The 72,089-nt window shown below is 36.9% G+C and overlaps 1 protein-coding gene across 1 annotated transcript; it reads right to left on the reverse strand.

Annotated features, from left to right (window-relative positions):
• Window positions 1–18,928: 18,928 nt before the first annotated feature.
• Window positions 18,929–19,970, reverse strand: LOC128132369 (splicing factor U2af large subunit B-like). Its single transcript, XM_052768899.1, has 5 exons — window positions 19,786–19,970; window positions 19,548–19,646; window positions 19,395–19,470; window positions 19,143–19,231; window positions 18,929–18,974 (listed from the first exon to the last, which is right to left on the reverse strand). Exons 1-5 carry the CDS (start codon window positions 19,968–19,970, stop codon window positions 18,929–18,931), a joined length of 495 nt encoding a protein of 164 aa, XP_052624859.1.
• Between the last annotated feature and the right edge of the window lie 52,119 nt (window positions 19,971–72,089).

Raw genomic sequence — 72,089 nt, forward strand, 5'->3', positions numbered from 1 at the left:
ATCATGGAGGTAGCCCTTATGGATCAGGAGGTAGCCACTGTCTTCAAGAAGAAACCGAAGATAGCTCTTGTGGGATCGGCCAGTGATCTCAATCAGATGAAGATGGGCAAGATCGACCCGAGACGCAATTCGGTCATGTTCACTAGAACAGAAGGACATAAATGTCTCTTTGCTTTAGCTGACAAACATCTTTACACCACTGCTTGTCTAGAGCATGTATTATCGATCATTCGAAGGTGTAAAGAGAATACAGCGGATGATGTTAAGTACTTTAATGACATGATCCAGTGGTACATCAGGTTTAGGCAGACGATTCTGGCTCTTATCTCTCGTCTGTTTAACACCGTGAAGAAGAAGGTACCTGGCTCCGCTGCTGGCCCGAGTAACAAATGAAGGTCTCGCTCCAATTGACGCAAAGGGGGAGATTGTTGGGTTGAAGATTTGTTCAAGGGTTGCGTCTTTGGGCTCGGCTGTTTATTTATTTTAATTGTATTCCGGTTTGGGCCTGTCCAACCGAGAGCCCATTATGTTTAGTATATAAGTATATGCTTGCATGCATATTAGGTAAACGATTAATCTAGAGCGTAACGATAGTATTTTAGATTTCTTTGATCGTTCTTGTAACCTACTAATCCTCTACAGTTGATGTTCTTAATCGAGCTCTTCTGAGGATTTTGTTTTAATCATTCGACACGTTTGATTCAATCTTGCCTTGTTCTTATTTTCGTGTTCTTGCTGTTATTTATTTACTTACCTGTTTAAGATCTAATCGATCTTCAAAGATTAACGTTTTAATCTCATCAATTATTATCATAATTATTTAACTCTATATATAGGAAATAAATCACACATTTGATTTGATTATAGATGCATAATATTGAATTAAGAATCTATAAGAGAGACAGTTGCATCTAAGAAGCAGTTCATTTTTGTATTTTGATTCTTATTATTTCTTTTTAATATTGTTACAAACTTGAAAGGACCGAACCTTGGTGTGAGCCATCAAGTCCTTGATCTGTCCAAAAGTGACCCTATGATATAACAAGATAATTGATTTGCAAGAAAGTCCCTAAAAGTAATGGGAAAGAATAAGATACTATAACTTCAAGTACAGATGCATACAAAGTAAAATCCAAAACAAGTGAAACCATTACCCCTAATGAGAGATCTGAAGAGCTTGATTCTCATACTCATGTAAAGTAAACTCTTTCATTAGGTCTAACCTCAACATTTATCAATAATCATAAAAGCTAAAGTGAATAATTACACATAGCAAAACAAGAAACTAAAATATGGTTTGCATGTATGGTTGAAAATGATCTTATGTGACATTTGTTTAAAACACACAATAAGAAAAATTATACTCCGTTAACTTGTCAAAGATAAGCTTCTTGTAAAGGTTTAGCGTATGATTTTTGGTTAATAACCTCAGAACCCCAATTAAATTAGTTCCTTTATCATATATCTCCTAGAAAAATAAAGAGCTTGATAAGAAACACCACACAAATAGAAAAGAAATTCTATTGTCTTCTCAGTATGTGAGTCAAATATCAACATATAGGAAATATGAAAATAGAAAAGAATCTGAGAGAAGAATACCGAAGTTTCAAATATCAACATAGTAATTTAGTACCTCTGCTACCAGTCAAAAGAGCCATTCCGCCCTCATACGAAACTGGTGCAAAGTTGTTTGCTTCTCTCCCATTGTATTTTATAGAAGCCTTGTCATAAGTGTAATAACTTATCAACTAATCAGGTTGAAAAAAAAGTCTTAAAAGTCAAACCTTACAGTTCTGATTCTAGTGTCAACAACCGAAGGTAGATTTAATTTCTTTCATGAAATAGGCATATCAGAGCTTCCCGCTGACACAATCACAAATTACAGTAAGGATTATCATCTAAGATGAGCAACAACACTCATTTGATAAATGTAATGTACAAATATGAAATGACTTCTCTCTCAAGCATTTCATCAAACATCTTATATGCCTTATAAACTTATTAAAGTTTTACTTTTTTATGTTTAAGTTATTTGACATTAGTTAAAAAGAAACGAGCCTTTAGTCAACTTACGAGTCTCATTTCCATGTGCCATGTCAGCAACATTAGCCTAGTCAACAACAGTCTTACTTCTGATTCAAATTTGAGTAATTAAATGAGTCAAACCTCATTTCCCAAGATTTTATTAAAAAATAAAAAGATTTCCATGACTAACCAGTTTCATTTAAATTGAGCAAAAGTTGTTCCCTTGATGGAAGAGCACATATTCCTGCAGAAAATGCAGTTCTAACAGCCCATGAATGATATGGCGCACACACTTGTTGATAAGCTGATGAAGCTGCATCTTTTAGGGAGTAATCGCTGAATCATCACCACAAGAATATGCAATTAATAACACTAGAATTAATAAATACAATCAGGTGTAATAAGTCATAAGAACATACTTGTTTTATAGAATATTCTGGAATAATTCTCGAATTAGGTCAAGACCCCGTCTAACTCTGCGAAGATTATGAGTATGGCTACCACGTGACTTCACTATCTTCCATTTTACATCATAATCAACTACACTGCTTAAACTCACATAGCGTTCTAATGCTTCTTCTAGATCACGCACCTGAAAACCAAATAGAGGATTTTGAATGACGAGCACAGAAACGAAAGAACACAAAAACGAAAGAACATGCATCACAAAATGGATTTAATTTCAAAACAGGAAAATCGCCATTTCTTCCATCTATAATCAGATTTGAAATTTCCTCAAATGCATCCGTGATTGAAAAAAGAGAGGTTCGTGTTCCAGCATCTTCAAATTCATCACCTCTGCTATAATCCATCCTCTTGGAGTTGCTCCTGAGATCACACAATTTGAGACAAGCAACAAAACGTAGTTTTCCGAATCCTCAATTGCAAAAACTAAACACAAATTGTAAGAAAAATCGCGTCTGCTCAGATCCAGATTTTCCCCAAAAGCATATGATATTGTCGGATAGATTTGGGAGGTTGATGAATGTAAGATTTGGAAGTGCTCTGAAAACAAGAACGATTCAAGAGCAGGGGATCACAGGGAGAAATTTGGGAATAAATTTGATCGTACAATGAAAATTTGAATCACAAGCTTAAAACAACAAATTTGGGTGGAAATTCAAGAAGAAATGATCATTTAATATCAGCAAAGAACCCTAACTTTGATCGTATAATGCAAATTTGAGAAATGAGTTAGTGAAACTTTCGAATAACTTTTCAGTTAGCCGAGTTGGGCAGCATCATATGCTTGTTGTCTGGATTAGATTTGGAAGTAATAGAAAAGAACCTAGTCACATTCGTTTTCTCCGTCGTTGACGGTGGTTTGTGGAGATGATGATGTCATCGCGTACTGCGATGTGGCGTTCCGATCTTGAACCGACATCTTGAGATGGCGGAAGTTTTTGCTTAGGCACTTCGAACTTTTAAAGATTATGAGGTTCGATGCTGGTGGTGGCGGATTAGGGCTTACAGAGAGAGGGAGAGAGATAGAGATAGAGAGAGAGAGAGAGAGAGACGAACTGCTTAAAGGATTATTAGGGCTTTTTGGTAGAGGATTTTAGAAGAAGAAGAAGGAGATGCATCAGAGGGCTGTTTAATTTTTTGGTATTTCATTTCCCCCTAAGAGAACGCGCCTTCTTAAAGAAAAATATAAAGCGACAGTTTTAGATGACGCGCTTTTTTATGATAGGTGCCCTCCGTGTTTTTAATTTTTTTTGTTGGACACTACTTTTAGGGCACGCATAAATGCGTGCCCTCTATCCTTCAAAATTTTCAAAACTAACATTATCTTTTAGGGCACGCACAAATGCGCATCCTCTTTCAGCGAGTGTCATTGTTTACGCGTCATTAAAGGGCTGTTTTCTAGTAGTGTTTAAAATATTCCAACGGGTTTAATTTCGGTCAAAATTATTTTTGGGATAAATTTTTGACGTACTTAATTTCGTCGTTAAAACTAACGGAAATTTTTGGGTTGTCACAGAAGTCCTCTTTATTATTGAATTTAGTTGAATATTTAGTTATCTAGTTTTTAGTTAATTATTTTAAGTATTAATTAGTAAGTTTCTAGTCTTGTAAAACTAGAGAAAACCCCCCTCTTTTATTATTTTTTAGTTTCTTTTAGATAATTTTAGTAATTAGTTCAAATTTCCGTTCCCTGAGTTCGATACCATGCTGACTAGATCTATACCACCAATTGACAGGTCCACTGCCTTTTGTGTCATTAACTACATTTTATAAGTAAGAATAAAACTACTTCGTTTAACACACATCAGAAAGCTTTAATATAACCAATTTCATTGTTACACAAAAATCTAAAACCTTGTTTATACAAACCATGAAAAGAAATAATGTTTCTCGCCATTTCCGATGAGTAGCAACAATCATTCAAATCTATCCCTAACTCATTACTAAGCAATAAAGAATAAAGTCCAATTTTGGTGACAAGCGACACTCTCCTATTCCCCATGATTAAGTTCATCTTCCCGTGCTTCACATCCCTACTTCTTCTTAGACCTTGCAAATCAGAACAAATGTGAAAACCACACCCTATGTCAAGGACCCAAGAACTAGCATGTGATGAGTTATTAGATTAAATAGTGTAATTACATACGAAGGTGGGCTTTATCTTCCCATGATTAACTTCATCTTCCCGTGCTTCACATCCCTACTTCTTCTTAGACCCTGCAAATCAAAACAAATGTGAAAACCACACCCTGTTTCAAGGACCCAAGAACAAGCATGTGATGAGTTATTATATTGAATAGTGTAAATACCTGCGAAGGTGGGCTTTAACTTCCCATCCTTGATATCTTGTAGATACTTTGGGCAACTTTGTTTTCAATGCCCTTTATCGTGACAGCAGAAGCACTCTCCATCTTTCGTATTAGATGAAGGAGCAGCAGAACCACCTTTAGTTCCACTTGAAGATGAACCATCATAAGACTTTCCCTTGTGGCTCTTAAAAGGAGGTTTCCTCTTCTTCCCTTTCCCTTGTCCAATTGCCAAGACAGGGGTAGCATCAGTAGGAGTCTGTCACACCCCAAACCGGAACGGCGGAAACATTCGGGGGCGGATGACGTCATGTACAATATCAAAACAATTGATTAATGGTAATCAAAGCAACAACCATTACATTAATATAAAGTTTACTTTCTGTTTGTTACATTGTTTGTATAACACCAAAAATGAATAGCAAAAACTACAATACGTGATGCTACAATGCTCCGTCTTCTTGGTACCTATGTGTAAACTTGTCTCCTTGTTCCTGAGAATACAAGTGGTTTTGAAAGTGTATCAACATTTAAGTTGGTGAGTTCATAAGAATTTTATTTGAAAAGATATGTTCTTTGTTCCTTGAAAATGTTAGTGTGTTCCTCTAGAAAATCCAATATTTTATGTTGTAAATGTATTGTAGTCTTAATACCCTAAGACCAAAATGTGTAAATGTTATTGTACTCTGAAACAGTATGATGTAGTTTTAATCCACATAAAACCATAAAATGAATGCTTCTTGAAATGTAAGTTTCTATGTTAGAAAATAGTATATTGTGCTTGTATGTAGTAGTATGACCCATATATGATCCTATTATGATTACTTAGTGTATATAAGTTGTATATAATCAAGATCGAACGGATAGTCAATTGTGTGGTTCTGCCTTAAGCCCACAACCAAACAAGGAACAGAAAGTAAGGCGGAAATCACATATTCCACTTCCTTTCGAATATTATTTATATATAACTCTCATGTATAAACTAAGAAATCATAGAATTAGCAATATGGGTCCTTTATGTCTTACCAGTTCGAATGTATGTTCCTGGACTAACCAGTTGTAATGTAAAGTCTTGTATTGTAGTTTTATTATTAAATAAAACTATGTACCATTGTTTATGTATTTATACACTAATCATATTGTTAACACCAAATTATAAGTTATTATAACCATGCTTGATGACCTAGGATGGCCTGATACGACGTTCTTCAAGCGTCAAAATCGTTATGACATTTGTCACCCCAGAACTTCCGTTCCAATTTTAGCTAACAGTCAGGGCACGGGATTGTCAGTCCCGTACAGATCTATTCACAAATTCACGCTCTCCCTCTAGGAGACTCTCATTATAAAGTCAGCGCTTTTGTTGGCACTTAGATAAGTACTTGAAGGTATGTCTCAAAAAGCCATATTGACGGTTACGTGTAGAATAATGAAAAGCCATTTAGTAATGATAATTTTTTTTGTATTACTCTTTTCATAGTGAAAACCTAGTATGTATGTTCCATAAACTATACCAATTATAGTTTATATGTTTGTTCTTTTATTGTTATGTGACTTAGTAGAATAGTATGTAAGTTTCCTAAACTATACGTATTATAGTTTATATGTATGTTCTGTATGTAATGAAAACCTTTATAATGTAACATTTTCTATAAAAGGTAGTGAAATATTTGAGAAAGATACCCTTTTACTCAGCATGTTACAAAAGGGTTAAAGTTTTAATTAAATAAGATTTATACTCATATATATATATATATATATATATATATATATATATATATATATATATATATATATATATATATATATATATAAGGCATATATAATTTTGATTGTAAAGGCAGTCGGACAAGTGATTCTTCCTTATGCCCACAACCAAACAAGGAGTAGGAGTTAAGGCGGAAACACCAGTCCTAAGCCTGTAAAATCTTATATATATATATATATATATATATATATATATATATATATATATATATATATATATATATATATTATGTTAAAAACAAATTTTGAAATAATTAAAGTAGTTTGAAATAGTTAAAATAGTTTGAATCATTTGAAATAGCTTGAAATAATTTGAAACCGTTTGAAATCACATAAATTTTAACACTAGATTCCTTGTGTTTTACCTGTATTCCCCCTAAAACATTAAAAATAGTGAAAACATAAACATAAGGGTATGAACTCACCTCGAATGTACATTCTCATTTGGATACAAAGTGGTAGTGATGATCCTCGGGTTAGAACCCATGTGAGTAGTCGTATCCTAATAATAATTATACACGATATCGTATTTAAATTAATGAAATATTAATTTAAATAATAGTTTAACTAATAATTTAAAGTGTTAGACGACACTAAATTATGTAAGAAATACTTATAAAATTTTTAGGAATTATTTGAAGGTGTTCTTGAGTGTTCTTGGGGGAAATATGAATATTTGAAGATACTCTTGGTGTTCTTGAGGAAAATAAGGAGATTTGAAGATGAGATGAATGTTCTTGATGATTTGATGAAGATTTGAAGGAATCCGGGCAAAATCCCTTGAAGATATGATGATTTCGTATGATAGTTGAGAGGATTCTATATGAGTTTTGAGACCAAAATGGGAGGCATTTCGATGTGAAAAGTAAATTGTGGGGATTGATTTCGTTTGAATATATATATATATATAAATATATATATATATATACATATATATATATATATATATATATATATATATATATATATATATATATATAGCAATGTGATTTCGGTCCTAAAGGGCCTTAGACTTTAAGATGTCGGTTCTTAATGGGCTTAGGCTTGTGTTTTTGGTCATATAGGAGATGATTTCGGCCATAGCAAACCGAAAACACCTTTTGATTAGATTCCTTGGACCGAAATCTCCCATTTCTAGATTTCTAAGACTGAAAATCCTTATATAGTGTTTTTATTTATTTCTTAGACTTTATCTTTTTGGTTTACGTTGATTTTTAATAAGTTAAATCAACATGGGTTTCAATCTTTACTTAGTTATTAGCTTCTAAACATGCCCTCGTGGTTATAGATGATACAATGTAACAAGGTTGAAATTGTGGTTTCACTTATACTTGATTAAGATTTTGACTTTTATTTGCATAACTGGGACTTTTATTGACTTTAAATAATGGGTTGTTACAGAGTGGATGCGACAACTATGCCTTTCAAGCTGGTTTCAACAGTTCTTAACAACCCTTGAAGTTTTCTTAAGGTCACCTTATCCTTGTTCATATGATAAGTCATATTGAACTATTCATAAAAGGAGGTAAAGAGTGGAGGATAATATCAATGGCCAGCTCTTCATCGAAGTTGACACTCAACTTGAGCAAACGATCCACATATCTTTGCATTCTTTGCAAGTGGGTAGTGATGAACTCTCCATCCTTCATTTTGGTTGTTATTAACGAGGCAACTATCTCGTACCTCTCTTGACATGCACTTTGATGTTACTTTTCCATCAAATCTTGGTGCATGTCATAAGGCCAATATTCCTCGTAGAACTTTTGAAGCTCGGGAGTCATAGTGCTACCATGATGCATGACACCTTTGTCGCCTCTTTGCATCGAACCTTATACTCCGTGTTTTCTTCGGGAGTAGAAGTAGATTCGTTGATCTTGACGAGTCTTTGACGAGAATCTCTTTCTTGTCCTCGTACCTTAGGGCCATGCGAATGTTGCGAATCCAATTGTTAAATTTGGATCCATCAAATGTGACCCTCCCACAAATGCCCAAGAGAGAACGTGGGTTTGAGGAGTTGGCGTTTGAGGAGTTTGAGCCTGGCATCTGAAAAAGAAAAAAGACAAAGTTTAGATTAGATGACAATCCTTAATATAACACCCATATGAAATATTAAGGCTAGGACCCAACACAATATTCCACAATTCAGAAGAGGGATGCCATAATCTAATTTCAAAATATTTGAGGGTAGGTAAATGACGATTTACCAATTTCCACCATAAAAAAAAATGAAAATTAGGTTTTAAATGAATTGAAAATTCCTAGATTCTTTGAGATTCATTGAACATTTCAATGGCATGTTTAATCTCGATTATCCCCTTCAAGTTTGTGTCTGGGATACCGAGGATCACAAACAAGGTGTGAATAACCATGCAAATGTGCTTGGTACTCTCGATGTCATTTATCACCTAATCAATGTGCTGGTTAATCACACACACTCCATTGATCTGTGATAAACATCGAGCTACCCTTTTCCACCCTTGTTAGTTCAAGTTAGTGTGTCGGTTAACCACACTCACTCCACTAATGACTTGACAAGGTGCAAAGTGCAATTTCATGGAATAGCATCATTTTCACATTTTTCCTAAAGTAACTAAGATTGAGAATTTATGAAAACATTTAGTTACTTCATAATAATCATTATACTTATTAATGAGGAATTAGTTTTTCTATCCTACCCGTTCGACTAACGACCCTACAATAGTCAAGAGTGCGGTGAGTAAGAATGGATACTCAATGACAATCATTTTATAGGCCGCTTCCTTAAACACCCTTATAGACTAGCTTCGTGAATGATTTCTATTAAGGGTAAGATTGACTCATCTTATACATATATATAAGTATTAGGCATTTAATATTATAATAGTATAAGGGTTGTATTTTAAACTTTTTAAAACACTAGAGTTTAGAATTTAATATTTCAAAATTAAAACCTTTTTTCAATAAAATTTTAAATTCCAAAACTTGAGGGCATGTTATGAAACTTTTCAAACCTATTTAGATCAAATTTAAAATATTTAAAATAATCATATAATTTTATCTTTATCTGAATTTGACATAATCCATTTTTATTTGGTAACATAAATACAAATCAAATTTTATAAATAATTAATTTATTATAATAACTTATGATTATCTTAAAATTTGACTATTATCTTTTAATTAGATTAGGATATCAATTACCATATCAAAAATTTGGAATTTTAATTAGTAAAACAACCTATGGTAATTATCCAAACCTAATTGAAGCCAAAATCCCGAAAATTTGCTAACTAACTCGTCTCCATGTCGTGGAGAGCCAACACGTTGTGGTCCATTATGACCACGTCGTGTTCATCAGGCAGAACCAAAAAATGATTTTTCTTTTTCTTTGAAAAATTCATTAACGCATCAAATATAACAAAAAAAACATCCTAGGCTATGATACCACTGATGGGCTTTGGTTTTGAGCACTACATCATTCCTACGGTGTACCTGCAACCCTAATGCTACGGATCTAGGTTTTTCTCAAGTTATACATGCAATACTAATCATCCAAAGGATGAACCCTAACTAGCATATAATTTTCGAGATTTTCAACATGAAACAAGATTAGAAGAATACATTTTCTGTGTAGCTTGTAGATCTTGATCTTCAAGAGCTTAGTGCCTCAACTGTTGCACCTATAGTGAGTCACAAACACCAAGTAGCAATGGAGGATTATGAGAGAAATGTGAGAGGCTCCTAAAATTGGCTAGGGTATTCTCTTGAATACAAGTGGCCGATTTCAAGGTGCCATGGGGTCTTTATATAGTTGTACAATTAGGGCATTTCACTGAAACCCTAATTCTCTGCTTAGGCCTTAAGCAATCCAGTAGATCCTTCCAGAACGCCTCTTATGGACAAAATCTATGTAGGCTATACATAGGATTTCGTCCATCCCTTCATATGGATCCACAAGCCCAACTTTGCAACTATCATATAATTGCAATATCAATACCCATAATTTAATCAGTCTCTTTTGATCACCAAATTAATTTCCAATGAATACTAATTAAATAATACGATTTCTTAATTAATATATTATTCTTATAATATATTAATAAATCATAATTAACCTATTTCTCCATAATCATCCTATCAAATTGCTATGATGAAGGCAACCCAAAATGACCATGCTAGTATCGGGTCAAGTACATACCAATTATAGTTATGGGCATAGACATCTAATCCAACATCAGGTTCGAACAAATAGTAGTTCCGCGGAAAAATCTATCAGATGCTACCAATTTCCATATAATAATACATATTGTATATTAACTACATAATTTTTTTAAAAAATCAAGGCCCTATATTTTTCGGGGCCCTACGTGGTTGCACCCCCACCACCTGCTTTAGGCCGCCACCCATAACATTATATATCTCATCGTCGCCATCTTATCAACTTATTTAATGACTAGGTGTCCAAGTCAGCAATAAAACTAGTAAAATATATGCTAAATGGTGAAAATGACAAATTCATCACTAAGTTTTAGTTTAAGACTTATTCGTAAATTAGGGTAAAATAATGAGACTATAATGGAACCAGATAAGTAATGAAATCGATAAACCAGGAAAAATTGGTCAGATCGTCATATTTACCGGTAATTTATTTTTTTCATAGATAAATTTTTGTTTGAAAGTTTTTCGTAAATTAGAGTAAAATATTATGGTTTTTCTGAAGATTTTTTTAACAACAATATTTTATAGAAAACACCAAACTAACAAGAATTTAGTAAAACAAACAATTACAAAGAGTCATTTAACAAAAGGTTTTCTAACCACAAAATTTAGGGGTGAGCATATTAACCGAAAAACCGAACCAAAACCAAATTAACTGAAATAACCAAACCATTATTAAAAAAAGATATTGTGGATTTTATATCTATTTAACCAACTACATATGGTTCGGTTATACTTTTCATCCAAAATCGAACCACTAAAAACCGAACCGAACAAATAATACTAATAAATATTTTTAATATAATATAATATTAAATATATAGTATGTAATTATATTTGTAATTGAAATTTTAAAAGGTAATCATTTGAAATTAAATGGGATAACTAATCTTCTATCATATTAATATAGTTTTAAACAATGAATCGTTTACTTTTTATAACAATGTACTTTATGTTTTACAATTTTTATAGCAAAGTATTGACAAAACTGTAAATTTGCTCCTTGTGGTTTGCAAATTTTTTTTGGATGGGGTCCAAAAAGTTTCCGACTTGCACAGAAGGTCCGAAATCAAAGTTTTTCTAGATTTTTGGTCCAAAAAAATTGAAATTACCTATTTACCCTTTTAATTTCAATTTTGTATTTTCTTTTCTTTTTTATATTAATACTTTATGAAATAAAACTAAAAAACTAATAAGATGACCCCCACTCCACCCCTACCGGTACCTCTCTCTCTCTCTCTCTCTCTCTCTCTCTCTCTCTTTCTCTCGTTGCCAGTCCGATGGATGCCAATAAATTGCGGGCAGAGGGACTGAGTGTCGTTGGTTGACGAGAACGAAGCGACGAAGGAAAAGGGGAGGACCTCTGGGGTTTGGCTAGATTGACGGAATGAACGGAAAAAGCAGTGAAGCTTCTTCCTACTCTAATGGTGATGTGCAAAGCATGAAAGGTTCGATCGGCAACGAGGGAGGTCGTCTTTGTGGTTTGACGAAGCCGAAGGGATGAAGGAAATTGTGGATTGTCGCAAGCAGCAACAACGAAGAAGTCGGAGTCCTCGGTGGGTGATATGTGCATATTTAGTTCATATTAAGTACAGATTTTTATTTATTCATTAGCTAAATTATTGGATTTTATGGACAAAAGGTACTTAAAAGTGTTTGAATTATATTTTCAATCCAAAAATGAAGCTCGGAAGCAGAAGGAAGCAGGAGAAGCGGTTGAGAGATCAAGAATGGCTCCCATACGAAGAGTATAAGAAGGCTAAGGAGGAAAAATACAAGCAGAAGGAGAGGGGACTATATCAAAGAGAAGAACCGGTAGAAAAGAAAGCTGATTTGGAAGAAATGTTCACTAGATTCATAGCCGCGTCCGAAAAGAGACACAATGATCACGAGGCTGCAATACATGAGACCAGAAACATGCTAAGGAATCAGCAGGCATCCATCCTCAACATTGAGAAATAGCTGGGACAACTTGCACACCAAGTGAACGAAAGAAGACCGGGTCAACTTCCAAGTAATACCGAAACCAATCTAAGAATGGAGAATGTGAGTGCCGTGACCTCCAGCAAGGAAGAAATATTCACAAATACATTGAGAATCTCCAAAAGGAAGACAGAAAGGGCAGAAGAGTCGGCTCCAGCAAAAACCGATTTGACTCGGCGAGTCCCTCTAGTGGACTCGACGAGTCCATGCGTGAATCATAAAACTGTCAGTCCTTTAAAGCCATATAATCCTCCTTTGCCATACCCAATTAAAGCCATTCCTGCGTAAAAAGTTGAAGCATATAAAACCTTCATGAAGCATGTTAAAGCCCTACAAGTTAATGTGCCATTTGTGGAAATGATGCTCCAGACACCCAAATACTTCAACTTGCTAAAAGGTCTTTTTGCTGCTAGGAAAGATTTGGCTGAAGTCGCGGAGATACTATTGGGTGAGCTACCCAAAAAGAAAGGCGATCCGGGGAATATTATAATTCCGTGCCAGTTTGGTAATGAAGTTGTCACCCAAGCATTGACCGACTCGGGTGCAAGCATCAATCTGATGCCTTTCTCTTTCTGTAAAAGGTTGAATTTACCGGAGCCAAGACCGGTAAATATGAAGATCCATTTGGCAGACAAGACAATAATTCATCCACAAGGCGTTTGTGAGGATCTCCTTATTAAAGTTGACAAGTTTATATTTCCGGTAGACTTTGTGTTGGTTGACATGGAAGAAGACCCCAAAATTCCAATCATTTTGGGGAGATCATTTTTAAACACCGCATGTGCCTTAATTGATGTATGTGAGTCTACACTAACATTAAGGGTAGGTGACGAATCCACAATGTTTAGAGCTGTACCAGAATCCAAGCAAGAAGTGGAAATAAAGGAAGAAATCTCATTTATCCATTTGGAGGATGAGATACTACAAAAAGAGCTTGCACTTTTGCAAAAAGAAGATCCGAGTAAGTTTCTGCTACATTCTGGAGAGGATGGAGATGCTAACAAGGACTTGGAGGAGTTAGAAAAGCTACTGGAAGGAGCCGACTCAGAAAACACCCAAGAAATGATGGAATACGATCAGACTCGCCGAGTCACTTTACTGGACTCGACGAGTCCAGTCGAATTTGATAACAGCTTGGGCAATTTAGATCTATTTGTTGCTAGTCCTCTGTATAGTCTGGATTTGGATATTTTTTCTCCTTCTTTAGGAGAAAAAACAGAAAAAGAAGACATGGATACGGAAGTTCAACATGCCTATATAGCATGTCTTAATGCAATTACACTTGAAGATGGGGTGAGCACAGAAAAAGAAGGGGAGGCAAAAGAAAGGAGTGTGAAAGCTAATCAACCATCCATTACCAAACCTATAGCGTGCACCTTCACAAAATACGAAGTAATTCAGTTTGAAGGAAAAGAAGTGCAAAAGAAGGTGAAAACGAATGGGGTGAAGAAGAAAAAGAGGAGAATGGAAGCCCAAGCAGCTGAGAATGATGTTATGAAAAAGAAGAGGGAGGAAGCAAAACGGGCTTACAAAAAGAAGATTCACGCTTACAAAACGAAGTACAAACCACAAAAGACTATGCGTGCATTCCCAATGCTGGAAGATGACGAGACGTAGACGGGAAGGAGTCCAGCTAACGACTCCTTAAAAAGAAGCACTTGGCGGGAGGCAACCCGTTGTTTAGAGTTTGCTTTCTTTTACCTTTTTGAGTTTTGTTTGAAATTTTTTCGTTTTTTTTAGAATTTTAATCTTCCAAATCATCGGACATGTCTGCTTGAGAGTGCGTATGGACTAAGTATGGGGTGAAATAAATTTTCTTTTCTTAATAAATGACAAGAATTTTAAAAAATCTTTGAATTGTTTAGAAGAGACTCGCCGAGTCTGCCCATGACTCGACGAGTACATATAGATTTCAGAAAAAAATGGCATCGCGAACAGACTCGCCGAGTCTGACCCCGACTCGACGAGTCGGTATTATTCACAGAAAAAAAATAATAAAAAGAGTTACTTTTATAACTGGTAACTAGGGTTTTAACCCTAAAAGAATCAATTTTTACACACACTCGCCGTGCGCCTCTCTCTCAATTCCCTCTCAAGCATTCATCTTCCTCTTCATTGTTCTTCAATTTTTTTTCAAGTTCCATCACAAAAAGGTAACAAATTTCTTCATCTTTTCTGTTAAAAGCATGATTCTAAGGCTATCTATGATGGAAATTGCATAGAAAAAACCGATTTTGAAAATTATTAAATTTCTAGGGTTTTGATTTTTCATGAATTATGATGTTTTGCATGTTTATTCTTGCCTAAATACCTTATATACATAGGTCTAGACAAAACCCTGGAAGAAATTTTGAGATTTCGTGGTCCAATTTAGACCGACCTGCCGACTGACTCGTGCAGTTCTTGCGACTCGCCGAGTCGTACATGGACTCAATGAGTCAAGTCGGGGAACATGTGCATGACGTCTTTTAATTATAATCTATGTTTCTGGGTTTTGTATCTTTGTTTTGCAGAAAGAATGTTCAGCAGGGGGCATCAATTTTAGCAATCAATCACATATCCGACTTTTCGATCAGTTCAACATACCGCATATCGATGGCGGTAACTTTTCGTATATTCCATCGTGGGACGAGGTGATTAGTACAAGAAGGAGTGGTGTGGGAGGAAGTGGAGCAGCACCGGATCATGACGAGGAGGAGGATTAATTTATTTGCGTTTCTATTAGACAATTTTCAATTTCTATTTTTATGTTTTTGTTTTTTATTTGGTTTGTTTGAATGTGTTAAGACTTTTTACTGTTTTGTTTAATGTGTGTTTGCCTTGATTATTTTTCAGAATTGAATTAGGAATGCTTGCATAGGAGAGTTAAAGTTCTAGAGTCAAAAGGGTTATAAGAGTGATAGAGAGTCAAGAAAGGGAAGCATTAGAGTCAAAGTATCGAGTCCGGTCCTTAGGGACATTAGCGAGTAAGTCCAGAAGTGAGGAGAAAGTTTTGAAGATTTATTGGAGGCTGGAACAAATGCAGAATGCCATTTTTTTCGTCCAGCGGTCTACTCGACGAGTGCACTAAACTGACTCGATGAGTCGCCTAGTATTCTCACACATACGAAGATGTCCGCGCTTATACTCGACGAGTCACATATATGAATCGACGACTCATTCATTTTTAATCAAAGGGGAATGCTGATCTGATGCTGATAAGAGTACCACTTGACCATTTATTCTTCCCATATTGATTCCTGAAGATCTTACATTGTTTTTCCGCATATTTGGAGCGACCCAAACGAGATTTTGACACCCAAGACATGGATGAGATGTTCCCATGTCTAAAGTCAATTGAAGTTGGAGCTAAAACGAAAGTGACCAACCTATCGACTGCTATCCCAGGGGAGTTTGTTCCAATTCCCTCTTTATTCTCTTTTTATGTTTTTTATCATGTATAATATGCAATGAGGGCATTGCATTAATTAAGTGTGGGGTAGGGGGTTGGTTACATATTAGAAAATTTAGAGTCTTAATTTAGATTAATTTTAAAAAATTTTTGCATACCAAAAATATTACTTAGGATTTAATTTAGAAAATTTTGGTAAAAGTAAAATTAGGATTCCATGTTAGAATTGTGTTGATAATTGCATGAAAACCCAAATGTTTAGTTGAGCCTATATACGTTCTAGTGAATTTGTGGCTTCCTTATTCCAGTGAAATCATGGGACAAAAACACGACCCTGCTCAGCCTGAGGGATGCAATATGTTTAGCAGCCTAAACCTGAAATGTATCCAGGAAGATTGTTATCGTTAGCTAATAAAGGTTGAGATTGAGCGCCCCTGCTTAAGCATGTAGGGTTTTGAGTGAAAAAAGTGAGGTACATGAAAAAAAGAAGAAGAGAATTACAAGAAAAGTTGTAAGAATTTTGGAGCAATTAAAGTGAAGATCAAAAGATCAAAATTCCAAGAAATCCAAAACGTTGAAGATACCAAAAATCAATAAAGGTGGTGAATTCAAAGAAATCAAAGATCAAATTATCAAAGGAAGTGAAGAATTCCAAAATAGCTCCATATTGGTATCGAAAAGTGTAATTCTATTTTATGGACAAAAGGTACTTAAAAGTGTTTGAATTATATTTTCAGTCCAAAAATGAAGCTCGAAAGCAGAAGGAAGCAGGAGAAGCGATTGAAAGATCAAGAATGGAACAAAGAAGAAAAACACCAAAAATAATACCTACTCGGCGAGTAGGGTCGACTACTTGGCGAGTCCGATTGAAGAATCGAGAAGATAATGACTCGGGATCCCAGAGACTTATCACAATACGGGGACTGAGAGATGGACTTGACGAGTCGCCACCTGACTCGACGAGTCGATTCGTATATATAGAGATAACTCTTCAAAACGATAGAGGAGAATTCTGGAACGATTCAGAAGAGTTTAGCTGCGATTGAGAAGGCAGAAAAACCCTAGAAGACAACGAGAGAAGCTAGAATTCAATCCCGAAGAAGAATTGAGGCAAAATTTCATCATTCCACTTATTCTTTTGTTTTATCATTATGGTTAAACAATTTGACTCTGTTTGTTTGTTGTTATTTACTTCAATTATGAGCTAATACCTTTAGACTTCTGTTTGGGGATACAAAGTTGACAATATGGTTTGATTGATTGGTAGGATTAATTCTAAGTTGGTGATTTTTTGTTACTTTAGCTTGATAAAGAACCTTGTGTGTGAATAATAATTAATTTTCTGTTAATAGGAAGATAATTGATTAGCATGAACATCTATTGATTATTAACCTCATATGCTATGTGATCACTATGCCATATGTCTAGGATTAATGAATATGAAACTAGAATTAATAAGAAAATTGAGTAAATTCATGTGCAAGCTTGTAAGATGACCGTCAAACAAGAAGTTAATTAAAAGAATAAATTAATTAACTATTGCAAGTCTAAATTAACCCAAATAATTAATCTAGTAAATCTCACTACTAGAAAAACAGCCTTTTAAGACGCTCATTGCGCGTCATAAAAGGCTCAGACGACGCGCAAATGCGCATCAAGGAAGGCCCTGTCATAAAGAGAGACGACGCGCATTTACGACGCGCAATTACGACGTGCGTTTACGACACGCAATGCGTATCAAGGAAGGCCATGTCATAAAGGAAGACGACACGCATTCACGTGTCGTAACCTTACGACGCGCGTGTTAATGACACGCAATGCGTATCAAGAAAGCCTCTGTCAAGAAAGGCCATTTCATAAATGAAGATGACACACATTTTTGCGTATCGTAAATTTAAATGTTTAAAAAAAATAAATTTATATATTTATTAATTTTTAAATTAAATTTGCATTTAATTTCTTATAATAGAAATAAAATACAATCCATTGCATAATATAAAATAAAATTTCATACTCAAAAAATAAAATAAATTGCACAAATTATAATGTCATACAAAGAATCATTCAAATGTTAAACAAAAATAATACATTGCTAACATGTGTTATACATTCCTATAAAACTAACAAATAATCATACAACTCTGTTTCTTATTGGAAAGGAATGCCAAACATGATTACAAGTCTCCCTTAAGTATAATGCTGCTGTTGAAAAGGTTACCTAGCAACAGAGAAAAACACAACACCTGTCCCACAGTCACAACATCATTTATAGAAAAGGGTTGTCAATTCAAGTATTTTTTTACCAAATTTTCTTCCTTCTTCCCTCATATCCTCTAATATTTCTTCATATTCTCCATCATCCATCAATTTATCAGCATTGATCACCTTCATTGCACCAAAAAAACATGCTTGCTTTTACCAAAATTATTCAAAAATATCATATTTTCTCAAAATGAGGTTTTCCACATTAACCAACTCCTAACATTTTCTCAAAAATATTATTTAAACATCATTTACATTTTTTCTTTTTAAAAAAGAAAAAACACAAGGTACCTCAGTTAAACACAAAACTTTAGTTGGAATCTCATCAGGTAATCTAGGTAATCCAGGAAGATTAAACCCTCCAACTTGTAAGGCCATTTTCGACAAATAAAAACATGAAGTTTCAAAGCATTGAAAGTACATAAATAATAATAATAATAATAATAATAATAATAATAATAATAATAATAATAATAATAATAATAATTAATAATAATAATAAACTCTGTAGTACCTGCATAGCTATATGTTGTTAAGCCTGGGCCATAATGGTCTCCTGTTCAGATTTCATCTGCCCACTGCAGTAAAATAAAGAGCACCAAAAACATCAGATTTATCATAAACTTGTTCATAATAATAAAGCCCACATGGATTGAGAAAAATTTAAATTAATAATAATAATAATAATAATAATAATAATAATAATAATAATAATAATAATAATAAAGGATATTTTAAATAAAAACCTGATGGTTGCACGTCTGACTGTGAGTGTTTTATCCCTAATTTTTAAGCCATTAAGTGTAGCACAGGCAACGTCTGTGGCTGCTTGATCCTGAAAATAACTCCCAAATATTTTATATTTATTGGAAGAAAGAATAACTGACCATAACGCCCTTTTTTAACTTAACTTAGGACAAGGTGCAAAAATGTTTAAAAACTGAGAATATTTACAGATTCATATTGTTTACTTTAAAGAAAAAAAGGGTGATAATTACCTCATAGACACATAAACCATATCCTTTAGATTTTCCAATATCTCTATCCTTCACAAGATCACACCCACGCAGCGGTCTGAATCAATAAAATTCCTTAAACTTTCATTTTGTAAAAATATTTAAAAAAAATCATAAAATTATAAAACTACATACCCAAAGGATTCTAGCAGCTCTCTTATCTGTACCTTAGTAAAGTAATACGGTAAACCCCCAACAAATATACGATCAGGTCCTTCAGCTCCACCAATACCACTAATTACACCAAAAAAATCAAATTCACAATAACAAAGAGGCGCAAAAACGTCTTTTTGACTCTCATTTACCCAGGGGTAAGCCCAGCAGCAGTTCCAATAAATACTCAAAAACGTATAAAGAAAAAAATAATAAGCACCCATCCCATATTCCCAGGGACATGAAGGTTAATTGTTTGAACGAGATTATGAAATTAGTGTAGCATCCGAATTCCCATCCATTGGCATTTGACAAACAATTTCCTTCACCTTTTGGCTGTAATCGCTTTGTTGGGCAGCGGGTACCAGCAACAAAGCCTTCTGTGTAGGCTGTATTTTTAAACATCTTCTGAAACACCAAAGTCCAAACCAAATAATAAATACCAAACATAATTTGATTTTATAGCATCATCCTACACTACACACTATTACAGTTACAGCATTGTACCAAATTATATGTCCAAATACAAAATATTGGGTGTAAGATGCCTAGATGATTGATTGTACAAAAATAACTTGCAGTACAGCATAACTCATAACAGGGTGGATCACTCTTTCATGTATAACTATAAGTATAACTATATATGGGTGTTGAAACTAGCCTTTCCCTCCTCCTTTTACAAAATTTTATGTTTTTTCTTCCATTTATCAAAACATAATTTATATGGTTTTTAAAGAGAATGAACAAAGAAAGGAACATTGTCTTATGGATAATACACAAGGATATCAAGTCTATGTAGCAACAAATAGCAGATTAATGTCACTCAAGTTTTGACACATGCTGATTGAAGTCTGGGGAAGAAAAAACACTTGCTAAGTTGCTATGAATGAACACTTATTGCATTAATGAGAATGCTACACCTATTAAATTACAAATATTCAACCACATGAATAGTTGAAATCAATGGCCAATATTGAGTCTCTACACATATTCTATTAAACATCTAGAAAAGAATCAATGTGACAATACTTGCAACTTGTTGTGTGCAAAAAAGACATGAATGCCCCCATCTCATCATCAATAATGTCAATAGATATATAGGTGATTGTGAGCTAAACGCGTTAGTAATGTGATGTAATTCATCATGAAAAACAAATACTTCAATTTGAGAAACGTATATTAGTATTGGAAACTAGAAACTGGATCTGATAAAGCGAGGGAGGATGCAACTTATGTTTTGTGGAAATTATGTTGTCACAGTGAAGATATCTATGCATGTGTTGAAAGTGCTGAAGATATTCCTGTTTTCCTATGGTTCTTGAAAACTGGTGGAACAAAGGGACAAGAAGCCTCAGGGAAGGCACTAAGAAAGCTTATACGCAAGGCATATGCTGCCACTATTAATCAGCTACTAGCTCTGCTTTGGGGGGACACCCCAAAATCAAAAGCCCACAAAATTGAAGTACTAGGTCATGTGTTTACCATGGCATCACATTATGACCTTGTTCAAAAAGGATCAGATGCTTATAAAGGGTTGAGATCGCTTGTTCAGATTCTTAATTCTTCAAATGAGGAAACATAGGAACATGCAGCTTCTTTCTTGGCTGATCTCTTCAGCATTCGTTCAAGATATATGTGATAGTCTTGCAACTGATGAGGTTGTGCATCCTTGATGAAGCTTTTACCAAGCAACACTCAAATTATTGCCACTCAATCAGCTCGGGCCTTGGGTGCTTTGTCCAAGAACAAAATCTCTTATATTGTAGAAGGGGATGTGAAGCCTCTGATCAAATTAGCCAAAACATCATCTTCCATTGATGTTGCAGAGACTACTGTATCTGCATTAGCCAAAGTGAAGCGACTCCTCCTGACAACTAAGCTTTCCGGTAGTACCAATGATGGCAAGAAAATTGCCAAAACCGATGATTTCACCTAATCAAACATATTGTGTGTTTCTTTTTCATCCCCTTTCCCATTTCCATGTGTCTTTGTTTCTAGTTAACCCTAGTTGATTATTTCACCTAATCACACATCATCGATTGTTAGTTTCACAAAATATCGGAAGTTTATTCCTTCGATCGTAAATGAAATAGAGAGAAATTAAGCCGGAAAGAAAAAGAGATTTAGCAAAGCTAGGGTTCTTATAGAAGAACGAAAACATTGAGAAGTTAGAATCAAGAAAAACATACCTTAATAAGACATAGGGCTTGTAAATTTGAGCAATAGAAACAATAACCCTAAGGTCACCGGACCTAATGTTGTTGGCAAGGGCAGGCGAGGTGAGATTGCCGGAGATGAGGGGCTCCATCGGCTGGGTGACGCTGGAAAGCGTTGGACGGTGGGGCAGGGCTAGACGGAGGTCAGGGGTGGGAGGCGCCAACACCAAGAGAAACATCGGAGGTGGGAGAAGCTGTCGATGTCGAGAACTGAGAAGAAGAGAAAGGGTTTGTTGAAGTGAGAATGAGAGAAAGGGAAGTTGAAGAGAGAACGAGTAGTACAGGAGGGCATAATCGGGGCAAGTTCTTGAAAAAAAGCCCTAGCTACTAGGGAAATTAAAGTGGAGGGAGAAAAAAAAAGGAAGGCGGGGATTTTAAGTTTTTGGGATTTCATTTTCCCTGGATGGAACGCGCGCGTTCTATTAAAATTTATAAAGCGACGGTCGTAGACGACACGCAGGTGCCCTCCGTGTTTTTTTTTTTTTTTTTTGTTTAGACACTAATTTTAGGGCACGCAAAAATGCGCGTCTGAAATCCTTTAAACTTTGGAAGAGATGACATTATTTTTTAGACACTCATCTTTGCGTATCATAAATCACTGCGTGTCATGGTTCGCGCGTCGTAAAAGGCTATTTTTCTAGTAGTGTCTAATTAAATTAGACAACTGGCTACTGTTTAAGTTAGTTTATTTGCTAAGGATTAGTGTAGTGAATGCGAATCTAATCACTTGAATCGGTAACCAACAAAAGAAATAATCCATTGCACCATTACCTTGAAATCAACCATAGAATCAACTAAGTTGAACTAAACAGAAGTTCCCTTCCATTTATTGAATCTAGTTAGTATTTTGTTTTCTCGTTTTTAAGTAAGTAATATTTAGTAAGTTTCTAGTCTTGTAAAACTAGATAAAACCCCTACTTATTAATTAACTTAGATAAAATTAGTTTTTAATTTTAATTTGTCGTTCCCTGTGATCGATACCCTGCTTATTTAACTATACCACAATTGATAGGTTCACTGCCTTTTGTGTGTTGTTTGATAATTAAAAGTAGGTTTAAAACTAAGTGAGTTTGCACACATCAGCGAGTTTACTCGATGGAAGGGAAAAGAAGGGTGCGAGGGGTGGTCGTCGGTCTCAGTGGGTGTTGCGATGAGGCGATCGGTGGTTGACAGATGCGTGATTGGGGATTGCTCCGGCAGCCTCCCCTATTCTTCTTATTATTATTTTTTCTGTGGTGGTGTCGTGGGAGGCAGCAACAACTCTGGTTGCTATTGTGTTGTTTTTCTCTTGTGTTCTTGTTTTGTTCTTAATTGATTTGAAACAGAATATGCAGGTGTTTGAGTTGATGCTTGGTCACCGAAACAGGAAGGGACAGAGGTGGAATGGTGGTAGGGTGGTGACGGTGTAAGGTGGTATCAGGGGAGGCAGCAACTCCGGTTGCTGCTGTGTTTTCTAATGAGCAGGGCAGTAACGAGAGAGAGAAAGGAGGACTCCGAAGGAGGGGGGGAAGAGAGAGAAGGGGGAGTGCTCTGGTGGGTTTGGTAGATACATATATATATATATATATATATATATATATATATATATATATATATATATATATATATATAAAATTCTTTTTATGCATTAATATTTATAAAATAAAAATATAAAAAATACAAAAAAGAAATTTAAAGGGCAAAATAGTCAACTCAAGTGCTCCATGGACCAAAACTACAAATATTTCTTAAGTTTAGGACCAAAAACTTAGAAAAACCTTGATTTCGGACCTTCTGTGCAAGCTGAAAACTCTTTGGACACCATCCAAAGATTTTTGCAAACCACAAGGACCAAATTTACAGTTTTGTCCAAAGTATTCTATATTTTTATCTGATTTTCGACCATTAGTTAATCAATATCAACAATTAACCATAATCATTAACCAACAAAATCCGTTAACAAAAATGAATATTTACTAATAACCATTGACTACCAAAATTCATTAACCACTTATGATGTTTATTGTTCGGTTTTGGCTAAAAACCAAACCAAACCGTCTCATACACACTCCAACAAAATCCGAGTAATGCTACTTTTATTGTACCACAACTATTCAAAGGATGCATGCCTCTAGTTCTCAAATTTCTTCTCAATAGTCACCTGCTACACGTGAGGAAATCATTTGAGAATGAGATGCAGATATATAAGATGCTTCGATATGTTGTGATTCACTTGGAGTCGCAACGCCTTTGATGTCCCGTTCTTTTAATTAATGTTTCAATATATGCATAATTCAATTTTATTTAGGAAAGTCTTTCCTTTTTTATTTTTTATTTTTTATTTTATTTATTAATTTTTTATTTATTTGGAATAGCTAGTTATTGATCAGAAGTTAATATCAAGTTAGTAGAATTTAGAACATAGGACCTCCAATCTTAATCTAAGTGGCAATGCTCTACCAAGCTAGTTCCACATTGGCTTTAGTTTTACCTACTTACGTTTTTCGGTTTATTTTAATTTTCTGCTTAAGTAGAAACATTTTTCGTTTAATTTTTTATTTCTATTTTGCTTTGTAATTAAACATGTAAACGTCATGCCGATATATAGGACGGCCTAAAGTATTAAAGAGATATATTTAATTTAACGAATACTTTTGCTTGATATATATATATATATATATATATATATATATATATATATATATATATATATATATATATATATATATATATATATATATATATTCAAATATGGATTGACATCTATTGTGCGGACATGTGAACAATGCTATTCTGTGAGAATGTTAAAGAAAATATGTTATTTGTTAATGTGAATACATTTAATCTTACATAACTATTGTCATTATCATACATTCTCACTAATTAAATCATCTATATGGTTATTATAGACTTATTATTATTATTCTCATTCCGTCAGAATGTTTATTGGGTCATATTCTGTAAGAATGAGAATGAATGAAAAATGATGTGTGAGAACAAAAATGAATAAGAATTAATGAGAATGTATGAAACTGACGATATTTGTGTGAGGTTGAACATATTCACATAACTACACAACTTATTCTGTTAATAATTCTCATAGAATAACATTGTCCACACGTCCACAAAATAATTGTCAATCCACATTATAACCTGGCCCATATATATATATATATATATATATATATATATATATATATATATATATATATATATATATATATATATATATATATATATATATATATATATATATATATATATTACTTTGAAAAAGATCAACCAAATTTGTTGGAATTTTATCTTTGGTGATGATCATATACAACTCATCAGACATAGATCCACACCCGTCTATGACGTCTTCGTTTATATCAAGGTCTGTGTTCGCATCAATTGCCGAAATTAGGTCATCTATACCAATATTTGTTTATTTGTGTGATGTACGTCCATACTTCTAACAGTTATATATACCATCAAATTTCATATTATCTTCTACATAAATAATTTATGAGATTTTCTAACGCATGGTTAAGGACACATATAACACATATAATAAACATTAGTTAATTATAAACATTATCATAATTGAACGATAAAATGTCTTAATTATAAGGAATAATATCATAGTTAGCTTTGAAATACATTAATAACTTTCATAATAAATATATCTCATATGATAATATTTGTAGTAATTAATACTTTTAATTTGTGTCTTTAGAGCACGTATTAAAAAAATCTATAATTTAAAATTAAAGTTGAATCAATTCTTAAAGATATAATACTATATTGGACAAAAGGATTCTAATTAAAAATGGGTATTCATTCATTCGATATTTAGTTGTATTTTGTTTTTAGTACTTCTGTTTATCATCCGAATAGATTTCAACTATGTAAATTATAGGGTAAATTACATGTATCGTCACTTGTGTAACTATTAAACATACGTTTAGTCCTTATTTTCAAAAATTAAATCGGATCGTTCTGTATTAGTTTGAAACATACAAACTTAAACCCTCTGAGAATAAAAGACCATTTTGCCTTTATTTATTTACTACGCGAATGTCCGCACGTTGCGCAGAAACACCTATATAGTTGAATTTTTTACAAATATATGTTCTTTTAAATATAATAATAACGTTGTTGTTAAATTTGATATAATAATTCGTATACTAAATTGATATATAATATATTGATTATTTTGAATTATATATATAAATCTATTATAATTGCATAATCTCAATCGTTTGAATGACTTCTATCCGCGAGTTACGAATGAATGATATTAAATATAATAAATTGTTTAGTGTTATTTATAGTTGTTGTTATTATTAATTAATTTTTTAAAATTAATTTGCTTAATATCTTAATTTCTACCATTATAATTATTTAAAAACATCAAACATTGTTTTTTGATTTTCAAGATAACAATATAATTATTTATATACCGTTATTTTTAACTATTGTTATTGTAAGTTATTTTCAAGCTACTTATTTGGAAATTTTTAACGATTATAAAAATATTTTTAGTAAATATTTTAGTTAAATTGAGATTACAATTTAGTTTTTGCATTTATCATTACAATTTATCACTTTTAACTATTTACAAAATATTATTTGATTTTTTAAGTGGAACTGAAATTTTATATTTACGTTGATATTATAATGTTATATTTAAATTAACAATTTAAGTATTTTGTTCAAACTGTTTAAAATTTGTAGCTTTAAACTGATAATGATTTACATACACCAACATATTAAATATAAATTAAGTATAATATGTTAAAAGTTAAAGACATAACTTTATAAGTAGAAGTAAATATATTATTTTATAATTGAAATTTAGTATATTTATGATTACACTTTGGGTTTGATATTTATTTAACCTTATTAACCAACTTATTTATTATTAGAAAGAGACTACAATTAATCACTTTTAACTATTTACAAAATATGTTTTGGGTTGTTTAAGTCAAACTAAAATTTATATTTAAGTTGACCCTGTAATGTTATATTAAAATTATAAATTTAAATATTTTATACAAATTGTTCCAAAATTGTATCTTTAAAATGATAATGGTTTACATCCAACAATATATTAAAACTAATAAATTAAGTATAATATGTTAAAAGTTAGAAAACATAACTTTATGAATAGAGGTAAAGATATTATTTTAATATCGAAATGTAGTTTATATATGATTACACTATAGATTTGATATTTATTTAACCTTATTAACCAACTTATAATTATTATTTGAAAGAAATTGAAAAGTCATAGGAGTTTCAAATGAATGTGGTGAAAGGAAAAATGCATGGGAGTTTCAAATGAATGTGGTGAAAGAAAAAATGCTTACTTTATGATATGATATGATATGATATGATATGATATGATATGATATGCTGATCATGATATGATATGTGATTAGTTATTAATTATTAACTCGTTATAAAAAATTGTTTATTAAATATTTATCACTACAATCGACCTCTCAAACACCATGCTATTTCTTCTTCGTCTATAAATCACCTCCAGCCACCGGTCACCACCAACCATCAGCCATCTTTGCCTTAAGAACATCAGTGACAATTATCTTCTCTGGAAAGTCGTCCATTCTACCCACCTTTGTCACAATCTGAAATGGAAAGTAAACCTATAAACTAATCTGAAACTCAAAATCAAAACCTGAAAATCTAAACTAACCCAAGATTCAAAATCAAAAGCAAAATTACACCTAACCTAAACTGAAACTAAAAAATGAAAATCAGAGCCAAAAATTTTCTGGTTTTGAATAATTTTCATCAAGCAATAAATGAAATAACCAGATTCAAAAATACCTCATAAAATGAAATAGAAAACAGCTCCATTAAAACAAAATCAAACATTAACCTTCAACTTGAACACTATCCCATTCCTCTATGTTATTGTAAGTCAAATCTTTGATTTGTTAGGTTAGATTTTCAATTTTAACCACATCTTCATTCATATATGAGGCTATAGGGAGTGGTAACACTCCTAACACCTTACGACATCATTGTTTTTACCGTGATGTCCTTTTTTTGTCTGTCACCTCGCTAGCACCTTTTTCTTAACATTTCATTGGGAATGATGGCACTCCTTGATCTTTTTTCTTTTTCAAATTTAAATAAAACATAGTTTTTAATAGATAAACATTTCATATTACCTAAATTATATATTTATATATATCTATATATATATATATATATATATATATATATATATATATATATATATATATATATATATATATATATATTAAAACCAAAAACTTAATAAAAAATGAAAAAGGTTACATACTTTAGTCTTTACATATAAAAAACTAATTCCATCACACCCCCGGCCCGCGACGAAAACGTCGGGCTGCAGCATAGGAAACATAACACAAATGATACTTTTAGTCATTATAACATATCTAAGAGTTATATTGTCCATAGATCAAGTACATATCCGAAACATAACTAGAAAATAAACAAACAAAAATAAACTCAAGTAGGCTTCCTTGACGACATCCTCCTCCGCATGGCTATCCTCAACACTCATCTCCCTGATAATACATGTATTTCGAAAACGTCAACATAATGTTGGTGAGTTCACATGTTCTTATGGTTTTCTACTTCATTCGTTTGTTTTTATTAAGAATCATTTTTCTTTTAGAAAAATCTTTCTTTCTTGGTTAACATATTTAACCAATCCTAACCTAAAATGCTTTTTAGGATATTTTACCAATCCAAATTTATTATAATATATTTTATGATATTTTACAAATCCTAATCTATTATAATATTCACTACTCGAAAGAGTCCCTTTAGGTAGTTCGCTCCTTAAGGTTTTCGGGTTTGTATTATCATGAGCCCCTATAATCGATGTTGTTGAGTACTATTTTCCCCGCACGACACCTCTTCGGACGTTGATTAACACTTGTATATAAAGAAACTTATCCTATTGGGATTGTTGGTAGCAATTGTAGGTGGGGGTGTCAGCCCCATATATATATATATACATATATATATATATACATACATATATATATATATATATATATATATATATATATATATATATATATATACACACACACACACACATATCTTTCTAGCTGTCGCAAGATTAACGATTATAGGTTCATGGTAGCCAAATTTAATCAGGCCCAAGATGAATAACAAAAGCTCACTAACAAATTAACCTTAACTGTTTTATCTTTTCAATAAGTTTTTTATGTAACAAAATCCATAATTATCAGTATATAACTCTTTACTTTATATTTGATAATTAAAATCCATATCTCTCATAATAATCCTTGTATGTTATATATATATATATATATATATATATATATATATATATATATATATATATATATATATTCATTTACCATATATATACACTAATTATGATTGATTTGAAAACAAAATAGCTGGGCAGAGTAACAACTAAGTAGAGTACATATCCATATAATTGACCATCATTACTTCTAGGTATTATGTGATCCTAGGAAATTGGTTTGTATAACATTTAGGTAAAATCTATTCCTAGAATGTCGAGCATCATAACATTTAGGCATAATATCATTGTTTACAACTAGGCAGAGTATCTATGGGTATATTATCCTAAAGTTTCATTTTTGTTTAACGGATAATATATGTGTATATATATATATATATATATCTTTCTCTCTCTCTCTCTCTCTCTATATATATATATATATATATATATATATATATATATATATATATATTGACAAAACAGTTTGATAAACATGTATCCCCCCGTAAAACCTTTAAAATATTAGAATAGGGCTATGAACTCACCCTAGACGCGTGAAACTGCTGATAGAGTGTTGAATTGGGCTTGGGACACCGGGGACTGCCTAGGGTAGCAACAACTTCGAGACTAGAGAGAGAGAGAGAGAGAGAGAGAGCTATGATAGAGAGGGATGCAAAATGGACTATAAGCGCTACTATTTATAGGTAAGGATTTGGGAGGCATGCGTCAGAAAGATCCGTGTATGTCGCGTGTGATTATCGTGGCTCCATCCATTAGTTGCCACGTGTTACTTCCTCACATGTGCATGTCACACTCAATCCACTAGAATCCGATGTCAAGTACATGAAGAGCATAAATACCCACGTTTCGAATTTCATTTTTATTATAATGGGGTAAAAATAAATGAATTTACAAAAATAATATCTCTCTAATACTGTAACAGCTCGACTCCCAAGTATAATTTGTATTAATTTTGACAGGGTAACTCGACGAGTTGGAGGTCCCAACTTGTCGAGTAGAAATTGAGATAGTCACGCGGGTTTTAGAGTCAACTCGACGAGTTGGAGGACCCATCTCAACGAGTAGGAGATGAGCGAGAAAACCCTAATTTCTAGGGTTTGCACCCTATTTTAAGGACCTTATGTCCTTTACTCCGCCCCTCATCACCTTATCACCCTATGAGAAACCTTAATCGAACTATCATCCACTGTGAGAGAGTGTGAGGCGAAAAGTGTGTATTTTGGTGCATTCTTTGAATGAGCTTGAGGAGTAAAAGGCTTAGAATAAGAATGAGTCTTTGGATCCGACATTCTTTCAATGTTAGCGGCCATTTGGTGGTAAAAAGCCACTATATTGATCACTTGAATGCTAGATCTCTCCATTAGAGAGTTTATGGCCATTTTAGAATTTCCTTGAGTCATTATTGATTTTGAGCGTGTTTTAAAGATGAGACTTCAGATCTGGACAATACTAAGTCCCTTAAGCCTAAAGATTCAAGCTTTTGCCAACTTTTATGCCATAAACCCTTTTTTGAGCTTTGTGTTAGCAAACGTAGCCCTAGATGCTATGTATGGACGTAAAGCTTGCAGAATTATGTGGTATTTCAACCTTAGAAAGCTAGATCTAGAGTTTGGGGCCTTAGTCTTGCTAAAAAGTGTCTAATGAGTGATTGAGCTGAAGGAACTCGATGAGTTAGTGAGCCAACTTGATGAGTTAGTTAGGGTTTTCCCCGATAGTTTGGACGCATTACAAACTCGGGGAGTTGGTGAGACAACTCGACGAGTTGAGTTGGATTTTCCCGATATTTTAGAGAAATGAAGGAACTCGGAAAGTCACATAGATGCACTCGACGAGTTGGGTCAACATGGACTATTGACTTGAGGGTTGATTTCTGTTGACTTTTAGGGTTTGGTCAAGTTATGGACTTAGTAGACCATGGAGGGGTAAAATGGTTTTGCACCCTTTCCGAGAGTTAGTAAAGGAATAGTTTAGCATCCTTGGAGTTGTTATTATAAATTGTTAATTAGAAATGATTATGATATATATAGGCAGAGTCTAGGCCACCATTGAGTATGAGATATACTTGCTTACTTACGAGGTGAGTCTTCTCACTATACTTACCTGATCGGTAATAATTTATGACCGGAGGGTCTTATTTGAGTTATTGACCGGAGGGTCTTATGTGCTTATACTGAGTTATGTGATATCATGCATTTTTTCTTTGTGATTTATGTTGTATATTATTCTGTGCCTTATTGAGTTAGGACCGGAGGGTCCACACCGAGTTGTAAGACTGGAGGGTCCAACCCGAGTTGTGAGACCGAATGGTCTTCACTGAGACACATGACCGGAGGGTCCTTATCGAGATATAGCCATTAGAGGCTAATTATTTGTGTGTGATATTTTGACGAACTCACTAAGCTTCATGCTTATAGTGTTGTGTGAAATGTGTTTTAGGTACCTCTTAGTATCGCAGGAAGGCGCCAACATGATTGTACACACCAACTTGAGATTATGTTTTGAGGATTTTGGGATATTGAGAAACATTTTTTTGTCTTGTGTTTTGAATAACTTATACATTTAGGTTTGAGAAATGTGGAACTCTGTTTTGTGTGGCTTTACAAATGAAAATTTTATTCAAAAGTTTAGAGTGTTACAAGTTGGTATCAGAGCCTTGGTTTGAGGGATTCAGATGTACCCTCGGGTATGTCTGGACTTAAACTGATGATTTGAGGAATTTTATAAAGGGAAATGGTTTTCAAAATGAGTAAAAGTTTTTAAGAGGAAACGAGATGAAGCAGTGTGTACAATCAGCCAGAGCCCGAACGGTGATTTTCCTAAAATACCCTTATTTGTTTATATTATGAGATGAGATACTTATGAGATATTAGAGCTACATGCTAGATGATAGCCTAGGTATTTCTGGAATTTAGAGCTAGAGTTTCCTGATTCATGATGCCTTAGCCTAGACGGATTGTTATTGATTGGTATTATCTGCTATTTGCTCTATGTGTGTTGAGTAGGGTTACATTGTAGGAACCTTTTAGAGAGAGTTTTGAGTCAAGGAGTAATGTAGGAAATATACCTAGATGTGCATTAAGGAATCTACTAAGAGAGTAGTTTGATATCCATGAGGGATAGAGTACTTGTGAATCAGGATCCTAGGAGGAGGACTTGGGGCGACTATGGGTTGGTGTGGAAGGTAGTATTGAGCCCGTACTACTGAAAGAACCAGATTTATATACGACCCCAAGTAAGAACCTTAGGATGCTAAGGAGCATTTGGGGTGGGTAATTGAGTGTGCGCTTAAGCCAGTCCCTGATGATTTTTGTGCTTGTGTTTCAGAGAGACTATGATGATTACCCGCAACAACCCCGGAGGTGGTGGTACCAGTGACGAGGAGATCCACAGGATCATTGCGGAGGAGTTGGCCGCAGATATCAGAGAGGCCATTCCAGATATGTTCGGGTATATTAAGACCTCGATCATTGAGACTTTTGATGAATGTTATGCTGCTGTCAAAGAGGCTGCTGCTGTAGCCACTGCAGCCTTGGCAGCTGCAAGGCCACAGGGGGTGACTCGTTGTTGTTTCGTGAGTTCCACAACATAAAGCCACAAGAGTTTGATAGGACCCAGGACCCGATTTCTACTATGAGATGAATCTCCTACATTGAGTGATGTTCCTATACATGTTCTTTCCCGGAGCACTTTTGAGTTCGGTTTGCACTGAACCAGCTTCGCTTGAGAGAGAAGGACTGGTGGAAGTTTGTGACGACTTATTTTACTCCTGCAGACCATGCTGCAGTGACTTAGGAGAGGTTTACCCAGTTGTTCAGAGATGAGTACGTTCCCCAGGTGGAGAGGAAATGATTGGCCCAGGAGTTTTGTATCTCAAGCAGAAGACAGAAACAATGACATAGATTACGAGGATGTTTCATGAGAGGGCATTGTTCTGCCCTGAACACATGTCTACGGATCAGGCACGTGTGATCCGGTACTTGAGTATTTTGAGGAGAGATGGGAGTTCATGGTGAACTCATCATATTGGACATTGGCTGAGTTACAGACCAATTCCAAGAGGATACATATTGAGTTGGGGATTTAGACTAGGGCGGAGGGAGAGCCTCACGGGAGGGATAGGAGACGAGTGTAGTCCCAGTCAGCAATGAAGCGGGCTAAGCCCGATGATACGAGTGTAGGAGAGTAGAAGGGTTGTACTTGTGGAAAGTGCGACAAGAGTCATGAGGGATCTTGCCGAGCAAGGATTTGCTACAAATGTGGAAAGGAGGGGCATATGGCCAAGGACTGCCCCAAAGGATTTTCGATTTGATTTCATTGCAACAGACTGGCCATCGGAAGGCCGAGTGTCCTCAGGTCACTTAGGCATCAGCCCATGCTTCTGCTCCTGCTGCTTTGTGTGTTACTGATGGCCGGCCGGGAAAGGCCGAGGCTCCGAGAGCTCGTGGGAGAGCTTTCGAAGTGACTGCGGAGGAGGTCCGTGCAGCACCAGACGTTGTCTTTGGTATGTATCTCCTTATTCATGTTATTTTGAGATTTGTTTATGCTTATACTGTGTTTCATATAAGTACTTTTCTTGTGAATTATGTGCATGCCTTGGTGTTATTTGACTCGGGTGCGAGTTGATCTTTCCTGTCCTTATCCTTTAGTCACCACATTAGTGCTAGACGCGAGGCGTTGAGTTGATCGTTGAGAGTTTCTATAGCCGATGAGCATGCAGTTTTTGCCACTGATTGTGATAACTAGAAAACTTTGGTTGAGTAAAGAATAGATTTCAACCATGTATGAAGGAATTCACAATGTAATATTGTTACACTTGATTTTTGTAAATCAAAAGGACATTGTTGTGTGAATACATGTATAAGCACACCGTGAGAACTAGATTCGTAACAAATGCCTATTAGTTAAAATAAATCTAATAGTTAAAACATGAATCAAAAGTTGGATTGCTTTAAGGTTTTCGGCCAAGAAAGACTACAAAACCGAAATCACCCTTAGTGGGCGATCTCTAAACCAAAAACCTCTCCCCATGCAAAGCAAAAACCAAAAACCTCCTACTTAGCAAGGTGGTTTCGGTTGGGTGCAAGGTTCAAGAGTTTGACTTTGGGATATGACACACCAACTTTATATTCCTTTACCCTCCAAACATCCATACCATACATACAAATACACACCAAACCTCCATATATGACACCTAAATGACCACCAAATAAGAAGAAATCCAACTCCCCTCCTTCATTTATACCTCGACCGAGACGCCTTTCACCACCTTCACAAAGTTCAAATTCTTCCATTCTCTCTTCCCTTTCTCTCATGATCAATCAAGACCCTTTCAAGGATTGATTTTTTCTCCAAGTGATTCTTACATTTTGGTAAGTATCTTCGAAATCCTCTAGTGTTTTAACACATTTTTATGTCGATTTTCCTCATTCTTACACACATCATTATGTGATAACATCCTTAGGATAAGCACATCTCCAAGAAGCTTACCAACTCCATACAAGAAACTAGACACAAAAATTTTATCTACTCACTCCAAACCATCCACAAAAAACCAACTGAAGGTGAGCTTCATACCCCCATTTTCTCGATTTTTTCATGCTTTTAGTTGGCGGAATACAAGTCAAAAATAGTTTGTCTTATGTATATTTGCATGTTTCATTCTTATTATTTGAATATGAGATAATATTCGTATAAGATGTAGATATCACCACTTTTACACAAAAATCGTGACATAGGAAGTTTGATATGCAAAGTAACAAAAACATGACTCAATATGTGATACAAATATGAACAGAAAAATATGAGTTGTAAAAACTACAAGGTTTTTGGTAATTTGTACTAAAAATAACTTTTCTAGCAAAAATGTTTACATTCCAGTCATTTACTGTTTTAGTGGGTTACAACCTAAAGATATTATGTTTTGGTAACATATATTGACCAGAGTCTCTTGGAGTAAGATCGATATAGTTGTGTATAGATCTATATGGGATTCAGAACCCCGCACCTATGTTGTTCGCGACAGTTAGACAAGAAAGTCTAGGGTGACAAATGTCTACCAATTCCAACGCATGAAGAACGTCGTTCAAGCATATCAGTCATATTAAGCATGGTTATAATAACTCACGTAGGGATTAACAAAACATTTGATTTACGGGGTAACTTTCACTTCATCAGTTTTATAAAATTAAAACTACATACTATCCTCCAGTACAACATTACATACTTTTCTGGCAATAGGGTTTGAAGACTACAGTTCATATTTAGGAAAATATTAGATTTTCTAGAAACATACATTATCATTTTACAAGGAAAAGATACAAAAGAAATACATACATTTTTAATCTTGGATATAAGATTTACAACCTATTCTTATAGAAATTATCAGATTTTTTGGAAGTATAATAAAGAAATTTAAGCAAAACAGTTAGAAATCTTTTCCATACAAAAATGATTATGACATAACCAACTTAATTGTTGACATTTTTCAAAAACACTTGTATTCTTAGGGAACCAGTAAACAGGTATCTAATCCATTTTGAGAGCAGGAGATGTTGCAACATGTTATCTACCTATTAGTTATTTGTACTTGCTTTTGAACAAACAACATTTGTAAACAATGTAAACTTGTAATCTCAATGTATGATGTGTTGGGTTAGTATGATTCACTTATACTCAGTTGTTATGATATTGTACAATGACTTCATCCGCCTCAAGACGTTTCCGCCACTCCGGTTCGCGGGTGTGATAGATTGGTATTAGAGCATTGTTTATAGTGAACTACTATATCAACCCATACAAGGTATAAAACTATAAATACAATGGGGCTAAAACACTCTGACTAAAAGTATACTTTAAAAGTATAAGTATTCTATAGAAATATACATACATGCATGCATATTAGGATTAGTGTCATAACAAGAAACGAATAAAAAGTTTTTAGAATAGGTGGACATCACGATTAAGTGTAGACAATTAGGTAATCATATATGGGGTAAATATAGCCTGATCAACTATATTTATTCGAGATATGAACAACATGTGTCTAAGAATGGTCGAGACGGATAACAAAATCTAAAACTTACCAACCTTATACCAAAAATCTCTAAGAACCAAACATAAAGAATTACAATACTACAGGTGTATTTTAACACATTACAGACCTTTCATTTATTTCTTGTACTTATATTCTCGTACAAACATGATGGGAGGTTTCTACATACCAGGAGTGTCACACCCCGGCCGTCGGCGGAAACACCGAGTAGTGTAACGTTGTTTTTCATATCACAGTTATATAACATACATTGAACAATATTTAAAGAACATACCTTTATTGACGATTGAAAGTTACATTATTGTTTTTCCTAGTATTTATTACATAATATCCGACTATAACATGCTTCTTAAAGAACAGAAAGATACAAGTAAAACTTCTCCTGTTCAAATACATACCCGCTTTTCAAGTTCCTGAAAACACATGCATTTTAAAATACGTCAACATAAAGTTGGTGAGTTCACAGGTTTTGACTCCATAAAATAATACATTTTTACATATTCAAAAGTATAGTTTTGAAAGTATCATTTTGACTTTCCAACATTAGGTATAATAGTATACTTATCAATTAAGTGTTATACCTAAACATTTCTTAATCTTAAGGTATAAGTAGGGGAAAACTTATACTTAACATTAATACCTTTATACGACAAGGTATAATGTTTCTAACAATTTGCTACCATGAGCCTGTAACCGCTGCTATGACATAATACATCTGATAGAACACACTCATGATTTACCATGAGAAACAAACACACTCATGATTTACCGTGAGAAACAACATCGTACGCTTCTTCGACGCCGGAACAATAACAAATAAAAAGACAGTTCATCACTTGCTATTGGTTGACTGTAGCTAACAGTCACAAGTGGGGTGGTCAACCCGTATAATAATTATACAAGACTTCCTCGCTCACACGGGATTAACGGTTACAGTTCAGAGGATTTCCGCTAAGATCCCCAGTCTTAGTTAATGAATAAAATTACTCATGTAGACTTTGACGGCTTCCTATATCTCTAATAACAAAAGCATTTTCATGTCTAAAACCTTAAGTTACTAGACTATGCTTTTAAACATTACTCCTAACTTCATAATATTTAGGCAATATAATAGCTATATCTTGAAGTAAAAGCCAGGTTTTATCTTGACATAAAACCAATCATAACAACATATAATGTTTCTAGTTTTATCTTGACATAAACTATCAATAACAATACCAAGTTTTATCTTAACATAAAACTAACAATAACAATATATAACATATCCAGTTTTATCTTGACATAAAACTATTAATAGCAACATACTTCATAACTTAACATATAGAACTTCCGAATATAACATCGGAACTATATCGCACACAACATACATATAGAATCCTAATTATAACTCAAGATCTACATTAATATACTACTATAACAATAACATGTTAACAACGTTACGATAGTTGTGTATTTTCAGATACGAAATAACTATATTCCGGTTATTATAACTATCTATGTTGATACTAATATACTATCATATAGACATAATAATAACGTATATAGAAGATTTAGCATGCGTTTTCCCCCGAAAATATTAGAAAGTGGGGCCGTGAAACTCTACCTAGTAGCGTGATTTTATGATATCTAAGCAGAACGGTCAGCGTGCTAGATCGTCGGGGCTCGGGATGCAAGATGGCTTCAGCAAGGGAGAGGGGAGAAAGGGAAATGGTGTAAGGGATAGTTGAGGTCGGACCTGCTATTTATAGTAAGGATTTTGGATTCTCACGTCGTGAGTTTTATAAAACTCACGTCGTGAGTCTTGCATGCACATCCCGTAGACTTGCCATTTGCGTCCCTAGCTTCGGAAGGTGGCCATGTGACTCCTCACGTCGTGAATAACTCTTTGTTCACGTTGTGAGTTTTGATTCTATCCCCTCGCAGCCTCGTCACACCTTCTAGATTCCGAGATATGGATAAATGACTCCTCACGTCGTGAATTTGTATCCTATCCTCTCGCAGCTTCTAGATTCCGAATTATGACAGAATGACTGGTCACGTCGTGAGTGTCATAAAACTCACATCGTGAATTAACTTAGGGTTTCTGAAAGCTGAATCTTCGGAATGCCATAACTTTTTCATACGAACTCCGTTTTTGACGTTCTTTATATGCACACGTAGGTATTTACGAGTACTATAAATCTCTTTTAGACTTAAATAGCCAATTCTAAGTATATTTTAAATTCCTCTTATTATAGAGGTTGATAATGTTCGGTTTATCATAACTTCTTCATGCGAAGTTAGATTCAGACGTTCTCTATATTTTGGAATCGTATGGACGTTTACTTTGATTTGTATCATAAAGGAAGTTCATATTTGACTAGTGTTACATTCTCCCTCCGTTAGAACAATTTCGTCTCGAAATTCATCTTGTGGTTAGGGTTTTGTAAAACAGTTGGGGGTATTTTTCTTTCATCTGATCTTCATGTTCCCAAGTAAATTCAGGTCCTCACAAAGAGTTCCATCAAACTTTTACTATGGGAATACGACTTTGCTTTAATCTTTTGACTTCTCGATTCATGATCTCGACAGGTTCTTCTACAAAGTTGAGTTTGGTATTGACTTGTATCTCGTCGAGAGGTACTACAAGAGTGTCATTGGATAGACATATTTTGAGATTTGATACGTGAAAAGCATCGTGTACTTACTTAGCTCTTGAGGTAACTTGAGTTGGTATGCAACAGAACCAATTCTAGCTAGAATTTCAAAAGGTCCTATATACCGTGGGTTTAGTTTGCCTCGCTTACGGAATCGAATTACACCTTTCCAAGGAGAGACCTTCAACATTACTTTATCTCCAACTTGGAATTCTAAGGGCTTATGTCTTACGTCAGCATAACTCTTTTGATGATCACGTGTAGCCTTTAATCGATCCTTAATTTGCACGATCTTTTCAGTTGTCTCGTGGATTATTTCTGGTCCAGTACGTAAGGTATCGCCTGTATGTTCTCTGGCCATCTATGTATCTCCAACTTCTGCCCAACATATTGGGGAACGACATTTTCGTCCATAAAGAGCCTCAAACGGTGCAAGCTTGATGCTGGTGTGATGACTATTGTTGTAGGAAAACTCAATTAATGGTAAATGAGTATCCCACGCATTCCTAAAGTCTGTTACACAGGCTCGGAGCATATCTTCTAATGTCTGAATGGTTCTCTCACTCTGACCATCAGTCTGTGGATGGTAAGCTATACTCATGTCTAGACGTGTTCCTAAGGATTTTTTTAGAGATTGCCAAAATCATGATGTGAATCTACTATCTCGGTCAGAAATAATAGAACTTGGAACTCCATGCAATCTAACAATTTCCTTAAGATAGACTCTAGTCAGCTTCTCCATCTTGTCGTTCTCCTTAATTGGTAAGAAATGGGCGGACTTAGTCAATCTATCGACTATTACCCAAATAGTGTTGAACCCACTAAGAGTTTTGGGTAACTTAGTGATGAAGTCCATTGAAATCTACTCCTATTTCCATTCTGGTATTTCCGGTTGTTGAAGTAAACCTGCAGGCTTTTGATGTTCTGCCTTCACTCTAGAACACGTCAAACATTTGCTCACATAAGTAGCAATTTCTGCCTTCATGTTTGGCCACCAATAATGTACTTTTGAATCCAAGTACATTTTGTCAAAGCCTGGATGCACGGAATATCTGGACTTGTGGGCTTCTTTTAAGACCAAGTCCCTGATTCCACCGAAATTAGGCGTCCAAATTCTGTTCATAAAGTGTCGCGTTCTGTCATCTTTTTGTATAAGTTGCTTTTCCATTCCTCGCAAAGCTTCGTTCTTGATGTTTTCTTCTTTTAGAGCCTCAAGTTGAGCTTCTCTAATTTGTGCGGTAAAGTTAGAATGGATAGTTATCGTTAATGCTCGTACGCGTCAGGGTTTAATATATTCTTTCCGGCTCAAGGCATCTGCTACCACGTTTTCCTTTCCGGGATGATAACGAATCTCACATTCATAATCATTCAACAATTCGACCCATCTTCGTTGTCTCATGTTAAGATCTTTTTGGTCGAAGATGTGCTGGAGACTCTTGTGGTCGGTAAAAATAGTACACTTAGTACCGTATAGGTAATGTCTCCAGATTTTTAGTGCAAAAACTATAGCTCCCAATTCAAGATCATGGGTAGTGTAATTATTCTCATGCACCTTAAGTTGTCGTGATGCATAGGCGATAACTTTTCCTCTTTGCATCAACACACATCCCAATCCTTGATTTGATGCATCGCAGTATACAACGAAATCTTATGTCCCCTCTGGAAGGGATAGGATTGGTGCACTACACAGCATTTGCTTTAGTTTCTGAAAAGCGGCTTCTTGTTTGTCTTCCCAGTTGAACTTCGTATCCTTCTAGGTTAGTGTTGTAAGGGGCTTGGCTATTTTGGAGAAATTCTCTATGAATCTGTGGTAATAGCCAGCAAGTCCTAGGAATTGACGCACCTCTGTTGGCATCTTTGGTGCTTCCCAATTCCTGATTGCTTCAACTTTGGATGGGTCAACATGAATTCCTTCGTTGCTAACTACATGACCTAAAAATTGTACTTCTCTAATCCAAAACTCACATTTGGAGAATTTAGCGTACAACTTTTCTTTTCTTAGTAGTTCTAAGATTATTTGCAGGTGTTGACCATGTTCTTCCTTGGTTCGTGAATATATCAATATATCATCGATAAATACGATCACGACTTTATCCAAGTATGGTTTCCAAACACGATTCATGAGATCCATAAACACTACTGGGGCGTTGGTAAATCCAAAAGACATAACTAAGAACTCATAATGATCATAACGAGTTCTAAATGCTGTTTTTGGAATGTCGTCCTCTTGTACTCTGAGTTGATGGTATCCTGATCTAAGATCTATCTTTGAGTAGTAGCTAGATCCTTGCAGTTGATCGAATAAATCATCAATTCTGGGAAGCGGATTATGATTCTTGATGGTTAGCTTGTTCAGCTCCTGATAATCAATACACATTCGAAAGGATCCGTCCTTATTCTTGACAAACAAGATTGGTGCTACCAAGGTGAAAAACTTGGTCTGATAAAGCCTTTGTCAAGAAGCTATTGTAGTTGGCTAGACAATTCTTGCATTTCGGATGGAGCCAACCGATAAGGAGATTTTGCTACTGGTGTTGCTCCTGGAATTAAGTCGATTCGAAAGTCGACTTCTCGGACGGGAGGTATTCCAGGTAGATCTTCAGGAAATACGTCAGGGAAATCACATACTTGAGGTATGTCCTTGATTTCTTTTATCTTTCTTCTCTTATCTACAATGTGGGCTAAGAATGTGCTACATTTCTTATGTAAATATTTATGTGTCTTGGTACAAGAAATGACTTTGAGGTTTTTCCCAGACTTATCACCATAGATAATCAGGGCTTTGCCGTTTGGTAAGGGTAGTCGTATGGCTTTCTCATGACATAGAATTTCAGCATGGTGTGAAGATAACCAATCCATGCCAATTATGACATCAAAACTATGGATAAGCATTGGCATCAGGTTGACGTGAAAAAGGTAGTTATTAAGAGTTAACAGACAGTTTTCTAGGATTTCATGTGTTTCCTCAGTTTGACCTTTAGCGATTTCTACTTCATAGATTTCTTTTAATATGCTAGACTTATAACTTAACAATTTTCTAAAGGTTGGAGTTATAAAACTTCGATCTGCTCTAGAGTCGAAGAGTATGGTAGCATATAAATTATCTATGAGAAACATACCAGATACGACCGAAGGGTCCTGGATAGCCTCTCTGCTTCCGATCACAAATGCCCTGCCACGCCCTATGCCTCCTTGACTCCTTAACACTTTCTTTCTTCACCACGACCTGTTCCGGTATTTGTTTGCTGATTGACTATTGCAGGTGTTGTGCTCATGCAGTAACTAGCAGTATTCCCCTTCTTTTTGCATTTCGTGCAAACAAAACAGTCACCTGGGTGATGACGGTTGCAGTGGTTGCACCATGCAGACTTTGGTTGAGTAGGTATTGCTGTTGTGGCTGCGTAGTTGGTTGCCAGTTCTTGTCTTTTCTCATATCATTGTTTGGGATTCTTCTTATTAAACTTGCGCTTGTTTGTTCTAGCTTTGGGAGACTCAGCTTTTGAGACCACTTCTGTTCCTTGGATCTCTGTGAGGGTTAGCTAATGAGCTATCCTCTTGGTACTGTCATAAGTCGTAGGCTATGATGCGATCACCATGCCTTTGATTTTTGATGCTAAACCCTAGATATATCGCTCAATCATTTTATATTCAGGTGTTACAAGTGCTGGACACATTACAGGAAGATCATTAAATCTAGCGGTATAAGCTTTTATCTCCGAACCCTTCATGGTTAGGGTCCACAGTTCTTGTTCCAGTTTATATATCTCCTCCCTAGGACAATACTCCTCTACTATCATCATTTTTAGCTCCTCCCATTTCATGGAATTTGCAGTGTCAATTCCCATTGTATTCACATGGATATTCCACCATGTAAGTGCTGCGTCAACGAAGGTACATGCAGCAAATCGTACCTTACATTCGTCAGGACAAAAGCTTATTTGAAAGACAGATTTTGTCTTTTCTATCCACCTTGTCAAATTCACTACCCCTTCATTTCCATGAAAGATTTTTGGCCTACAATTCATAAAATCTTTGTAGGTACATGTTCTAGCGGTCCCTACATGGCCTTCATTTCTAACTCCATCTCTTGTGACATTAGATAGAGCCACAACAATTCTTTGAGCTATGATTTCTTTAAGTTGCACTGTACTTATTGAGGGGTTTATTTCTGGTGGTGGTTGTGGTTGTTGTTGTGGTGCTGATGGTCGGTTAGGGTTTAGCCGATTACTCCCTTTAGGCATTTTGTTTTTGTTCCTATTATAAATAATAAGATTTTTTATGAGTTTTGTTGACCATTTAATACACGAGTAGTAAATACTCTAGTTATTAATCATAACGTAAAGCATAATAGACAACCTAATGATTACTATAACATATGCTTCATATTATTACCAGTGGTTACATCAGTTTATTTAGCCTTATAAGAGAAAAGTTTCTATAAACATTGCAAAATTTGCAAGGTTTTCTACATCCTTGCTATAAACTTTTACTCTTTTTGCCTTAACTAGTCTGATTTTCTATATTTACACAACCACTAGTTTTAGCTTATCTACCAGAAACCTAAGTGATGACCCAACACGTCAGTAACATTAACCACTTGCTCTTCAAGTGCTTGAGTTCTCTGGTCAAGACTTGCCGTGCGTTCTTCATTTCTTGAGGTTTGATTGTAGAGCTCTAACTCTGCAATCCTTGCATCGTGAGTAATCATGTCGTTATAAGCAAAATTTATACGATGATGGACATCCATCACTGATTCCTGATCTCGTGTCCTTTGTCCTTCTAGCCTTCGCACTCTTCCAGAGAGATGAGTAGCCCTCCCTTCGACAATTTCCATCTTATCTTCAATTTTCACACTTTTCTCAAACAATTGAGATAAAGTGTTATCTTCAGAAGAATGTGGGAGATGTGGTTGAGATGACTGACCAGTCTCATACATCTTGGCAGCTTTTTCTTCCGCCACCCATCTATCAACTGTTTGTGCGATCCGTGCAGGTTCATCTTGAACTCTATGACTTCCTAAAGATGTTGCCTTCTGACTCTTCTTAAGATTTTGCCATATCGGTATAGATTTACGTGCAGTGCATTTCATTTTTACTCCTCCTGGAACTTTACGGTAAAGAGTGTTCAGTGGTGGTAGAGATGATGCCACCGACTCTGTCTCCTCCATGGATTCACTCTCTTCCCATTTGTTGGAGGGTAAAGGTGCTCCATCGTCAGAAGGTATTGGATGAAAGGTGGATGGAGTTACAAGATAGTAAGGATCGCCTACCATCATATGGAATGAAAGTTCCTCTTCTTCATCCGTATCCTCGATGATTATCCATTCTCGTGAATGTGCCATGTCAGATTCCTATACATTTTGGATCACCAAGAGTTTAGTCTATCAAATATTTCTCCCATATTAAATAGTTCATGTGATCTGATCATAATAAAATGTAGTTGCGCACCTACACCTAGTTGTGATAGGATCTATGCACATATAAACTTTAGTTGGAATATTTGATATAAATCCTTGAGATCAAAAACATTCCGGCTATTAAGGTGTATTCTCATCGCACGTCTGAGTCTTTATATATGACTCTATGACTCTATATTCTTATTTATTGTATTCACGCTTTTACTATTGTTTGTTACTTCAGGTCTATCTGATAAGGCTCCGGCCAGTCAGGACTGTCGAAAGGACAGGATCATTTTAGCATATAGCCGTTCTGAAATCCAGCAACCCAAATCGACATGTCTATCTTTGTCACTGCTCCCGTAAGTAGTCTTTCAGTAGTAAAATTAATAATACTTTTTATTTATAGGCTAAGGGATATACCTAAAGCTAATAGAGTAAGCCCTAAACTATAGACATGCTTTCCTAAGAAAGTACTAGTTCACTATAGTTAATAGCTCTGATACCAATCTGTCACACCCCGCCCGTCGGCGGAAACACCGGGTAGCGTAACGTCATTTTTCGTATCACAGTTATATAACATACATTGAACAATACCTAAAGAACATACCTTTATTGATGATTGAAAGTTACATTATTTTTTTTCCTAGTATTTATTACATAATATCCGACTATGACATGCTTCTTAAAGAACAGAAAGATACTAGTAAAACTTCTCCTGTTCGAATACATACCCGCTTTTCAAGTTCCTGAAAACACATGCATTTTAAAATATATCAACATAAAGTTGGTGAGTTCACAGGTTTTGACTCCTAAAAATTATACATTTTTACATATTCAAAAGTATAGTTTTGAAAGTATCATTTTGACTTTCCAACATTAGGTATAATAGTATACTTATCAATTAAGTGTTATACCTAAAAATTTCTTAATCTTAAGGTATAAGTAGGGGAAAACTTATACTTAACATTAATACTTGTATACAATAAGGTATAATGTTTCTAACAATTTGCTACCATGAGCCTGTAACCGCTGATATAACATAATACCTCTGATAGAACACACTTGTGATTTACCATGAGAAACAAACACACTCATGATTTACCATGAGAAACAACACCGTACGCTTCATCGACGCCGGAACAATAACAAATAAAAGGATAGTTCGTCACTTGCTTTTGGTTGACTGTACTAACAGTCACAAGTGGGGTGGTCAACCCGTATACTAATTATACACGACTTCCTCGCTCACACGGGATTAACGGTTACAGTTCAGAGGATTTCCGCTAAGATCCCCAATCTTAGTTGATGAATACAATTACCCATGTAGACTTTGACGGCTTCCTATAGCTCTAACAACAAAAGCATTTTCATGTCTAAAATATTAAGTTACTAGACTATGCTTTTAAACATTACTCCTAACTTCATAATATTTAGGCAGTATAATAGCTATATCTTGAAGTAAAAGCCAGGTTTTATCTTGACCTAAAACCAATCATAACAACATATAATGTTTCTAGTTTTATCTTGACATAAAACATCAATAACAATACCAAGTTTTATCTTAACATAAAACTAACAATAACAATATATAACATATCCACTTTTATCTTGACATAAAACTATTAATAGCAACATACTTCATAACTTAACATATAGAACTTCCGAATATAACATCGGAACTATATCGCACACAACATACATATAGAATCCTAATTATAACTCAAGATCTACATTAATATACTACTATAACAATAACATGTTAACAACGTTACGATAGTTGTGTATTTTCAGATATGAAATAACTATATTCCGGTTATTATAACTATCTATGTTGATACTAATATACTATCATATAGACATAATAATAACGTATATACAAGATTTAGCATGCGTTTTCCCCCGAAAATATTAGAAAGTGGGGCCGTGAAACTCTACCTAGTAGCGTGATTTTATGATATCTAAGCAGAACGGTCAGCGTGCGAGATCGTCGGGGCTCGGGATGCAAGATGGCTTCAGCAAGGGAGAGGGGAGAAAGGGAAATGGTGTAAGGAATAGCTGAGGTCGGACCTGCTATTTATAGTAAGGATTTTGGATTCTCACGTCGTGAGTTTTATAAAACTCACATCATGAGTCTTGCATGAACATCCCGTAGACTTGCCATTTGCGTCCCTAGCTTCGGAAGGTGGCCATGTGACTCCTCACGTCGTGAATAACTCTTTGTTCACGTCGTGAGTTTTGATTCTATCGCCTCGCAGCCTCGTCACACCTTCTAGATTCCGAGATATGGATAAATGACTCCACACGTCTTGAGTGTTATAAAACTCACGTCATGAATTTGTATCCTATCCTCTCGCAGCTTCTAGATTCCGAATTATGACAAAATGACTCCTCACGTCGTGAGTGTCATAAAACTCACGTCGTGAATTAACTTAGGGTTTCTGAAAGCTGAATCTTCAGAATGCCATAACTTTTGCATACGAACTCCGTTTTTGACGTTCTTTATATGCACGCATAGTTATTTACGAGTACTACAACACTCTTTTATACTTAAATAGCTAATTCTAAGTCTATTTTAAATTCCTCTTAGTATAGAGATTTATAGTGTTCGGTTTATCATAACTTTTTCATGCGAAGTCAGATTCAGAGGTTCTCTATATTTTTGGAATCGTATGGACGTATACTTTGAGTTTTATCATAAAGGAAGTTTATATTTGTATTTGAATTTATCATGAACTACATAACATTGTTACCACATTACTAGGTTAACATAATCACATTACATGATTGGTATAATCACATGTGATTGTCTATTGACCTATTTTGACTAGTGTTACAAGGAGATCCCTACTTCTCCAATAAGGGGAATGGAGGGTGGATCGAGGAGGAACCTGAGGAGGATCCCAAGGAGATCATGGAATAGGATCCAGATGAAGAGGAAGAAGATTTTGAGGAAGAGCCAGAGGAAGAGGAAGAAGAAGAACTAGAAGATGAGTTTGACGCGGAATCGGAGGTTGTGAACCCTCCTTATGTAGCCAGGGTTCCCGCGAACCGACATGGCTACCAGGGACCTACGCCCCGCTTAGCAGAAGACCTTGAGAGATGGAGCCACTAGCGCCAATGCTCGCCTTTTGGTATCCAACGAGGTTACTATAACCTAAGCCAGGGAGGACCGGCCGATAGAGCCCTCCCAGTCATGATCAAGCGGATCATGGACCTTGGTGACCAGACCAGGGCAACGACGAACTCTGTTCTCGAGTTGGGAGGCACTGCGGAGGTCACAGACGTGCGAAATCAAGATTTGGAGAGAGACTACTATCCCATGGACAGACACATTAAGGCTCTTAGCACCGCTTGAGCATAGGTAAGGGAATACCAGGAGAGGCATGCGGCTCTCGAAGAGAGAGTGATCGCTGCCGAGTGTCGATCGGGCTGAGCTACTGGGCGCCTCTACTTTATCTTAGGGACCACAGAGGACTATCCATCGTGAGTAGGATTCATCCTACTCATAATATGATGTGGACTAGATTTATGGGTATGCGTTTGTGCTACCCTTTATCTTGTATGTAGGACCGACCCTATGTCTAAGTGATTACACTATTCGAAGGGTCGTTATGTAGCCAATTATTTTTATCTTTTATGTATTGCAGACCTTTTTACATGTCAATTCTCCAAAATTATATACTAGTACCTTATCTTTAATGAACCGGATATGTATTTCATTTTTATTAGATGTTGTTATCTGCTATGTCTCCTCTTTTCATTATTATTTGGTATAATAAAATTTCAATTATAAAGTACAAGCAACTCGCAATGACAACTAGAATCGACAAAAACAAGAAGTCCCATTACAGTAGTGTTCGAACCGTAACTCTTATCAAAAACTTATCGTCATTCCACTTTATGGCAGAAAATGCCGCCCTAAAGATATAACATGCGTAAGAACAATACAACAGCGCCCCCACCACCGCCACCTCCTCCGCAAATGGACTCAACCATGTTTCAAGTGGTAGTAATAGCCGCGGTAAGTATTGCTATCGCACAAATCAGTAGCAACGACACCAACGGAAACGGTAATGGGAGTGGGAATGGAATAGACAGTTCCAACCAGAGGGAAAAGCAAGGACCTCAACGGGTGTGTACTTACAAAGACTTTACGAACGGAAAGCCCAAGCCCTTCAATGGAAGCGAAGGAGTTATTGCTTTAACTCGGTGGTTTGAAAAGACGGAATCAGTATTTGAAATCTATGATTGCCCAGAGGAGAGCAAAGTCAAATTTGCAGCCTATACTTTTTCTAGTAGGACCCATTCATGGTGGAATGGCCATGTCAAAGCCCCAACACTCCCGATAGCAAACTCAATGACTTGGGAGGATCTCAAAATTTTAATGCTCAAAGAGTACAACCCAAGGGGTGAGGTACAACAGCTTGAGCATGAACTTTGGAATCTCACTATGGATGGCACTGACATCGAAGCTTACACTGCCAAATTCAGTGACCTGAAAATTCTATGCCCTGGAATGATCACTCCTAAGAGCAAGAAGGTAGAACGTTTTGTTGGATTTGGTGTCTAAGCCCATAACTATTACCGGGATGTACTTGAACCAATTGTAGTATGGTCCTTTTGGGTTGCCTTTCACCAATGCAATTTGATAGGGTGCACTTTTGAGAATAAAGTTATTTATGATTTATTAATATATTAAAAGTATAATATATTAATATGAAATCATATTATTATTTAATTAGTATTGATCAAGAATTAATTTGGAATTAAGTTTGTGGTCAAAAGAGACTAATTAAATATATGGGGATTGATTATGTAAATCAATGATTCTTATAGTGTGGGCCAATGATCCATGATTATGTAAATGGGCTAAACCAATGAAATAATCCATGGATAGACCATGGTGATTAAACCCATGAAGCATAAGAATGTGAAAGGTCATTAGGGTTTGCAAAGATGTAACCCTAACACTATAAATAAAACCCTCATGAACCAAAATTGGTTGCAGCTTCCTAGTGAGCTAAGAAACTTATTCTCTTAAGCCACCTCTTGCATATTGGTGTTTGTGAACCATTAGAGGCATCACACTTGGGGTGCTCAAGCTTCAAAGGCCAAGAACTACAAGTCCTTCATAAAGGTATGTCACCTAACAAGTTGTATCATTCAATTGTTCAAATGTAAGCTAGTTAGGACAATGCTTTGGAACATTGTAAATATGCATGTATAGTTAGAGAAAACATAGATCCAAAGCATTTATGGTTGCATGTGCACCATAGTAGTGTTATAGTGCTCAAAACCCAACAGTGGTATCAGAGCCTAAGATTGTTTTCTATTATATTTGATGCTTACTAGTTTTTCAAAGCTGAAAAAATCGAAATTTTGACCTCTGACTGGTGAACTCGTCGAGTCCGTGAACAGACTCGACAATTCCACTCAGTAACAGAGTAACTCGCCAAGTCCAGTTCATGCACTCGATGAGCTGAAAGCTCTGTTTGCAGAATTTCGAGTTCCTGGCCTGGTTTGGATTGGGAACACTATCGCAAAGTGTTTTGGGTCATTGGAAATGTTTATTTTATGATATGGTAGTGCTTGTACTCATCCAACCTCAAGATAATTGTCAAAGTTTTAAAATAATTGTTGTTTTATATGTTAAACAAAATTGCTTTCAAATTGTTGACTTGCAATTATCTTGATTATGAGTTTAGTTAGATCATAAATTATGTGATAATTTTAGTTGTTAGAAAAAGATCTAAATGCCTTTAATGGAGTCCATAACTTGTCCTCAAGTTATGGAAAATGAAAAGGCTTATACTTTAAAATGACATTGAACTCATTAGTTAGGAAATGAAACGATAATTTTCAAATATTAAGATAATCGGTTAATTATTTTTATTCTTTGATATGAATTGTCTTGCTATATGAGTTAGATTAGATCAATAGAATATTATATGATAACTTTCCTTGTTAGAATTGATCCAAATGTTCTTTAATGGGTTCCATAACTTTTACTCAAGTTATGGAACATGAAAAAGTCTTATCATTAATGTTTTAATAACCTCCATAACTAGTCCTCAAATTATGGAAAATCAAGAGTCTTTTCATTAAACCAAGATTAACTCATAAGTTATAGAATTGAAGAATTTTGACAAGTTTTAAAACTTGCCATCAAGTTTTGGAATTTGTAAAGTCTCACTAATGAAACATAAATTCCAAACCTTGGATTTTTAAAAGTTAAAATTCAACCCTTATACTATTATTATTATAAAAGTTTAATATATATATATATATATATATATATATATATATATATATATATATATATGTGTGTGTGTGTGTGTGTGTATAAGACAAGTCAGTCTTACCGTTAGTAGGCCTCATTCACGAAGCCGATCTATAAGGGTGGGGGGGGGGGGGGGGTTATAAGGTTACTGCCTATAAAATGGCGGTTTAATGAGTGTCCACTCTCACCCACCGCTTCCTTGACTGGTGGAGGGTCATTATTCGAACGGGTAGGATAGGATATTATTTCTCCCTCATTAAAAGTATAATGATAAATATAAAGTAACTAAACTTTTACTAAATTCCAAATCTTAGTTACTTTAGGAAAAAAGTGAAAATGGTGCTAATCCATGAAATTACACTTTGCACCTTGTTAAGTCATTAGTAGAGCGTGTATAGTTAACTGGCACACTAATTTTAGACTAACAATGTGTGGCAAATGGTAACTTGATGTTAATCATAGATCAATGGAGCATGTGTGATTAACCGACACATTGATTAGGTGATCTGTAACATTGGGTGTATCAAGTTAATTTTCATGGTTATTCACACCATATTTGTGATCCTCGGCTTCCGAGTCACAAACTTAAAGGGCACAATCGAGATTTAAACATGCCATTGAAAAGTTCAATGAATCTCAATGGATCTAGGAATTTCAATCTAGTTAAAACTATTAATAATCTATTTCTTTTTTCAAGGTGGAAATTGGTAAATCGTCATTCACTTACCTTCAAATATTTTATAATTGGATTACGGCATCCCTTTTCACAATTGTAAAATATCGTGTTGGGTTTTAGCCTTAATATTTTATTTTGGGTGTGATATTAAGGACTTAAATCAACTAAGTTGAATTTGTCCCGTTATAGACGTCTAGGTCAGACAACTATGGTCTTCCCGAAACTATTGCAAAAGGCTTTCCACATGAAGATGATATTCAACAATAGCATGCTTCACTTCTCCACCTCCTTCAATTATGCTCCCTAACCCACAAGCTCAAAGACTTGAAAAGTTCAAGGTCACTCAAGCCCTACCAGCAATGAAACATCAAGATGGAAAGTCTATATGTGCTCATGTCTTGGACATGAAGCTGCATATTGACAGGCTAGGAATGTTGTGTGTCATGTTCCCGAGGAAGTTGGCTATTGAATTGGTTCTCCAGTCACTTCCCAAATCATATAGTGAACTCGTTAAAGACTACTATGTGACAGATCACGACATGACCCTTCTTGATCGTGCCTATTTGCTAATTGATGTTGAATCAACAATGATTTGACATAATGATCAAGCAAACATGATTGGAAGATCTACTACCCAAGTTGCCATGAACATAGGCAATGACATCGATAGTCCAAAAATGATTCCTTTTCCTAAAGGAAAGGAATTGGCTACGGTCAAAAGCTTTGATCACATGAGAAAGGCCGGTTCTGGGATTGTCTCATGTGCCAATGCAAAAGAAGCCAATTGTTTCTACTGCCATTTGAAGGGACATTGGAAGTGAAGCTGCCCAAACTACCTAAAATATCTAAGAGAAGGTAGAATCAAAAAGGTTTGACTTTGCTTCAGGTAAGTCCTCTATCTAACTCTATTAAGTTCCTATTGGTAGATTCTTAATACACAATGTGATAAGATTACATTTTGATGTTTTGTAGGATCAAGGGAAGCTTAAATGAAAAGCATGCAGAGTCTGATCGCGAAGAGATGGATTTCGATCACATGGTTCGATGATCGAATGTATGAGCTGTTGCTTAAGAGTTATGATAGATTGCTTAGAAATTTGTAATAACATAGTTTTCATTTGTAATTGCGTTGTAAGGAAAAGTGTTTCCACAACTATATAAATAAAATAAAAAAATATTTTATTTTATCTTATTTTATATTTCCTTGTAATGGCATATTTGAAAATTGATTGTATTTTTAGCAATATGAATTTGATTCTTTCGTTTATGGTAGTGTCTAAATATACCAAATAAGGAAAGATTCTCATCATCTAAGTTTTAGTTGGATAGAAAGTTGGAATCATAAAACTTGTATTGTTTGATGAATGAGAACTTCATCTTTGGGAAATTAAGAATAATTCCTTGTTCACATGTAAATGTGAGTCAAGTGAAGGACTAGGGGATCAGCTACACCTGGTTGTGCACTGGTTAGGTCCACTACAAAGACCGATAAGACTATTCGTTATGGTTTACTAAAGTTAGTAAATATGCTTATATAACACCCATAAAATCCAAACCAAATTTAAACTTCTTAATACATTTTAAAACCATGAAGTTATTACAGTTTGTTTTCAAAATGATTCAGACATCAAAGTATCCCCAGAATCAATCATGAAAATATGAGGAGGTGCATGATCACGCCTTCGCCTTCCCACAATCATCAGAAGTGTCTGAAACAAAATCAACAACTGTAAGCCCGAAGCTTAGTGAGTTTCCCCAAAATACCAACACCATACATACATAACCATATCATATAACCAATACATAACAAACAGTAAACATCATGGATAATGAGCCTTCAGTTTGACTGGACCGCCTCACAGACCTTCAGTCTACCTGGCCTGCTCTGCGAGCCTTCGGCACATCTGGACCGCCTCGCAGGGCCTACAGCCTATCCGGGCCTACAACACATATCATATAACAGTCAAACCGATCTAACAGATCACTAACCATTGCAACATCCCAATAACCGGGATACAGACCTAACCGGTCACTAACATAGCATTATCCTATAACCAAGACAATCATGTGCACATAGATATCATATAACACTAGCATGTATATAACAGTCAAACCGATTTAATAGATCACAAAGCATAGCAACAATCCATAACCAGGACATCGACCTAACAGGTCACTAACATAGCATCATCCTATATACCAGGATACCGACCTAACCGAGTCACTAAAGCATAGCATATCACCATCCCAACTAACAGGATGTAAATCAGTAAGCATAACATGCAATAATCCGAATACAATCCATAAAGGGCCTGCCTTGGTGCCTTAGACCCTGTGGATATAGTGAGGATAACTCACCTGGCACCGCTGAAGTCCCGCAGAATAAATCCAGCGGCTGGTTGACAGCTCCCCGAACTGTCAACATCAAACAATACCTAATTAATAATTGGGTTCTAAGCTTAAAGTCCAACTCACACTCCAAGAGCCCAAAAATCAAGTAATGGGCTAAAGCCCAACATATAGCCTAATTTTCCAAATTGGGCCCAGACCTCTACATGGTCTTTTCTTAAGGCCCATCCAATTATTCCAATCCAATCCCCATGCCCTAAAATCACATAATCATAAATGTCCAATTATAGCCCATCTATGGCCTAATTTTCCAAATTGGGCCCAAGTCCTCACACGGGCCTTATCCTAAAGCCCATCTAATTACTTTGGTCCATTAACTTGCTCTTGGGTGGCCCACTAATAGTCCAATCACCAAAGCCCAATAAGAAAGCCCAATTCAAGGCCCGAATGAGATTAGGGATTTCACATGAAATGATGATTAGGGTTAAGTGTTTCTTACTTAACCCATTAAGGACTTAATCCATTAAGTACATTATTGCCTTTGTTGAATCATAAAAGTGACCCTCTTGAACTCAACTACCGCAACAGTTCAACTCCCACAATCAATCCAGCATTTGAAGTCATTTCTACAAACCGCAACCATTCTCCATCAACAATCATCTCAGCATCCGGAGTCATCAAGTCTTCAGCATCCGAAGTCTTAGTTATTTCCTTTACTTATCTTATGTAATGTACTCTATTGTCCAGCATGCCTTGCATGGCTGCCTATAGAGTAGTTTATTTCAGAGTCTTTATAAATAGACTCATTCTCTTGTATTATAAAAAAACACTTCTTTTCAACACTTCTTACTACGCTTCTTAACTTCTTAATACACAATATTTCTCCTTCAATCATCTCTCTTATCTTCTTCATTTCTCTATCTTATTACTCTTCACACTCAAACTGCTATTGGAACATAACCTCTCTTCGGAGCAACTCTTCTAGACTTAATCACTAAAACTTGATCTCACTTACTAACTTGGAGTGAATGCATTCCTTGTTATGAATCAGTTGCAGTGTATTCTTGATATAACAACTATTGTCATTTACATTTCTTTACTTTCCGCAACTAACTATCTAACTATCTAACTATATTATTGTTGAGCTTTTGATCCTTTGAGATTAACTCTATTCCGTAATATACTTGTACTAATGTTTGTTCAAGTGTGTCTCCAAGTTTTTCTCTCAACAATTGGTATCAGAGCCAAAGTGGTTGCTTTTTGAATATCGGAACTCTGGTATTCTCACTAAGCCTTCTATACCACTAAAGCTCATTTTTCAAAAAAACAAAACAAAAAATGGCACAATCGTTATCCTTGAATGTCTCCAATAGTGTTGGTGGTTCTAACCGAGCCCCAATACTGGTAGCAAATGAATATCATCACTGGTCACAAAGAAAGGAGAGGTACTTATGAAGACTGGGAAGAGATGTATGGAGATCCATGGAAAAAGGACCACACATTCCAGTCCTTACACCAGTTCAAACTGACGGCATGGCAACCAGACTAGGAGGAGGTCAACCAACTATGAGCCGTCCTACCAAGGATGATCTCGATAAAATGGAAAATGATGCTATTGCTTTTTATGAAATTTCTTGTGGTGTCGCTCCTGACAACTTTGATATTATCATAAACTGCAAGTCAGCAAAAGAGATTTGGGATGTACTCAAAAACCTGTACGAAGGCTCTGAACAAGCAAAAGATAAGAAGCTCACTACCGCACTCAACGATTTCAACAACTTCAAAGCTCATGGTGGTGAAAGCTTGGAAGACTCCTTCAAGAGATTCAACCAGATAGTGACAAAGTTATCAAATGCTGGTACCATCCGCAGCAACCATGAAACCAATCTCCAGTTCCTTAATGGCTTAGGACGACATTGGACTACGGCCAAAATGATAGTCCAAGGTGACAGGAAGATTCACTCTTTATCACTCTACAAACTCTATGGAGAACATCAAGCACAAGAATCCACTGTGCTCAAACACTGTGCTGACTTCGGAGGACCACTTGCCCTCATCGCACAAGCTCCACCGCAGTCACCTTACTCTTCATCGTATGACACCCCACCATAGTCATACGAAGCAGATTCTGAGTATTATGATGAAGAAGAATTTCAGAAGGCTATTGCTCTAGTTAGCCAACAGTTCAACCGCATACCACCTTCTTCTTTCCGCAAGAATCAACAATTCAACAAACGTCCATTCAACCGTAACTTCGGTTCTCAGAACAACCACTCTTGGTATCCTAAAGGCTGTCAGAACAATCAACCCAAGGAGATACTGCAGTCTCCTCAAAAAAATGACTCCGGTACTCAATCAGAAGACAAGACTGATGTTGTGATTTGTCACAAATGCAACAAAGAAAATCACTTCGTAAAAGACTGTAAGGCCAACGTAGTCATGGACAGAGCATTCTATCTTAGAATGGCTCAAGAGTTAGAAGAAACAGAAAAGGCAAGGGCATATGTGGCTCAAGTTAAAAGAGATCATCAAGTTTGGTCATCAGGGGATGAAGAAGAGACCATCAGCAGTGTTAAGGGAAAAAGGAAAATCTGCATGTTGGCCACTGCGGATGATGATGGGTCAGTAATATTGAACAAAAACTACTGCTACATGGCAAAAGACGAGACTCTAAGTATTGTTGAACAGGTAAAACTCATGATCCAAACTTTAAATTATAGCATGCATGATTGCCAACCCTACATAGATCATCTTAATGACACTTGTGTTGCCGTCCTTACAGACTATAACAAAGCCCTAGATGAGAAGAATATTGCATCCCAAGAAATGTTCCATGTGAAAGGAAGACTGGATAACAAGAGACTGAAGATGGCAATGTTAGAGAAGGATCTAGAGTTAGAGAAAGATGCTAGAATGTTAAGTGAAACCCAATTAGAGATAGCCTTGAATCAAAGAGATTTAGCTCAGAGAGAAATTGTACGATTGAATCTCTTAATTGAAAAATTGTTTAATGAAAGTGAGGCTATTGAAAATTTGGTAAATAATGGAACCATGGAAAATACATATAATTGGGGTTGGTCAAATGGGTATCCCACCGCAATGGATTCCTCACCCGGGTTCAACAAAGACAGAGTGTATGTCCCTCCTGATAGAGAATTTCATTTCTCTGTCAATGACAAGACTTTTCCCGAAGATATCAAAACTCACTTCGGCAGATTGCACAATTTGAGCAATAATTTTGTCATTGAGGAAATTGTGCCCGAGGATTCTAGTCACACATGTGATCAAACTCCCATCAGTGGCACCACTCATTCAAATTCTCAAACTTCATCCGAAGTTGATGAAAAATTGTTGTTGAAAACCCAGAAGTCTCAAAAGACTTTCCATCTTTGTCCTCAGACCATAGTATTCCACACTATAGTCATTTGTCTCAGAAATGTCCCACCGCAGTCTCTTCAAAAACCTACTCTGCGGTAGTCAAATCATCTGCACCGCAATTGAATAACAATGACTGCAACTCTTCAGTTCAAGGAACTACAACTCTTCAACCGATTTTTCATGAATTACCTATAAAAAATTTTGAAGTAGGACAATGCTCTGAAATTCCAAAATCCTCAAGTTCTGATGATTCTAGTCCGCATTTTCATAAGTGTTCAAAAAATCTTAAGAATCCGCAGTTGAATAACAATGACTGCGGTTCACCAAAATCTTTGGCTAAAAGAGCTTTCAAAGAAGAAATTAGATCTCGAAACAAAAGCAGACAAAGTTTTTCAAAAAATAGGAAACTTGTGAGAATTCCAAAATCCAGGAGTCGAGAAAAATTTGTTTTCACAAATTACATTTCAAAAAATTCTTCTTTCATAAAAACAAACAAAAAGGAAAGTTCAGTTTCAAAAGTCACTCCTGCTACTTCTGACACAACCCAAAAAGGTGTCAAACTTATAAGAAACTATGTTTTCAGGTCTATCCCCAAAATGACCCAAAATGGAAAGAAATTTTACCCACTCCAACAATTTTAAAATCACATCAAAACAAGTGGAAAGGGATTTTACCAAATCCACCTAGAGGAACTCAAAGATTTCCACGTACGAAACCTCGTTCAAAACAAACTTTTCAGAAATCAAATGTCAAATCTCTCAGAAGTTACCCACCTCGGACCAATTTCAAGTCCAATTCACTCCAAAAACCGCTGACCAAGCACAATGTCAGATTCAGTGACAAACCCTTTTCTTGTAAATGTCAGTGCAGCTGTCAAAAGTTTTTATCTCATGACAAGTCAAATAAATATCAGAAACACCTAGGATTAGGTCCAAAAGTTTACAAAAAACCTGTCCATGCAACCTCGGACCATGCATCATTTAAGAATACATCAATCGTCCCTGGCTCCAAACTTGTTTAGATGTCTAAACTAACCATGTAATTCTCAGGCTTTGCGCAAGGAGGAACAAGAAGAAGAATGGTTAATTGACAATGCCTGCTCCTTGCACATGACCGGGAGGTTAGAGTACCTTCGGGATTTCAGGCCTATATGCAATGGTGGAAATGTCACGTTTGGCCACAATGTAAACGGTGTCATCCGAGGTTACGGTGTTGTCACTACAGGGAAATTTTCCATTCAGAAGGTTGCTTATGTAGAAGGTCTTAAACACAATTTCCTCAGTGTTGGCCAACTATGTAAAGCAGGACATCGTGTTGAATTTGACAATCAATTCTTTTACATAATGACGAGTGACCGCAGCACCTACTTAATCGAATCACGCTGTGAAGGCACGATGTACCCTATTGATGTTTCTCTCATCATAGGCAAACCACAGCTGTGTTTTCTGTCCAAAGTTGTAACCGCAGTCTGTTGGTTGTGGCACCGCAAGCTAGAGCATCTCAACTTTCGCTACATCAACAACCTCGTCACAGGAGAACTAGTCCGTGGTCTTCCCATTTTCAAATTTAGCAATGATACTCTTTGTCCAGCGTGTGAATGCGGTAAACAAGCAAAAGCAAGCCATCCTCTGATAATGGATTCTTCTGTCTCTGAACCACTGGAGCTGTTACACATTGATCTCTGCAGTCCCTCAACCGTAGCCAGTCTTCACCACAAAAAATATATACTCGTTATTATTGATTACTACACACGCTTCACATGGGTCTACTCGAATCAGAGACACCGCAGATCTTCATTAACTTAATCAAAAAAATCGAACTTCAAATCAAGATTCCAGTCAGACGCATCCACAGTGACAATGGAACTGAGTTCACTAATCATCTTCTGAACAGTTTCCTAGTTTCCAAAGGCATCTCTCATAACTTTTCAGCACCCTATACACCGCAACAAAATGGTGTAGTAGAAAGAAGAAACCGCACTCTCGTTGAAGCAGCCAAATCCATGCTTAACTCCGCCCAACTTCCTCTCTACTTCTGGGCCGAAGCCGTAGCAACCGCATGCTTTGTTCAAAACCGAAGTATTATTTGCAAGCGTCTCAATAAAACACCATATGAAGGTCTCAACAATCGCAAACCCAATGTTCGTTTCTTTCATATATTTGGATGTAGATGCTTCGTGATCAACAACAGAGACCAACTCAACAAGTTTGCAGCAAAGTCAGAGGAAGGTATCTTCCTTGGTTATTCTACTAACAAGGTTGCATATCGAGTTCTCATCAGAAGAACAAGCTTGATCATCGAAAGCTACAATGTGAAATTTGATGACTCTCACATTCGCAGTGCACCTCCATCCACCGAAACAACTGCAATCATGGAAAGTGATATTCCAGCCAATTCCGGTCCTCTGAATCTAGTTGAAATCAATTATGATGATCTGTTTGATCCCATTGAAACGGAAAAACTATCCGAAGTCCTAGTGTCATCCGCAGATCAACAACAACAAGCTGACGTATCTGGACCATCTCTATCTGAAGTAGTATCGCTTAATACTTCGACCTCTCCGGTTGAGGGGGAAAGCTCTACTCCGGATCATTTTGCAACCGTTGAGGTTCCAGTACTTGATTATGCTTACATTCCTGCCTGAAGTGAAGCTTCTCCATCAAATGAACCTTCGGAGGACTGAGATGACGAACTCATAGAGAATATTGACACTAGATCCGATCCTAGAATTGTCACTCTCCCATCCATATTCCAGGGGAACCTTCTCAGGTTCCAGAGGAACTCCCATCCACAATCCAGGGGGAACCTCAATCTCTGCCAACTCCTCAAGTAAATTCTGCTTCAATAAATCAAGATGATTCAGCAGGATGTTCTCAAATCCAAGGGGAACTGCCTTCCCCAACCGCAGACTCTTCTAACATCCAAGATATTCCTTCTACTGCAGCTGCTGATCATCTGATGCCACATCTTCATGTATGGACAAGAGACCACCCACCAGGTCAAATTATCGGCAACCCATTCGCAGGTATCCAAACTCGGTCTTCCAAAGATTTATCTAACCACCGCCATTATGCAGCATTTATGTCTTCGGTTGAACCTCGAACGATCAAAGAAGCCTTGCTCGAACCAGACTGGATAGCTGCAATGCAAGAAGAATTTGAAGAATTTGAAAGAAACAAAGTATGGCAACTTGTTCCTCTTCCACAAGGTCATACTATTGTTGGTATAAGATGATTTTCAAGAACAAGCTAGACGAATCAGGTTCAGTCATCCGAAATAAGGCAAGACTTGTTGCCAAGGGCTACAGTCAACTAGAAGGCATTGACTACGATGAAACATATGCACTAGTAGCACGCATGGAAGCCATCCGGATCTTTCTAGTATACACAGCGCATAAAAATGTCAAGATACACCAAATGGACGTTAAGAGTGCCTTCCTCAATGGTGAACTAAAAGAAGAGGTTTATCTTCAGCAACCTCCAGGCTTTGAAAATGATGAATTTCCTGACCACTGCTATAAGCTTGAAAAAGCAGTTTACGGTCTGAAACAAGCCCCAAGAGCTTGGTATGAGACACTCTCTGAATTTCTTGTCTCATCCAGGTACAAAAGAGGAGTGATTGGTCCCACATTATTCAGAAAAGCAAATGGTGACCATCTTATGTTGGTACAAATTTATGTGGATGATATCATCTTCGGATCGACTGATCAAGGCATGGTAGATGAATTTGCAAAGATCATGACCAACAAATTCAAAATGAGTATGAATAGAGAGATTAATTTCTTTCTAGGTCTTTAAGTCAAACAAATTTAGCAAGGAATTTTCATTCATCAAGAGAAATACACCGCCGAACTTCTGATGAAATATTCAATGGACAACTGTTCTTCTGCTAAGGTCCCTATGGCCTTCGGTTATAAGATCTCTGCTGATCCCTCTGGTGAATCTGTGGATCACAAGACTTATAGAGGTATCATTGGTTCACTGATGTACCTCACCGCAAGCAGACTTGACATTGTCTTTGCAACTGGTGTATGTGCAAGATACCAGGCTGATCCAAAAGTGTCTCACATGACCACAGCCAAACAAATTATTCGGTATCTTAAAGGAAGCAAATAGATGGGCTTATGGTATCCCGCAGGCAACGACTTCAGTCTTCAAGCCTTCACCGATGCGGATCATGCAGGTTGTAAGCTCGATAGAAAAAGTACATCAGGTGGATGCCAATTTCTAGGTGGAAGACTTGTAAGCTGGTCCTCAAGAAAACGAACGTGTGTCTCTCTATCTACCGTAGAAGCAGAATGTGTGGCCGCAGCCAGCTGCTGTTCCCAAGTTCTTTGGATGAAGACATAATTGCTAGACTACGGGTACAGAATGCTGCGGATACCAATTTACTGTGATTCTGAAAGTGCTATAGCAATCTTTCATAATCCTATTCAGCACTCCAAGACAAAACATATCGAGTTACGGTATCATTTCATTAAAGATCATATTCTGAAAGGTAATATTGAACTCATCTTTGTTTCTACTCATGAAGAGATTGTTGATGTTTTCACAAAAGCTCTTGACTCTACAAAACTCAATTCATTCTTACAAATGTTGGGAATGATGAATCTAGACCCACAATTCTTTATGAAGTGTTAGCTACTGCAAACCATCAGTGGTCTTCGTTGCGATTCTAACTGAGAATTACATATGATAGGTGGTTTTGGTACCGCAATCTAGGTACTGCAACCATATGTCATACGTATCTCTCATGGGTTTTTAATGTTCTTTTATTTCTAACTCCTTGTACAAGTGTTTTCTCACAAATTCTCTCTGAAATCTTTCTTTTGCTCATCCGCGATGAAGTTTCTCAACCGCAATGATGTTTTCATCCGCAATCACCTTAAATAAATTCCAAAAGTTCATTAACTCTCGAATCCTTGTGTGCTACTTAATGATCCTTCATTAAATAAAATACAAACATTCCCTTTAGAAACTGTCACATTCTCTTTCTGAATAAACCCAGGATCAGACCTATTTTAGGGATGATGACAATAAGCATGATTCCCAAATCAATCCATCCTCAAATTATCCTTTCCTCTCCCAACCACGTCCCATCAGTTACAACTTTCTCTTTCCTCACCCCATGTTTACCTGACGTATTACCATGCGTCTAATCCGCCATTAAATGCAAACCCCTGTTAAGATTTCTCGAAATCTCTCCAAAAACCGTTTCATATTCGTGTGGCTGAGATTCAATCTCAAAATCATTGATTCCCCCCAAAAACCGCATTCAACTTCTTACCCCCCTTCTATCTTGTACCTAGGGTTAAAACTCTTTACCCCTTTTATAAACCCATCTTCGTCACTAAAATCATTTACGCTCTCTGTTAATCGATTATTCTCTCTCAAACTCTCCAAAACTCCCAAAAGCTCTCAAGAACTCCAATTTCAATCTCTCAATGGCGAAATTTGGTGCATCCAAGAAGCAATCCAAGGCTTTAGGTTCCACAACACCATCAATCGCTTCAAGCAACTTCCGTGCAGTGTTTGAAGATCATCAATCGTATAATGCTCCAACAAAACTGATGATCAAGCATCTCAAGAACCACATCTTATTTGGCCCATTCGACGCATTCACTGATGTTGTTCATATTTCTAAACTCTTCAAGTGTGCTCTTTCTTCATACCGACCACTAGAAAACCCTCAAGAAGTGCATCTCAACCTCATCAATGATTCCTTGGTCATTTTGACCAAAGAGATGTTCTTGACTGCCATAAACCTTCTGATTCATCCCTCCATCAAGTTCTTCACACCATCATTATCTGATATCACCACCGCACTCTACCAAATGGGTTACCAGAAACCGATCCGAGGGATTGGTGAATTCAAGAAGAACCAACTGCCTGCGGTTTGGCAGTTCGTATGCCACTTTGTCATCCGCTGTCCGTCTGGCAGGACCGGAGGCATCGAAAACATGGGCTTAAAACTGTTAAAATTGGTATGGAGCATCTTCACAGTCCACGATGTCAACTATGGTCAAATTCTTTGGGATGATTTCCTCCAGTACATTCCCAAAGAGCACCCCAGAGAGAACCGAACCGAGCTCACCTTTGCTCAATTCTGGTCTCTATGCATCTCTGATCTACACGCGGATGCTGGTCTCGACATGGGCAGTGACATCAACTTTTTTGTCTCCAAGGATCTCAAAAGGTACAATCCCTCTTCTGATCAAACTCTTTTTGGACCTATCCGCAGGCTCCCCATTCACATCCTTACCTTGCATGGTCTCGAGACTGCTGATGTCTCAGATCACATAGAGGCTATGGAGGGTATTATCCCATACCCTTCTACCCCACCTCTTCCTTCTACTACTATTCTTCTTGAGGGTACCGCAGCCCCCTCTGTCACTACACTTTCTAACATTTCTCAACAGAGAAAAACTGTGGCTTCTAAAAAGAAAGCTACCACACCCATGAAGAAAGCCCCAAAACCAACCGCACCTTCTAAGAAAAGAAAAACCAAAACCACCACTGTATCGACCAATGATTTTGAGGAAGATAGACAACCAATTGCTATCCTCAAGAAAAGAAAGACAACCGCAACCACTGGCCAAATGCGTGACCGGACTGATACTACAGCCTCTCAACAGGCTCCGGTAGTCCTTGGGATGGTCGCACATCCATTCAATACCACACTCGAATACCACTCAACCTCATCATGTGAGATTGTTTCATCCTCTTCCTCATCCAAATGTGGAGACAGCCCCCCAGTTTTATCTCAAGTAGATAAATCTGGAAATCGCCCTAAGGTCTCCAGGGCTTCCAGACTGCATATTTTTTCTCTGAGGAGTTAGACTCCATCCTTTTACAAGTATCCCAAACACTTCAAACACCACTCCATCCGCAGGGCATCTCTTTCGCCCATGCTAGAACTGGGTCGAGGCCAAACTTGACCACGGGTCAAGGAGATCGAGGAAGCCCAGGAAATCCTACTCTGCTTACATCTTTATCAGGTGGTTTAGGCATGGTGAGCACTAATGTGCAAGGATCTGTAAACCCAAGGGACACCTTGGTGCGAACACAAGGAATTAACGGTGAAGATTCTAGTGATTCTTGGAGTCGGTATTAGCCAACTACTGATGCTGGAATCAAGAAATATGCTGCTTTCAAAAGGGCATTTCAAGCCTGCAAGGAGCAACAAGTCAAACAACAACAACAGAAGGAACAAGAAATCCTGTTCGTGGCTAAGTACTGGGCAAATGCCATCAACACTCCCCATACTGCTGCCACAATCCAAACGGTTCAAAACTGGATGGATCAAATGGCAGAGACTATGTTGAAAGCTCAAGCCTCAACCACAGTCGCAGGTACATCCACTGTTCCTCCTACTTCAACTCCTGTTCCACCTACCACAGTCAACCCATCTCAAGACGAAGAGCCAGCTATTGAACTCAGCTCGGCCCCAACCTTCGGTTTTGATGATGAAGACATCCAAGAGGTCAACAAATCAAATCCTTCCGATGATGACCTAATGATGTTCGAAGAAGAAGAAGAGTCGAGCGGTTCACAACACTCAACTTCCAAGCCCAAGGAAAAGAAAAAGAAAAAGAAGAAAGTTGTTGTCACAAGAAAAGAGTTCCTCAATCTCCAAACTAAAGTCGATCAGATTTTAGTTGCGATCAAGCCTACTCAACCTCCACCTGAAGATATTCCAGGACCGCAGTCCCTCATTGAACGCATTGAACGACTTGAGACAAGAGAGCGTATGGCTGCTGAGCGCATCTCTCTCAAGGTTGAAATGGGGATTCGATCGCTTGACAACAACCGCTGGGCTGGGCAGATCATCAAGACTTTATGACCGCAGCCAGACGCCTCATTGCTGAAGTGACGGCAATCAAACAAGGATTACAAACAGCCATTACAGACCAAGCTGCTTTATCTCAAAGGGTGATAGATAAGACTCATACTACCTATGAGTCCACTATCTCTGTTCTTCATGCCACGATCAACCGGATGCAGAAATCTCTAACCATTAATTTCCATGGCCCTGAGATCCTTCAACTTACAAAGGATATTCACCAGCTGCTCTTCAACTCTTCCATTCCAGACAACTCCCAACTGGCCGAAACTATGAAAACTCACTTTGCAGAAGTCTGTGCCAAAGGTGATGGCCTCAAACAATGGCTTGAGGAAGCACCGGGGCTACGTTCCACAAGAGGGGGAAGTGATGAAGAAGGCCTTCGCTCAAATACAACCATTCTTCAGAGCCCTCCAATCACTACAACAAAAATTCCCACCCCGCAGCCTTCACCTCCACCATCTCAAAATATTCCATCTCCCCACTCATCACCCAAAAACAACCTCAACAGACCTGAGACTCCTCCTCATTTCAAAAACCTTGAAGAACATATGTCTTTAGAAAGCTCCACAGACTCTCCTGCCACAGCTTAAAGAAAACAAGACTGGAAAGCGGCCAAGTTAGCTGAACTTATTTGGAGAGATTGCGGATTCGATACTATGATCGATGAGTCGCTGATCAACTCATGGGTCAATCTGCATCGCAGGCTACTAGATGAAGACTACACTCCCCGTCTCACTTATGATGAACCACCATCCGATGGTTATTAGGATATTCCAATTTCTCCCAATGCCAAGTATTTTGCTGTTTTTGAATCCTTCGACCGCAGTCTCCCTGATCACAAGCGACTGCCGATGGAATTTGAAAGACTCACTCGCTTCTATGCGAAGCATGGCTCTTCAGTGGAAAATATATGGTCTAATGATAGACCATCCGCAGTGAAAAATTACAAGATGCGGAAGTTTATGAAAGTTGACTTTGCTCAATTCACTCTTACCAGAAGAGAGCATAACTACATCCACACCCAGGCAGATTTCCCCTGCATGAACCCAGAAGAAATATTTCTCATTGCCAGAGTCTTTCAAAACAAGACAGAGAAGCATCCTAAGATGCAGATTGCTCTTGACAAAGCCAAATCCTTTCTTAAGGAGACTGTTTGTGACTTTGCCAAAATAGATGCGGACATCCATCCCACCATCATCAAGAAATTTGACCTTCCACCACTTGAACCAGTGCCAATGCTTACCGAAGGCTATGAAGAAAGATCGCTAGGCGCAACCAACTTCCCGGAACATGGCATCATATTCAAACGGAAGACAAATAATGTCAAATACTTCATTCTGATGAATGCCATGCACCGCCTGCCCAATAAGCAACTTGACATTTGCAAAACCGCAGTAGAAAGATCGAATCACACTACTGTTGAAGTCAAGTTTGAGATCACAAGAAGAATCACTTGGCTGGAATATGTTAGAAAATTTTGGTGGATTTTGATCAAGTTCCTCAACTTGATATCTGAACCGGAGTTAAAGAGGTCACTTACGGGGAAATTGTTGAATCATAAAAGTGACCCTCTTGAACTCAACTACCGCAACGGTTCAGCTCCCACAATCAATCCAGCATTTGAAGTCCGCAACCATTCTCCATCATTAATCATGTCAGCATCCGGAGTCATCAAGTCTTCAGCATCCGCAGTCTTAGTTATTTCCTTTACTTATCTTATGTAATTTACTCTATTTTCCAGCATGCCTTGCACGGCTGCCTATAGAGTAGTTTATTTCATAGTCTTTCTAAATAGACTCATTCTCTTGTATTATAAAAAAAAACACTTATTTTCAACACTTCTTACTACGCTTCTTAAATTCTTAATACACAATATTTCTCCTTCAATCATCTCTCTTATCTTCTTCATTTCTCTATCTTATTACTCTTCACACTCAAACTGCTATTGGAACATAACCTCTCTTCGGAGCAACTCTTCTAGACTTAATCACTAAAACTTCATCTCACTTACTAACTTGGAGTGAATGCATTCCTTGTTATGAATCAGTTTAAGTGTATTCTTGATATAACAACTGTTGTCATTTACATTTCTTTACTTTCTGCAACTAACTATCTAACTATCTAACTATATTATTGTTGAGCTTTTGATCCCTTGAGATTAAATCTATTCCGCAATATACTTATACTAACGTTTGTTCAAGTGTGTCTCCAAGTTTTTCTCTCAACAGCCTTAAGCTAGTTTCCCAATGATTATTAATTGTTATTTGACATTTAATAACTAATTCTCATGTCTGTCCCAAACAATTTCCACAATTAGGGTTTTATGGTCTTAGGGTTTTCCAAACCCTAATTAGTGTTTCTTAACCTAATACTAGCCCATTAGTCCATTGGTTGGGATTTTAGGTCACATTGGGCCTTATTGACCCATTAGGGTTCCATTGGGCCCACTAGGGCTTCTTTAGGCCATTAGGGTTTCCTTGATTCCACATTGTCCAAACATCCCTCAAAAGAGGTCCAAATGCAATCAAATCACACCGCCACCCAACACGGCGGCCGGTGGCGGCAGGAGGCGGCAACTACCACCTCACGGTGGTTGTTAGACTTTTCATTCATTATTCATATTTTTGGTTACAATTTACAATAATATCTAAATAACACCACACACACACACAAAATAATGCACACACAACAACATACACACCCTCATGGCGGTCCTTGAGGCGGCAGCCACCATGGCCGGCGGCCATGGTGGTTTTTCCTTGACTTTTCTCCGACAGTGGAAACCCGAGACGTGTAGACTCAAAACATGCACAACAGCAGTGGTGAGCGAATGGAAAAAAAAGAAGAGGGTGGCAGCGGGTGTTCTCGGTGGCCACTCGATCTCGCCGGAAGGAAACAACCGCAAGGGTTGAGACGCTGGCACAATGCGAGGGTAGAAAGAGGTGGCGGCGACTTCAGCTGATCATGACGCATGCGTCGGTATTCATAGCTCCGAAGTGGCCTTCGGTGGTTCACTCTCGGCCGACCACGACATCATAGGTAGCAGCGGCGGCAGTTCATGGCTGAGTTGTTGCTGAAATGGTGAAGAAATGGTGAAGTGAATGCCATAGCAACAGCAACGGGGAAGGGTGTCTGGCGGTGGCTTCATCTTCGACGTTCACAGCTCTTCGGCGGCACCCGTGGTACAATGGCGGCACCGACTGGAGGTAAGAGTGGGGTTGGCGGCGGTTAGAAGAGGGGGCATAAGGGAGGTGCGTCTGGATGTTATAGGGTTTGGGTTACCGGGACTATATACCCGCCTCCCATATAACTTCCTTCCAAAACGATAAGACCGGTCCTTCCCTTCTCTTTTCCCTTCAAAATGGATCCCAAATTTTCACTTCTAACCCTGCCCCTAAAACCCTTTTCAAATCAAGTCCTAAATGTTACCAATCAGCCCCTCCTCTATAAAATCTTCTCATCTTAGCTCCAGAACTTACTCTTTAGTCCCTATTTCCATAAATCCTTACAAATTAAGTCCCCAAAATTATACTTTAATCCTTGGAGATTCAATTCTTGCCATTTGGCTTCCTGGAACCAACACCCCACTAATTATTATTACATTTAGGGCTTAAATAATATAAAATAATAATAATAATTACTTCTCGTGGTTCCTGATTTATTATTTCATTACTCAACTTAAAATGGGATGTTACAACTCTCCCCCACTTAAATTTGATTTCGCCCTCGAAATCGTTTCTTATCATTCCTTACACCACAAACAACTTGAACTACTTGACTACAACCCCGAGCAAAACTCTAGCCTCTCTATGGCAACCATATCCAACCCTCACAGGGTTCTAAAACCAAGAAAATAACGAATCCCTTACAATATGATCACATTTACCCAATCCAAAATCTGAAGTCTCGAGATGGTCTAGCTCCCTGACAGACCTATTATACCAAATCATCACTGTTGATCCCAGTCCGCTTGTCTCCCATCTAACTATTCAACTCCTGATATCTGGGGGTAAGGTTTCAACATCTAGATATTTCTCATACATTAGAAGACCCAATTCGTTAATGTCACCATAAACGCGGAGACTGTCTGAACATTGTTCTGCCTGAAGCAGTATGTTGCCACACGACTACTTTCCTGAATCTACCGAGACCTCCCTAGTCTCAATTCATTCACCAATCATTTGATATACCGGGTTCCGGACCAGTCGCGGAGTTAAAGGACTCCCACATAGTTGTTTCATGCGACTTCCGAAAGAAATCCTTCCCCGAAACTAGTTACCACTAGTTATCATACCACTACGACTCCAACAATCTCCTGATCCAACCAATCAGATCCATGTGTCGAATCTCGTCGCTACCAACCCATGGCTAAATGTGATTGCTACATGACCGATTGTAGTCTTACATCACACACAACCTTAGGCAATCCATTGCTTCCTTAGCCTCATAACCGTAGTGGCGCTCCTATAGTATTATCATTTGCTTAACCAGGTCTAATCCGGTTCCCAGAACCTGAACGACAGAACATTCTAATCCCAAGCCTTCCTAAAGCTGATGGATACCCATTCAGATGTACTCCCGGTCCCCAACTGGAGTATTACCCAATCCAAGAAGATTAATCCTATGAGACACTCCGAACTGATGAGATCCCCAAGATCCTCTATGCTCCACCCGATTTCTAATAACAACTTCCGATCAAACCAAAAATACACCGGAGTCTTCAACCTACCCCATCAACACGTTCAATACTTGGGAAAAGACCTACTGATTGATATAGCATAGCAGCATACTCAATACCCGCACAAAATCTACAAACACATACAGAGTCTTCAGCATGACTGGTCCACCTTACCAGTCATCTGGACCACTCTAAACTGTAGAGCATCTCCTTGGACCACCCCCTGGTGATCTTTCCCATGCAGACTGTTCTCACCCACTTAGGGTTCCAAACTCCTAATCCATTTCGTGGACTCTAACCCCGGCCTAACCCTAGGCCTCATATCGATCGTCCACCCTCTCGAAAATCCTTGGTCTGCTCCCTGACCCACATGTCTACCACATACGCTAATAACCCGCACACTCGTGCTGAATGTACTACCGAGACCTGGATGCTAACAAAACTCTCAATCTATCAATCCAAAAACCATCAGAGTCGAGCACACCCTCGATCGAATACTCAATTGAACTCAATTCATGACTAGAACTCCTATCAGGTTTCCCAACTTCTGCTATCAAGCACTAAGAAGACGTGCTACACATGCTCCTGCTTCTGCACCTCAGGACGATTCTCCCCCACTTAACTTTGACTAAGTCTTCAAATTACATGATATTTTGGAGAATTCCCGACCCTTCTCACTTTCCAACGATTGATCTGATGACATCTGACTCTCTCCAACTAGTGCTTCATTACCAGCCAATCGCAAGTGATCACAAGCTTTTAATAGCTAAAGGAATACTTCCAGAATCCCAGGGAACCAACAGTCCCTAATGCTCGAATGATCCACACCCAAAACTTGGAGTCCAAATATAGATGCTCCAACTAATGTCTCAACAACGAGCTACTTCCCTTGGCGCTTTCCTCCGCTAATCAATAACGGTTACTAAACCGCTACATCCTGACAATGCTTAATAACCATCATGTGGGACCCTGTCCTCAGACATCCCATATAATACCCTTCTTCCCAAAGTGCTCCAACAAATCTACCGCCCTCGACTCTAGAAATAAAACCATTTAGGGTCTCGCACCCTGGTTCACTCACCAGCTCAGTCATTCACAGTTGAACTGCAGCAGCTGAAACAACTCTTGCCCCAACCGGAGCAACAACTACTCCTAAGAAAGAGTCTCCAATCCCGAAAGTGCAATAGATCGCAGAATCAATCCTTACCACCTGATACAAGAGATCTAAAGCGAAATGGACCTCCAAAATACTTATGCCACATCGACCCACATGCGCTTACCCGTGCTAAACCACTGTCGCCAATTCCAGCGACCAACAAACCCCGAGTTAGAATACAACCTAATCCTGGGGTCACAAGCCTACTTAATCCTTCGAGCTCGTAAACTGAAAGGGCACAATCCTTGCCCTAGAAAACGACATTCCAATCCTATCAATAAACTATTTTTAATTCTAGTTGCATAACTCCAGTTGAACATAATCATTACTCCTTTCCGGAGTCCCCGTGACTCACATTTTGGCCTCGAGCAAAATCCCCAAGCCTCAAATCTAGAAACTAAGGTGTTATCCTCTCCTGCTCACCCGCGGAAATATAACGAGTAAAAATCGTCTTCCTGATCCTAGATAACTATAGCCCTCTACTCATCAGAATATGTCCCAGTAACAAGTCTCGGTACTGAAAAGCTCGACCAGCTCCTCCCCCCGTCGTCGTTAAGGCTGTTGAAATTGTTGCCGCAGTCGTCTCAACAATGTCTACATAGAGCTCATCAAGGTATTCAACCATGTCAGTCTTGATAGACCCAAACATCTCTAGAATCTGACCTCGGAAAAATCTCGATTACCTCCTCCTAGATGATCTCACCGACACGATCCACTGACATGCTGGCCTATCTTGGCTGCCAGCTCCCGATCCTAACTCGAATCTACTTTCAAGACGTCTCGTAACCACCATTCTAGTAACACACCAGAAAGGTCTTTGTTAACTCATATAATGACAAAGAGCCAATTCCCAACCAAACCCTAGGGGTTGTGACTTCCTTGATGCGCGTATGGGTCATGTGCTTTCAGTAGTACGAGCCCATACTACCTTCCACACCTACCCATATTTGTCTCAAGTATCATCACAACGCCCTAACAATATACATAAACATATCGAGCGCTCAATCCTCACTCCTAGAGGAATGCTAAATATCTAATAACTAGCCTCCCGGCCTCACACAACCCACCCATCCATGAAACTTCCACCAACCCTGCAGCACTAGTGTATGCTATCCATACATAACGCTGTACCCCATAGACTTTTGAATATTCGATCATACCCTAAGCCCTAATCAATAAGAATAGAACATAAGGCCAAATCAAACATTCTCAGACTATAAGATCTTAATTATATACAACCGTGATGCATACACAAGTAACTACAGTAATGATGTCAATCTCACATAAGGAAACCCTAGGCTAGCAGGAATCATGTAATCAGGCAATTCTATCGTGCAATTCCTGAAGATCCTTAGCCTAATACTAGCATGTTGTTCTAACATATCACATAGTCAAATAACTATATGGTATTTTGGGGTCTACTTACTGGCTCTGGCTGATTGTACACCCTGCATCCTCCTTTACTTATTTTGAAAAACATTTAAAAATCATTTTAAAATCCTTTCCTTGATTTGAGATTAGATTCACACGAGTGTTCCTCCAATTCACTCAAACCAAGGCTCTGATACCAACTTATAAC

Source organism: Lactuca sativa, chromosome 2 (assembly GCF_002870075.4).
Source record: "Lactuca sativa cultivar Salinas chromosome 2, Lsat_Salinas_v11, whole genome shotgun sequence".
NCBI lineage: Eukaryota > Viridiplantae > Streptophyta > Magnoliopsida > Asterales > Asteraceae > Lactuca > Lactuca sativa.

Coding starts and splice junctions, on each gene's coding strand:
- LOC128132369 (XM_052768899.1), bottom strand. CDS start 19,970: ATGTTTAAAAATACAGCCTACACAGAAGGCTTTGTTGCTGGTACCCGC. Junction 19,647..19,785: donor TCCCTGGGAATATGGGATGG/GTGCTTATTATT, acceptor TGGTGTAATTAG/TGGTATTGGTGGAGCTGAAG. Junction 18,975..19,142: donor GTCAGACGTGCAACCATCAG/GTTTTTATTTAA, acceptor ATTTTACTGCAG/TGGGCAGATGAAATCTGAAC.